This window comes from Sinohyriopsis cumingii, chromosome 15 (assembly GCF_028554795.1).
Source record: "Sinohyriopsis cumingii isolate HCF-2022 chromosome 15, ASM2855479v2, whole genome shotgun sequence".
Lineage (NCBI taxonomy): Eukaryota > Metazoa > Mollusca > Bivalvia > Unionida > Unionidae > Sinohyriopsis > Sinohyriopsis cumingii.
Genome location: NC_142975.1, coordinates 32418263 through 32490351, shown reverse-complemented (window position 1 = coordinate 32490351; position 72089 = coordinate 32418263). Strand labels below are relative to the sequence as shown.

General features: G+C 33.6%; 1 protein-coding gene across 2 annotated transcripts; it reads right to left on the bottom strand.

The window, feature by feature from the left end:
* Positions 1 to 21554: 21554 nt before the first annotated feature.
* On the bottom strand, positions 21555 to 49172 carry LOC149781514 (uncharacterized). 2 transcript variants are annotated; one of them, XM_089935601.1, is made up of 7 exons: positions 49036 to 49172; positions 45944 to 46130; positions 38695 to 38936; positions 31633 to 31725; positions 30378 to 30541; positions 28572 to 28758; positions 21555 to 22404 (listed from the first exon to the last, which is right to left on the bottom strand). In XM_089935601.1, exons 1-7 carry the CDS (start codon positions 49061 to 49063, stop codon positions 21941 to 21943), a joined length of 1365 nt encoding a protein of 454 aa, XP_089791727.1. In that variant the 5' UTR covers positions 49064 to 49172; the 3' UTR covers positions 21555 to 21940. The 2 variants fall into 2 exon arrangements, with proteins under 2 accessions (XP_089791727.1, XP_089791728.1); XM_089935602.1 differs by lacking the exon at positions 31633 to 31725.
* Between the last annotated feature and the right edge of the window lie 22917 nt (positions 49173 to 72089).

Below are 72089 nucleotides of genomic sequence, written 5' to 3'. Positions count from 1 at the left end.
TTGAAAGGGGAAATAACTCCACTGACGTATCCATTGACATATCCACTGACGTATCCACGTACCTACTGATCCAAGTATATACGTATCTACGTATTTACGTATCCACCAAACCACACAAAGTTTGAGGGCATAAACGAGGCGAGACAGTAGGACGGTCGGAGAAGGAAAAAAAAGCGAAAGGACCGAGAAGAACAGCCACAGTGAAGTTGGAGTGAACCGGAAATAAGCAGGTTATGAAGTTGTACAAAGCAATGACTTCGATTGTTCACTCGATTCTGTAATGAACCAATTATATCATTATAAACAGATTGGCTATTTATATAAATATATTTGTGTTTGAAATTCGCTGAATGTTTTTTTCAAAGAGAAGTGTATCTTCCTAATTTAATGCATTATCACAGCTGTATATGCAATTGATTAAATTGTTGGTTTTTATGTACGGGTGCTCGTGTAATTCTGTTATATATATATATATATATATATATATATATATATATATATATATATATATATATATATATATATATATATATATATATATCTGCTCAGATCTCTATTAATTTCACCTATAAGTTTCACACTTTACACTTTATTTTAATATTTACTTGATCCGGGCAACAATACCGAGAGCGATCACCCTCTAGATAACGATATCCAAATAAAGTGGACACCTTGTTAGAAGGTACAACCTCACAACACCACCACCAGTAGCACCTCTACAATCATCATTGTACAGAGTCGAGATGAAATCGTGCCAGAACATGTCAGTGTACTTTGCATCATCGCTGGCCTTGACTTTTATCTTATAACCAGCTGGTGTTATAATCCCGAATAAAGCTTTAATTTAACGATTAATAATAATTCCATGTTCAATGCCGGCTTACAAGCCATATTTGGGATGACACCAGAATATTTCCTGGCACCTTACAAGGATATTGATTATGATAGGTCGCTAGTATAAATTTGCCATCGTATGCTATACATTTTTCAAATATCTAATTAACATTTTCGTATCGTACTATTAGAGAAATATTAAACACAATATTATATTATGTTGAAACTTGCAGATATCGCAAATTGAAGTTTATTCGTGACTAAATATCAACCCAAAAAAATTGCAACAGCATTTGCCGGATTTGACAACAGCTAGAGATTTGATAATCAACTTTTACTAACAAATTTCTCATCTACAAATCTATTTCGTCTTCTTCAACCAACTGTAAAATCGGAGCTTGCAACGCACAAGGGTCTGAAGATTATTGTGCAGTTTCATGTTCGTTTTTCAAAGATGAGTATATCATTGAATCTTCAATCTGATCCGACGCAGTCATATCAACAGCGATTCGAAGAACTTGCTGCTGATCCTTACATTACATCGCTATCCCGTCGAGTTTTGATTAGAACAAATTTGATGTCATTGTCAGATGATATATTTCAGGAGATACAGAAAAAATAGAAGAATATACAACATCTGGATCGGATTGGCGATTCGATAAAATAACAGAAATTTGATTTCATACTATTACATACAATCCATTGCGAAGTAGATCGTATGTCGATCTGCTAACTAAAATTAAAAACTCAAAATGTTGTATTAATGTCAAGAAAGACGATAACAAATGTTTCCAGTGGGCTTTATTATCGGCCTTGTTCCAGGTAGATAAACACGCCGACAGAGTATCAAATTACATTTGTCATTCTAACAATCTAAACATTTCCGGGATTGCATTTCCTGTTTCCGAATATCAAATTCCAAAATGTGAGAAACAAAACATTTTGCTTTTACCATGTGATATTAATGTTTTTGGAGTAGATGATGATACACAAATAAATTATCAAAGATACATCGGCGATCGAGCCATATCAGATCTTGCGAGATCCAAACAAACAACAGTAAACTCGTTGTTCTATACAAAATCATTAAGTATGGACTAAAAAAGTTAAGGGATTAGTCGGTGGGCATTATAGCAAACACAAAGAAGAAAAAAATTGCGCAGATGTTTACATGGATGCGAGTCTCAGCTGGTATTAGATCGTCATCTCGAATATTGTTATAACGTACAACGAATATCTATGCCAGGTAAAGAAAGATGAAAATAAATTACAATTTACAAAATACAAACACAAGATGAAATTTCCTTTTGATATCTATTACGATTTTGAGTTTATTCTGCTTCCGGTTCAAGGAGCAGAACATAACCCGAACAAATCTTCTACAAGAATTGTACAAGGACATGTTACATGTGAGGTCGCATACAAAGTTGTATGTGCTGTTGATAAAAGTTTATCAAAAAATGTACTTATCGTGTTGTCAATCCTGCTATGTGGTTGCTGAAAAACCTTATCAACGCCATCATATTGTTGCTTGGTAGAACAATGAAAATGAAGCCTTTAACCGATAAACATGAAAGAAAATTTGCTTGAGTAAAAATTGTCACATCTGCGAGGGGGCGTTTACGTCTGAACTTGACCAGGATCTAGTAAAAGATCATTGTCGTATTACAGGTAAATATCATGGTTCAGCTCATGACAAATTCAATCTTAAATATACCGCACAAGATTTTGTTCCTGTTGTTGCTCATAATTTCCGTGGATATGATTCTCATATTATTGTAGAAGCATTCATCAACGAAGATATAATTAACCGTCAGAAAATCAATAACAACTATAAAATAAAATGCATCCCACATAATACGGCAAAGTATATGTCAGTGACACCTGGCAAGTTGAGATTTATTGAAGGTTTACAGTTTATGGCGGCATCGTTAGACGAACACGTGAAAGGTTGTGGAAAGTTTCATAATTTGACTGATCATTTCGGTGTCAAAGCTAGTTTACTTACAAGAAAAATGTATCTTTCCATATGAGTATCTTGACGATAGGAACAGATTTGATAAAACAAGTTACCTGACCCGGTCAAGTATTATTCCAGGTTAAATCTTGAAAGCGTCAGTGATGACAACTATGTCTACGCTAAACAAATTTGGAATGATTTCGTCTGTAAAAATTTGGTGATTATCATGACTTGTATCTGATCATTGACGTGTTGTTGCTCGCGGATATATTTGAAAAATTTAGAGATGTCAGCGCTGTTAACTACATGCTTGACCCAGCCTGGTACTATTCAGCACCGAGATTAAGCTGGGACGCATTACTCAAGCACAGCTGATAATAAAACTGGAACTGCTAGCAGACCCTGACATGTTCTGTTTCATTGAACGTGGAATCAGAGGAGAAATAAGCGTCATAACAAAAAAATATGCGAAAGCTAATAACATCAGCGATTACGATAAGATATTGCCGGTGTTTTTCTTAGCTTATTTGGACCCTAATAATCTTTGTTACTTTGCAGTGCCGTATGCAGGATTTCATTGGATAAGTACGGATCAGTTTTTCAAAGAAACGGATAAAATTGTACCAGATGATATAGGCTATTTTGTTATGGTTGATCTTGACTACCCTGTGAAGCTATGTGACGCTCATAACGATTATCCAATTTGTCCGAATCAGCGTTGATCGACTATAGATTGTTATCAGATCAACAACCTAATTGCTCGTCTAGTTATAGCACTAAGGGTAAATCAGTTGTTCAAGAATTAGTTCCTAATCTTCTTGACAAACGGATATTTTTTTGCATCACAAAAATCTGAAATCAGCACTTGATTTAGGTCTGGTACTAAGAAAAGATCATCCTGTGTTAAAGTTTAATCAGTCGTGTTGGATGAAAGACTATATCGACTCTAATACTAGACGAAGAGCAGTTGCAACAACAGAATCTGTGAAAAACTTCTTCATGCTCATGAACAACAGTGTCTTCAAAAAGATCATGGAAAATATCAGAAAGCATGTTAACATCGAGATTATTAATAACGCTGAGCGTAGTAATAAACTTGTAGCATCTGATAATTTTGTTAGTATGAATTTTTTAAATGAAACTCTTGTTGCGATACACAAAAGAAAGACGAACTTGAAGTTCAATAAACCAGTTTATGTAGGTATGGCAATGCTTGAGATATCGAAATGGTTAATGTACGATTTTCATTACAATTTTGTTACGGTCCAGTGGCCTGATGCAGAGTTGCTATTTATAGATACTGATTGGTTAATGCACAAGATATAATCCGATTATATTTACAAAGAATTCTATGAACACCGGGATCTGTTTCATCTTTCTGGGTATCCCAAAAATAGCGGATATCACTACGATGGCAATAAAAAGTAATAAGAATGTTTAAAGATGAAGTTTCTATAAAAATTATAAAGGAATTCATTGGATTACGTAATAAACTGTATTGCTTAAAATGATCTGACATTAAGGTCAAGAAATGAGCCGGGGGGGGGGGGGGGGGCGAGTTACGGATCACTGCCATCTCACCTCAATGTCTGCGTGGGTTCGAGTCTCGGATTCGGCTAATGTGGGTATGTGAGAAAGTTTGCCAGTAGCTTCTCGTCGGTCGGTGGTTCTTCCGTGGGTTTTCTCGGGTTCTTCCTCTACCATTAATACTGGCCGCCATGCATAGCCTATCGTGTGCTGAAATATGGCGTTAAGCCCCACAACAACAACAACAACGAGCCAAGGGAATACAAATAAATTTGGTCGGTAAGGTAATAGGATTTGATAATTATAAGTCGGCGTTAGACGGTTTTAGTTGTCATGCCGAAACGATGGCAATAAAATCAAATTGTCTCAAAACTGAGACGGATGTTATGATAAAATCTGGCCTCTGTAATTTCGATGATAAAGGATAGTGTTCTGATGGCATTAACACATTCACGTTGGGATATAAAACATGTGATGTTGATTTTAGGAAAGTAGATTTTTTAGATTGGTTGCTACAGTGAATCTTTAGCAATTTTGTGTGAAATATCAAAAATAGATGCAGTAAAATTGTTCGCAATTATATAGTAAAATTGTGTGTGAAATGTATAAATAGTTTTATATTAGGGATGTTTCTGGATCAAACCCCTGTTTTATTTGACAACGGCGACGATTCAGTAACATGTCCTTGTGTTGGTAAACGATTATAAAATAATATTTTTGTCTCAACAAAGTTTGTTTTCATATTTGCTTAAACTAACTTGAGGGGACCATGGTGGGGGATAAGAATTATGTTGTCTTCCAATACAAAATAGGGTTTTGGGCCAGAAATCCCCTTATGTAAGATTACTTCATGAAAGAAAAAAAAACATGAGCTGTTTATTTTTTTAATTGTATGTGTTGTAACTTGGAAGAAATCACATATAATGCGTGTTTGTTGTTTTTCTTTCTTTTGTTGTTTGGTGTGGGTTTTTATATTTGTTTTGCTGCTTAAATGTTTTATTGCGTCATTTATGGGATCTCAGAATTACAAACACAACTTGAGAGTCATGGCTGCATGTACCATTCTCAGAATGATTTACAAAAGGTCAGATTGTCAAAGTGACATTAGAGCAACCGCTAGAAATTTGAGTTTGCAATAAGGAGATAAACAACTCTGGGCTATTTGACTTAGAAGTCAGATTAGTTATCTTCTTCCTAATCCTTCGCTAAAATATACCAACATCATATCTCCGTCAACACCGTGATCAACTCTTTTAATCATAGTAGCCATGTTCTGGAACCCTTCTTGGAAAATCATCCATTGTCATCGAGTGACTCCTCTGTACCCTAAAACATCGAATTATGAATGACCATTTTATTTAACATTATCGAGTCACAGTTCTGTTAATGTGTTTCCCAAATATATACTATCTTGTTTCATAGTCATATCACGAAGCTCATTGGGAAGCATATTTGGTGGATATCATTCATCCCACTCAAGTCTTCAATATCGCTGAGGATCAAACCACTGTCATGGTAGAAATCCTCAGTGAACAAGTTAAGGAACACTTGGACAAAAATATCCTGGTTTTTACGAATCCAAATGAAGGGGTCCCGAGTGGCCGAGTGGTCTAAAAGCTCATCGTTACGGATCACTGCCATCTCACCTGTCTGCGTGGGTTCGAGCCTTGGACTCGGCCAGTGGGGGTACGTTAGAAAGCTTGCCAGTAGCTTTTTGTGGGTCGGTATAAAACTGGCCGCCATGTATAGCCTATCTTGTACTAAAAAAATGGCGTTAAACTAACAACAACGAATCCAGATGACGAGCACCAACGAATACCCAGCTGAATGAGAATATAAGTTCAGTGCTCGTTATCTCAATGAAACGATTTAAATTATTTTTGACCATAAGTTTGGTTAAGCACTCGACAAACTAAAGAATCATGTACTGATTGAGTCCTACGTTGTCTACTTAATTTTACCCTGCTTGTTTGCTATTCTTGGTGGAAAGAGATCTCATCTGCAGTGAAGGAATCAAAAGAATGAATTGTGTTGATGACATTGTAACATATAACATTTTGAGCAATTTTAAACTGATGTATGCAATTTTGTACTGGGTTAAATCCGTGGCATGTTTAATGATGCAAGTACAAGAATAGCAGAAAACTCGACCCATGGAGAACTCGCCCTGGGAGAACTCATCCCAGATGTCAGAAGTCGCCCCATGGTGGTCGGAGAATTCGCCCCACATCGTCTAGAGAAGTCGCCCCACTTCGCCTGGAGAAGTCGCCCCAAGTATAATATATATTATTTCTGAGATGTCGCCACATGGTTGTTAAGGCTTTATTTATTGTTGTTTTTCTTCAACTTAATAACTTATTAAATCTATAAAATGTGAAATTTTTTCAAGTTTTCCATTTGATCAACTCCGCTTCAACGAAAAATAAGTTATCTGTCCCTTTTGCTCTGCTCTTCAAATCATTAGATGCATTTTATTTGGAAAAATAAGAGAGGATGTAAGCATGATGTGATGTCTACAGTTTTATATATAACCAACCAAATAACCTAGGTCATCCTGAGACGACTTTTTGGCATTGACTTCTATAACCCGAAATTGACTGAATTGGTGCTGTCTGTCAATAAGCCAAAGGGTTATGTTATTATCTCTCTAACTGAACAATTTAATATGATTTTTCATTGAGATTTGCTAACCATTGAGAAATGATACTTGAACTCAATAAAAAGCATCATTGATGCATACTAAAAAAATTGCAGTCGCCACCGAGTTCATCATCATAGCTAATGCGCATAATTCGGACGGTTTCTGAAAGATCACTTGTACTACATCATTTGGTTTATTTATTTTTTGTCAGTTTTCGTAATTATATTATTGCTCAATAATAACAAACTATTTCAAGTTGAACGAAAAGGTTAAAAAATATTTCACTTCTAAATTACCGATGCGAAATAAACAAGATTACGTTATTTTGTAATATATAATAACATCATGATCACGCGTACTAGACCAAAATTCACTAATTAATGTCGCTGACACGTTAACTCATTATATATGTTTCTTTCCTTAATGCATACAGTTTTGCTATATCAATATACGTCTATCATTCCAAAAAATTCAATGTAAATGTAAACTTGGATTTGAAAATATTACAATCTACGTTACTGTCGCCAGTGTAATTACGAGCTAGTTCTGTCACATAAAGATGAAAAATAAAACTGAAGACTGAATTAAAAAGTCTCTAAATTAATCGTGTATAATCTTTGAGAAATCGAAAAGCAAATTTTGAATAATAATACCCTGAACATTCCTTCACGAGGCTTCGGAATGAAGGGCGCTAAGGTCATGATATATTCATAACACTTTTTATGCACGGCGGTTGTTTTTTTTTTTTTTTTTTTTTTTTTTTTTTTTTTTTTTTTTTTTTTTTTGTGTAAAACAAGGGGTTTTGCGAATATAAAAGGTGCTCAAGATTTACTTGTATGTTTTATTATTAACAAAAACAACCAAATAAATGGTTATTGTTAATGCATATCATTTTTTTTTAAAGTGCCATATGTTGTGATGTTAATGGGTCATAATGAAAAATGGGAAGGAAGGGTTTATTATACAACGAGTAGAAAACAGTCTTGTACGTAAGTGTGAAAGAATAACGCATATTCATCCGTAAGGTGCATAAAAAAATTGATGTTGGAAACATTGAATGCAAAAAGTGTAAACAGGTCTTTAACGGTATTTCATTTGGAATTATTTTTATTATAATTTAAAGATGGAGATACAAAATAGTGCCCAAAAATTGAGGATTGTTCCATTACCCATATTAATATAATTTTACATTTTGCTATGATGACATTCTTACCATTACGTTTGCATTACAAACATAATAAAATATAATTAGTATACACGCGTAGCATATAATCTGGCACATTTATTAAGCAATACATTGACACATAGTTCATCATTTTGGAACATATCCCACAAATGAAAGATTATTCCTTGTTTTTCTTTAGTTTTCCGGGTCTGTCTTCGTTTCCGTTTCCCTTCCGAAACCATCTTCATTTGCATAGGAATGGAGTTTGCCTCCTTGTACATGAGAGTCACTACCAGATACAGTGACAGATTTGATTTAATTGCCCGGCGATTCAAGCGGTTGTACCAGCCTTCAATGTCGTTGTTTGTTCTGATTGCCCTCTGGAATAATGAACATATTGCTGGCAGCCATGTTAGATTTGTTAGCCAGGTGTTTTCCACATACTTCATCAGCTGTACTCACTGTTCAGTATTGGCCTTTTCCTTCATTTTGTAAAACGTATGCTTGATCAGTTCTTCAGGAAGGAATGGCAAGACTAGGACTTTTCTAATGAATTTATATACTGAATCTTTTATGTTGTAGTCTGACTGAAATATTGCAAGGAAATATATATGAGAGAGAGAGAGAGAGAGAGAGAGAGAGAGAGAGAGAGAGAGTATATTTTAGGATATGATGTTATATGATTCCGACGGAACAAAAGTTAATTAGGGCTTTCTCAAAATTTTAAAGCCTGAATAATTGGGCGGGGTGCTGATGTATGTGAACAGACTGACTTAATCCATCAGATAATCAATACGTATTTTAGTGAAACCATTTCAGTATTTCTAACTCCGGTTGTTTCTATTAAAATGAATACTCGCCGATATAAATTAGATATTACTAAAATAAGAGGCCAAGATTAAATTCCATTGAAAATATTTAAATCAGCTGTTACAATGAATGGTCTGCTCTCTGATGGCTGGAGATAAAACCTATGCGGGAAAATGGAGAACGACGTGTGTGGGGTGGAAAATATTGTGCAAATAATTTCGCATTTAATTTGTGCTTCTTCCGGGTCGAAATGTTTTAAAAGAAACGGATAACGTCTTTTATTTTAAAACAATAATTTACATCATTACGTAAAGTAAAATAATAATATAAATGAGACAAACAGTCATACATATAATTATATTGTTATATAGGATATACAATTTAAAAATTAAAAAAGAAAATTATACAATTTTATATAGTGCATTAGTATTAAGGCCAATATGATACAAAATATCTAACTTATGAATCCAAAAAGTTTCTTTTTAGAGTGTATTAATGTCACCATGCACAGTATCTATTGGCATGAAAGACAATTCGCTTAGAGAGTGATTATTGGTGTTAAACTGTGTTGAAATATTAGATGAAAACGGCCGATCTCTTTAATTTTATATATGAAAGCGATGATTATTCATATTAGTAATTTCTCTTACGTTTGCACATCGAGAGCACCAGTGTATGTTACATTAGATGACGAAAATGTTGGTGTTTTTTTTCTTTTCTGTCCGGTTAGTACTAATTAAAAAAAATCTTGCAAATTTTTGGGTCTTATTTAAGCGATAATATTGAATTATTTTTGTAAAGTGCTTTTATGCTGGTTTTATTTGATAAATTTAGGAGACTGTAACATTTATTAATTATACGACGTAGATTAGATAATGAAGGATTCGATTGTATTGTGAAAGGAATTACATCTCTCTCTATTTTACATTCTGCTGTGTTTAAAGCCTGATGTTGAGTAATAATTCGGGCTTTATTCAGCGCAGAATCAATTATATGTGTAGGATAATTTCTATTTTGTAAATATGTTTGTAATTTATTCAACGAATTTTGTAATTGACAATCATCTGAAATAATGTGTCCGTATCTTTTCGACTGGCTATATGGTATACCGTTTTTACATGATATGGGATGGCATGAAAGAATATTCCACATATTTGTGGATATTAGTTTCCTTGATATGAATAATTGTAGAGATAGTGTTATCGATATTTTATATCACATTTACATCTAAAAATGAAACATGCGTACTAGATGCAGTATAAATAAATATAATTATCGGATGAAAATGATTTAGGCGATCAATAAATTTGTTCAGTTCTTCGGTTGACTGCTTCCAGATATAAATGTCATCGAAAAATCTGAACCAAAGAGATGGATTAAATTTTCCGTTTTGAAGAAAATCCTTTTCAAATTTACCCATGAAAGGGAAGAGTGTGAAGGAGCCATATTAATACCCATTGACGTACCCATTATTTGTATGTAATTCGTATTATTAAATTGAAAATAATTATTTTCCGAGATAAGTTTATTATTATACGAATATCTTCACAAGATAGTGTGCTATTATTAGGATTGTTATCAAGAAAATATTTACACGCTTCAATACCAACTGCATGCTGAAAGTCGGTATATAGTGATGTTGCATCTAGTAATACCAGGATTGAAATTAACAGATAGCTGTGGAATAGACTTCAACTTTTTAATCAAATTACTCATATACGGAATTCTTTTTTTTTTTAGCCATCTCATTAATGCATGTTGAAATGTTTTATTTAAGTTCTATTGACGATCTTCGATAATATGTTTGTAGTAGTTTTCATCATTTAATTGACGTTCAGCTTCTTTAACATAATCTTCTTGGTTAATAATAATAGTGTTTGACTTATCATCCGTTTTAATCACTATACCGTCGTCAGTCATCAGATTATTTAAAGACTTCATTTCGTCTTAAAAATACTACTATGATATTGCTTTTTATGATTACCAGTTAATATCTCTTTTGTGATCGCATATATATAAAAATCTAAATATGAATCACGTAAAAGATGATTTAATTCTGTTATGAAAAGATCATCTGGGTTTTGGGGCGACTTCTCCAGACGAAGTGGGCGACTTCTCCAACCACTCTGGGGCGGCTTCTCCAGGTGCGTTGGGGCGAGTTCTCCCGGGGCGAGTTCTCCATGGGGCGAGTTCTCTGCCTACCCAAGTACAAGAGTGTATCTGCTTCGGGGTTGATTATTAATCAGGTTCCGTTTGATAACTGTATTAGACGAAACAAGACAGGGGTGAAGATTGGGTTTTGTTTATCGAAATGGCCAAGGGTTGGAACGTTGCAGAAACAGCGTTTGTGCTTGTTGAAATATTTTTTGTTGCAACTGCTGAGATCTGTACTAACAGCAGTGGGAGCATAAGTAGGCCAAACGGAACTCGAGAGTGTTCCAGTTCAAGTCCACCTCAACCGACAAGCTATGTTGATTCTTGAAAGTGGTCCAGTTCAAGTCCACCCCAACCGACAAGCTATGTTGATTCTGGAGAGTGCACAGCAACCAATTTTCAGGTCATGAAAGACATGCTGGATATTAAAGTTGGAAACACTAACTCGATTTTGTGATGAAACTTTTCCCATATTAATATAAAATGGAACTGCTAACCGCATTATAGAACTTTGAATTAGTTTATTTTTCTGGTGGAAGTGCATTCTGCAATTGGTCCTGTACAAGTTTATTTTGTTGTATCTAATTGAAATGTTATATTCTGTATACTGGGGTCTCGTGTTGTTCTTTTCTATACCTCTGTTCAGATTTCCTTTCATTCCATTCACTAATTTCATTTTAATATTTTTTTCGATCAAAGTTACAACACCGTGGTCAATCATTCTTTAGGCATCGATAACCACCCCAAAAAGTCATGAGTCACTATCTAAATTTTCAGTCACTTCGTTGTCACTATCTTTAAGTTGTCTTACTTTTTTACCATTGGTTTTGTTTTATATTCTGCTCTGTAGATATTACATAATTCTCACTAATTTATTTTCAACTATTTAACCTTTAGAATATATTAATGGTAAATAATTATTCAGGTCTTAGTTATTTCCTATATTGTTTTTCAAGCATCATACTCTTTACAACCATTCTTATTAAGTACTTTGTTTTCCCCGTTTTTGTTATACAACCTTTATTATTGATACTTTGCAACCATTGGTAAAATCTTTTAACACATTCTTTTTTTATTCCATTCTTTCACTGATTTCTTAGGCATCGTTTTTATACTTTTGTTTCTGTAACATATCCAGAAAAATTCTCCATTAACCAGCAAATATTTTTATTTTATTTCTGAGTGCAACATATTCCTAACGTATAGCTCATTTAATTCATCCTCGAACTTACCAGACCTGAGATATCTCTTCAACATATTCATTATATCCTTACAAAGTGATTCGTTTTTATATTTATATAAACTAGTCTACATTCGTATACAATACTTTCATATTTTCTTTACATGTTAGTACTTTATAATAATAAAATTGGTCCATCTGAAATGTGCTTAATTCTAACGTTATAAAATCTATAATGATAGGCTTATGTAATACAACTGCATTTAGCTGAATTTTTACTATTAGTAATTCATGCATGTAACTAACTTATCATACAACACTCTTTCTAATCTCTTAAATTAGGTTTGAAAATAGGATTTCAGCTCTTTTTCTAACACTCTTCGTGATTTTGATGACTACCATATTATTCATCACTTTTAATAGGACATTTTTCAAGTAGTTTCTTCCTCTTTTCTTAGATTGGCATTCAAAGCTGCATATATTTTCATCCAAAGTTATTCATATTAAATATTACTGTTTTGTGATAATGTACATATCATTTTACTTTTGTGAAGTTTATGTTCCCTTCTGGTACTAATTGTTTTTGAAGTTCTGACATTTTGCCTTTGAAGTTCTGACATTTCTTCTTAAGAAGAATTTCTTAGCTTTCCTGCAGATAAGGGACACTCTTTAAAATAATAATATAACAGTCTTCAGTATTTCTAAACCAGCATGAAAGATGAACCTTTTTCGTACTTGTCAGTTTAATTTTAAAAATAGTCGATTTAACGTATTTGTTTTAAATTTCTTTGTTAGTTAATCATTACTATGTTAACTATTTGTGACATCACCTGAGTATATAGATTATTGGTATAAAGATATCAATAAACAAAACTCTTTTATGGGGTCATAACTAATCATATATATGTTAGTAACCTATAAACAAACCTGCTTACACCATCCAATGTGCTGCTTTAAAAGATGTGATGCACATCTCCGTCATGTACCTTTATTCCTGTTATCCACAAATACACGTCATATACATTGGGAATCCTCGTCTCTTTCTGACACGAGTCGAATTACTTTGACCCCGAAAGAGATCCGGAGGTATTCATAGTGTTATTTTCCAAAGTGCAAATTTTATTTGTTTCATTTTTTTGGGCAAACACCTGGCTAGATGTGCAAAAAAACCCCCAGATTCTATCAAAATGATCAGTGTTGAAAATAACACTCGAGAACGTTGCATCATTTAATGGAATATTGCTGGTTGAATTTTTAATAAAAAAACTTTGTAGTGAAAAATAAAAGGAAGAATCATTCCATTTAAATAGCCTGAAACTATTGTTTATGTTCCCCTTAGTGATGACACATTATCTAGTCATTAAGGCAAAATGACGTTAATATGATGCATTAACATGGATTTTAGGGCAGTTCAAAATGGCTATTATTTACATAGAATATTTCTAATAACATTCGATAGAAAAGGTCAAGGACATTTCAGTTACCATAACATGAAGCATGGGTCTAATGCAGATTTCAAATTGCAGATAAATAAATTTTCTGTGATATCAGAAATACTTATGGTTTCTTGCATCACATAGTAATAACAAAACTAATGTTTTCAGCTTGAACTATTTCTTGTTCCAAATATATTTTTTTAGTTCTAATTAAAAATGAATAAAAACTTTTAATTGGTGGTAAGCTAATTTCATAAAACATTAAAACCACTTCTGTTCTCATTTGGTGGCAAGCTAATTTCATAAAACATGAACAACATCAATGCACCCAGTTGGTGGTAAGATAACTTTGTAAAACATGACTATCAATGTACCCAGTTGGCAGTAAGCTAATTTTGTAAAACATGACTATCAATGTACCCAGTTGGCGGTAAGCTAATTTTGTAAAACATGACTATCAATGTACCCAGTTGGCAGTAAGCTAATTTTATAAAACACAACTATCAATGTTTTCAGTTGGTGGTAAGCTAATTTTAAAAAACACAACTATCAATGTATTCAGATGGTGGTAAGCTAATTTTTAAAAACACAACTATCAATGTATTCAGTTGGTGGTAAGCTAATTTAAAAAAACACAACTATCAATGTATTCAGTTGGTGGTAAGCTAGTTTTATAAAATACAACTATCAATGTATTCAGTGGTTGGTAAGCTAGTTTTATAAAACACAACTATCAATCTATTCAGTTGGTGGTAAGCTAGTTTTATAAAACACAACTATCAATGTATTCAGTGGTTGGTAAGCTAGTTTTATAAAACACAACTATCAATGTATTCAGTGGTTGGTAAGCTAGTTTTATAAAACACAACTATCAATGTACTCAGTAGTTGGTAAGCTAGTTTTATAAAACACAACTATCAACGTATTCAGTTGGTGGTAAGCTAGTTTTATAAAACACAATGATCAATGTATTCAGTGGTTGGTAAGCTAGTTTATAAAACAGAACTATAAATGTATTCAGTTGGTGGTAAGCTAATTTTAAAAAACAACTATCAATGTATTCAGTTGGTGGTAAGCTAGTTTTATAAAACACAACTATCAATCTATTCAGTGGTTGGTAAGCTAGTTTTATAAAACACAACTATCAATGTATTCAGTTGGTGGTAAGCTAGTTTTATAAAACACAACTGTCAATGTATTCAGTGGTTGGTAAGCTAGTTTTATAAAACACAACTGTCAATGTATTCAGTGGATGGTAAGCTAGTTTTATAAAACAAAACTATCAATGTATTTAGTTGGTGGTAAGCTAATTTTGAAAAACACTTATCAATGTATTCAGTTGGTGGTAAGCTAGTTTTATAAAACACAACTATCAATGTATTCAGTTGGTGGTAAGCTAGTTTTATAAAACAAAACTATCAATCTATTCAGTGGCTGGTAAGCTAGTTTTTTAAAACACAATTATCAATCTATTCAGTTGGTGGTAAGCTAATTTAAAAAAACCACAATTATCAATCTATTCAGTATGTGGTAAGCTAATGTAAAAAAAGCACAACTATCAATGTATTCAGTTGGTGGTAAGATAATTTTAAAAAACCACAACTATCAATCTATTCAGTTGGTGATAAGCTAATTTAAAAAAAAACACAACTATCAATGTATTCAGTAGGTGGTAAGCAAATTTTAAAAAAACACAACTATCAATGTATTCAGTTGGTGATAAGCTAGTTTAATAAAACACAACTATCAATCTATTCAGTGGTTGGTAAGCTTGTTTCATAAAACACAACTATCAATCTATTCAGTTGGTGGTAAGCTAATGTAAAAAAAGCACAACTATCAATGTATTCAGTTGGTGGTAAGCTAATTTTAAAAAACCACAACTATCAATCTATTCAGTTGGTGGTAAGCTAATTTAAAAAAAACCACAACTATCAATGTAATCAGTGGGTGGTAAGCTAGTTTTATAAAAAAAACAACTATCAATGTATTCAGTTGGTGGTAAGCTAATTTTTAAAAACACAACGATCAATGTATTGAGTTGGTGGTAAGCTAGTTTTATAAAACACAACTATGAATGTATTCAGTTGGTGGTAAGCTAGTTTTATAAAACACAATGATCAATGTATTGAGTTGGTGGTAAGCTAGTTTTATAAGACACAACTATCAATGTATTCAGTGGTTGGTAAGCTAGTTTTATAAAACAACTATCAATGTATTCAGTTGGTGGTAAGCTAGTTTTATAAAACACAACAATCAATGTATTCAGTGGTTGGTAAGCTAGTTTTATAAAACACAACTATCAATCTATTCAGTGGTTGGTAAGCTAGTTTTATAAAACAGAACTATCAATGTATTCAGTTGGTGGTAAGCTAATTTTAAAAAACACAACTATCAATGTATTCAGTTGGTGGTAAGATAGTTTTATAAAACAGATCTATCAATGTATTCAGTGGTTGGTAAGCTAGTTTTATAAAAGACAACTATCAATGTATTCAGTTGGTGGTAAGCTAATTTTAAAAAACACAACTATCAATGTATTCAGTTGGTGGTAAGCTAGTTTTATAAAACACAACTATCAACGTATTCAGTGGTTGGTAAGCTAGTTTATAAAACAGAACTATTAATGTATTCAGTTGGTGGTAAGCTAATTTTAAAAAACACAACTATCAATGTATTCAGTGGTTGGTAAGCTAGTTTTATAAAACACAACTATCAATGTATTCAGTGGTTGGTAAGCTAGTTTTGTTCAGTGGGTGGTAAGCTAGTTTCATAAAACATACACACCATCAATGTACTTGGAACAACACCCACATTTTCACAAATATTCTCATCAAATTTGTCATTTGGTAAAATATTTGCTAACATCAATAAAAATGCATTTAAAAATCTTCAGCTATCTTAACATATCAGTGTTATTTTTTCTATTTCTACTTGTAAAATGATAGTCTTAAAGAAATATTTTCACCATGATAATGATGATAGTGTGCGCAAATAGTCATCAGAAATAGATTATATGCCAAAACAGTCACCAATATTAGTTATAATCAATCATATTATGTCAAAATAATCATCAGGAAGTTTCAATCAGTTTTATTATATAAATGTTACTCATTTTGCATTTAAAATATGGGTATAAATTTATGTTGCTTTCTTTCTTTTGAAATGTCATCCTAATAATTAGAAGTTTTGCATGTCCATGAAAACACACACACACACACACAGTGTAACTACTGATACACATTAGTATTCGCCTATATTTTCCACTAATGGAAACAACAATACCAGTAACAGGGCAGATGAATTAGGATACTGATGTGAACAATCCTGATATGAAAGTAAAGAATCAGTACTGTATTTTTTTCCTATGTAATATTAAATTTTTTGCTGTATATAAAAAATACCACAACTAGTCACGCCACACTACTAAATTAAAACTTTGGTATGAATTAAATCATTTCATCAAGAAAACAATTCCAAAATGCGTCATGTTTGCCATATTGGAGAAATGTATAGAACAATGTAACTAATAAAAACCCACACCAGTGTTGAGAAATATAATGGAGATGAGAACACAAACTTTTTCCCCTTGCACATTTATGTATACCATGTAGTATACAAACAAGCCACTCATATATATGGAACATTGTTGCATGCCATTTGATGTTTTCCATTTCTCATTATCTTTTTTTTTTTTTTTTTTTTTTTTTGAAAGTCAATAAAGCCTTTTTTTTTTTTTTTTTTTTTAATCCCATATTTTTTTTTTTTTTTTTTTTTTTTTTAATTAACCCCGTAATAGGTTGACCAATGGGCCGGGGAACCATCCCAGGGTCACCTTACAATCAAACATTTCTGGTTATCAGATAATCTAGGGATAATAAATATAATCTACAAAGAAAGTAAAAAAGAAAAACACACACACACACACGCATATACACATGCATATGGCACACAATCTAGGTGACATGGCTTTTGTGATATTACAGTATTTTCATTATCATGTTGCATTACTAAAAGTCTATGCAAAACAAAATTGTTCTAGATGCACAGATATAGCAGATAGATTCGTAAAGATATATATTGAAAAAATGTGATGTACAGCTGATTCTACTAAAAATCACATCATTTCCCCTAAGGGAAAACAAAACTGTGATCTATTCAGACCACTCTTTCTGGCCAGATTCATTGTAGGACTGACTGAGAAGTTAGATTTGACACATTCGCAAATTCTTGGTCAACCTTTGTTTCATAAATCGGCATAGTGGTTCAAATCAAGGCTATCAACATTTGGAACATCCATTATCTTTTCAGTGTGAGCTGAATACCTTCCCCTCTCTAGGATGCATTCGAGAGACATTCCTGACCAAGAATATCACATCCTGGGTCAATTGAACAATGCGAATGTTGTGCGTGCAATCACTGCTCTTAAACTAGTAGAACATAATCTACTACAAGTTCACACCTACAAAAAGGTGTGCGTTCTCAACGTGTTTCAGATATAATGTTCTGGATGTTTATGTGTTGAGAACAGCACTAAAATGTGTACCAGTGTGAAGAACAGTCCTCTAGATGCAGAGAGAGAGACTAAAATATATATGCTAGTGATAAGCATTAAAAATAATACTCTATGACTTTTCCACAATCAATGAAGTACCTGTACTTTTAATGGCAAACATTGTTCATGGAAGCTTGTAATGAACAAACTTAAGTAATTGTTTGCTTTCAAAAAGCATAAAGTATTGCTTACGTTGCTGTTAGTGATGACACATCGCCTAGTCACTTTGTTGCCATGAAGCTGTTATGATGTGGAACCAACCACGGTCATAGGGGAGGTTCAAAATGGCCATTATTTACATCTATTTTTGTAGCATGTGATGAAATAATCCTGGGTGTTCCAATTGGTTCCTATGCAAGTTTTTGGCAAAGGCAAATTGTAAGGCAATATCCATCCAAACATGGAATGAGTGACTGCAAAAAGGATATAGACCGGAGTGTGGGGTTCGATTGTAAAGATGAAACATTTTGCATTGCATTGAGTAAATAATATTTAAATTTCAGAAGTGAAATTCCTTATAGGTACTAAAATGTAGATTGCCTTATATATTGCATCAATGCCTTGCATCAGTGATTTTCATTTTGTACTGATGTGATTAATGCCTATAAAAGTGATACGAAAAATTTAAAAGTTTTACAATAACTTAAGTGATTTCTTTTATGAATCTGTCTACATGTCGAGGACAGTATAAACTTTTTAGTGGTTTGGGGGAAGGGGGCTTGGATTCTTCTGCAGTTGGGACTTTTTTCCATATAATCTCTTTTCTCCCCTTCAAATTTACTGGGTAAGATGCTTTTGTTTCCTATAAATAAGAGCAAAACATTTTTTCAAGCTACTTGAAGGTAGGACATATTATTCCATCAATAGATATCCCAGGTCCCATTTTTCCAACATCCAGAAAATTGAATGGTTAGTCCTTAATGTTTGAATTGTGTACATATAACTGGTACATATAATTGCCCATTTTTTCTTCTCATTTCTGATTTTGTATAAACTGTCTGTATTTTGACACTAAACACAGCAGTCAAAACTATTTGTGCTTGGACAGTTTGTTGTTTGTTTGTCTGTTGTGGGGTTTAACACCATTTTTCAGCATACGAAAGGCTATGCATGGCAGCCAGTAATAATGGTGGAGGAAGAACCCGGGAAAACCTCAGGAACGAGCAACTCACAAGAAACTACTGGCAAGCTTTCTCACATACCCACATTGGCCAAATCCTAGACTCAAACCCATGCAGACAGAGGTGAGTGTCCTGTGCATCTGGGCTATCAATGTAAGTGTACTGTGTATGTGGGCCAATAAGGCAAGTGTCCTGTGCATCTGGGCTAACATTGTAAGTATACTGTGTATGTGGGCCAATAAGGCAAGTGTCCTGTGGATTTGGGCTATCAATGTAAGTGTACTGTTTATGTGGGCCAATAAGGCAAGTGTCCTGTGCATCTGGGCTATCAGTGTAAGTGTACTGTTTATGTGGGCCAATAAGGCAAGTGTCCTGTGCATCTGGGCTAACATTGTAAGTGTACTGTGTATGTGGGCCAATAAGGCAAGTGTCCTGTGCATCTGGGCTATCAATGTAAGTGTACTGTGTATGTGGGCCAATAAGGCATGTGTCCTGTGCATCTGTGCTATCAATGTAAGTGTACTGTGTATGTGGGCTATTATATTATAAGTGCCCTGTGCTAAGAGGGCTAATATTTTAAGTGCCCTGTGTTATATGGGCCAATACTATAAGTGTCCTGTGTATATGGTCAACATGGCAAGTATCCTGTACAGACCTGGTTCAGTGGAAATAAAAGACTGCTTGTCTGTTGTGAGAATTATTGGGAAGACCATATATCTGCTCCAAGGTGTTGGAAGATTATTAAAAACTGACTGACATACAATGTGATCTCTCCCAGCATTGTTAACTCTCAGTTTAAATGCATGTTTAAATGTTTTCTGTTTTACCATTGTGCAACTAAAAATGTATTGGCTAATGCCAAGGCACTGCTTGACAGTATATCATATTGTGTAGCTTTGAAGGACAAAAGGATGATAAGTGGTGAAACAAATGCATTCTGGATTTGTCACTAAGGAAGAAAATTAAACCTCTTCCTGAAAGAAATTCCAGGTGAACAAAGCATTTTAGGACAAATAAATAATATACATCATGAAATTTCACCTATGTCACTAAATAACTATAAGATTAAACAAGAGTACCTGGAAGGGACTGACATTCTACATTGATTGAAAATAATTTAAAGGAATTCAGGATGAAATTATTTCTTCCTTTCAACTGCCGAGTGTTGAAACAATCTCTGATATTCTTCAGTGATAACAAGAATTTCAAATTACATGTTGTGGTCAACATACTGGAAGTCAGATTGGCACCATTTTCATTTAAGACCAACAAGACATCATAAGAAGTCTTCTGGTGGAAAGTCCATGCTGATGAGACAATCTGGTTGGGATGGAGTAATAATAACATGATTTTCAACAAGTCAGGAGTTCCATGGTGGCAATATTTGACCCAATTTCTTATTGTACCAACCAGACATCATAAAAAGTTTTTTGGTGAAAGCACAAGGTCAACATAAACAACCATCTAGGAGAATTAGTAGTGATAACAAGATTTTTTTCAATATGTTCATTATTGGATTGAAGTTTTAAAGTGAAAATTACATGCTGATCTGGCCATTTATTCAGGAGAGGGAGTGATAACAAAAATTGTATGATTTTCACTGGATATGAGGTCATTATCATTTTCATTTCATACCAAATAGTCATCGTAAGAAGACATATAAAAAAAAACTCTTACGTTCATATCAATATCAATTGAAATGGAATAATACAAACAAGATTTTATTATGATGGGTGCAGTGGCTGGGATATTGAATTTACCAGACCATGGGATAAGTGTGTGTGTGTGTGTGTGAAGTGTGATGGCAATCCTCCAAGTAATTCTTGGAGAAGGGGTGATAAGACACTTGTGCTTACAAACTGTGAGACAATGGATGACAGACAAAAGATTATCACACAAACTATATATTAGATGGCAAAAGGGTAAACATACATTCAGAGACTATCTCACATAAACTTTGTCCAAGGAATTTGTAAAAATATTGCTATTTGGTGCAATTTATTGCACTAATTTACAACTGGAGGTCTATAAACAATTATCTGTTGTACTTTACTATCTACAATAAAATTACAGACTTTTTGTGAGGCTGGTAAGTGGATTTGTCAACAAAAATCAAGAAAATATTCACCAAGCTCACAGGTCAATGAAGCTGCAGAACCAAACAAAGAAAACATGAAACGACTGGATTTATTAAGTTTGATTTACATGGGTATGGTTTTGTACAGATACCATAAGAACTTTCTTGGTTCATTCTTCCATATTAATAGTACAAGCGTGTACAAGACACAAAATGGCCACAACACTCATGGTATTGTTGGCATTTCTTTGGAATCTCTGCAAGCTGGATGGCATACAGATGTGCCATTTGTCGCTCCTGGATAAAAATGTGTGATCCACTTGATTGGATAAAAATGTGTGATCCACTTGACTGGATAAAAATGTGTGATCCACTTGACTGCAGTACTATCTGCTCTAATGGAACTGCTGCACACAAAATCTGTAACACTATTGGCTGCTAGCTGTATAAAATTTCCAAAATGCAACATACTTGTACATCTCAGGGTGGTTCTCTTCCAAGAAGGATTAAAGGCATAGCAATTGTTGAAAACCAATGACCCAAAATAACCAAACAAATAACAAATAGAAGAAAACCAAAAGTATACAAAATTTCAAAATATGTTCCTTTCCATTTTGTAGCCTTTGATTTACATGTACATAGTTTCAATTTTGAAAGATCCCAGATAAAATGCATTGATGCTGCACTTATTTTCCTGGTTACTTCTTCCATGCTGATGTTAAAAGATTGTGCCAGATGAGCAGAGACTTCCACAACACTCACTGGATGGTTTGCATTTCTTTTGGAATCTTTGCAAGCTTCAAGGGCACTTGGATGGACCACTTGTGGCTTATGGATGAGAGTGGGTAATCCACTAGATTCCAGTAATATTTGTTCTAATGGAACTTTTTCCCGAAATTCACTGAATTTCATCCCTGTTTTTCTTTGAAGAAGAACTGAATCTCCTGTTGAAAAGAGAAATTTCTATTAGATAATCTTTGCATTTCAGGTCTTCAAAATTTCCAAATATGCCTGCCCTCAGACTGGTAGAAATAAATGTCTTACATTGATGTAAACATTTTAAGCCAATTTATTTTTGAGGTTTTGGTAAAGATAACAATTTTGTAGGTACTTAAAATCATGGCAATGCTTCTGACAGGATTGGGGTTCCTGTTGTCTTCACATCAATGAGTTACAGTTTGTTGGGTTATAAAAACATGGCAAATCTTAAAATCATGGCAAAAATGCTGATGAGGAAACAATTGATTGCAGTTTTACAGAACTTAAAATCATGGCAAACTTTCAGTCAGGGAAGAAGGTTCCTATTGTTTTCACACCTATTAGAATGTGCTGAGTCTTTAAATTTGTGCTGTGTAGCAGCATAGAAATCCAAGTAAAATGGTACCACACATATGTAAGTTACTGAATTCATAGGATCTGGGTATAAATTAACTGTTGAGAATCCAAGCCTTTAGAACATAACACTATGAGCTTGGTTTTGAAATCAAGCTTCCATTATCAGCCAATCACAAATGACCCTTCAGATGTGATGTCATTTGCAACTGGTGCAAGCAAAATCTCAACTCAGAGATTATGATTTCCAGGCCTGGTCTGTATTTCTTGAACAAAACTTCAACCTAGACTTAAAATTGAGATGAGAATCCTGACATCTTACTGGGTAAAATTTAGGCCTGACTTAAAAATTGTCTAGAATCCTGGCATCTTATTGGCTGAACTGTTTAGGTCTGACTTAAAACTGAGGTGAGAATCCTGACATCTTATTGGCTGAACTGTTTAGGTCTGACTTAAAACTGAGTCTAGAATCCTGGCATCTTATTGGCTGAACTGTTTAGGTCTGACTTAAAACTGAGTCTAGAATCCTGACAACTTATTAGTTGATATGTATAGGTCTGACTTAAAATTGAGTCAAGAATCCTGACATCTTATTAGTTGATATGTATAGGTCTGACTTAAAATTGAGTCTAGAATCCTGACATCTTATTGGCTGAACTGTTTAGGTCTGACTTAAAACTGAGTCTAGAATCCTGGCATCTTATTGGCTGAACTGTTTAGGTCTGACTTAAAATTGAGTCTAGACTCCTGACAACTTATTGGCTGAACTGTTTAGGTCTGACTTAAAACTGAGTCTAGAATCCTGACATCTTATTAGCTGATATGTATAGGTCTGACTTAAAATTGAGTCAAGAATCCTGACATCTTATTAGCTGATATGTATAGGTCTGACTTAAAATTGAGTCTAGAATCCTGACATCTTATTGGCTGAACTGTTTAGGTCTGACTTAAAATTGAGTCAAGAATCCTGACATCTTATTGGCTGAACTGTTTAGGTCTGACTTAAAACTGAGTCTAGAATCCTGACATCTTATTGGTTGAACTGTTTAAGTCTGACTTAAAAATTGTCCTGAATCCTGACATCTTATTGGTGGATATGTATAGGTCTGACTTAAAATTGAGGTGAGAATCCTGACATCTTACTGGGTGATATTCAGGTCCACTAAAAAATGACAAATCAAATGTTTCAGGTCTATATTGGACCTTGGTTAGATTGCAGCCTGATATTGCTTATGTTGCCAGGTATCACAAAGGTAGATTGGCATTAACTATGCTGTGGTTTGAAGTAAAAGTTATAACATAATATGAAACCAATACTGAAATATAAAGAAATGTTTCATTCCTTACTTAGCGAGTGAAAATTTTAATGGCCAACTTAAAGCCTGAAATTTGTGTGTGCATGCAAGTAAACTTTCGAAAACATTTTGAAAGTGACATAATTGGAATGAAACGGTTGGTACCATTAGACATTTTCCTATGAACTTAAGTCAGATTTCCTTGCTTTGTGTAGTTTAGGAGTATGGACAAGACAACACAGATGGATGGATGGACTACCCACTGTAATCAAATATTTTCACCGCTTTCCTAAAATAATATGTAAATTTAAATTTAGTAATGGTTTGTTATTTGGATTAATGTCAGGTTCTTTAGAACAGCCATTTAGACTTTTCATCAGCACATCTTAAATTTGTAAGAGTTATAAGTAGCAGTGTGTTAATTTCTAAAATCAATAGGAAACTGGTCTCAAGTCGTATATAGTAGTGTGTTGATTTCTAAAATCAATAGGAAACTGGTCATAAATTGTAATTAGTAGTGTGTTGATTTATAAAATCAATAGAAAACTGGTCATAAGTTGTAATTAGTAGTGTGTTAATTTCTAAAATCAATAGTAAACTGGTCATAAGTTGCAATTAGTAGTGTGTTGATTTATAAAATCAATAGTAAACTGGTCATAAGTTGTAATTAGTAGTGTGTTGATTTCTAAAATCAATAGGAAACTGGTCTCAAGTCGTATATAGTAGTGTGTTGATTTCTAAAATCAATAGGAAACTGGTCATAAATTGTAATTAGTAGTGTGTTGATTTATAAAATCAATAGGAAACTGGTCATAAATTGTAATTAGTAGTGTGTTAATTTCTAAAATCAATAGGAAACTGGTCTCAAGTCGTATATAGTAGTGTGTTGATTTCTAAAATCAATAGGAAACTGGTCATAAATTGTAATTAGTAGTGTGTTGATTTCTAAAATCAATAGTAAACTGGTCATAAGTTGTAATTAGTAGTGTGTTAATTTCTAAAATCAATAGTAAACTGGTCATAAGTTGCAATTAGTAGTGTGTTGATTTATAAAATCAATAGGAAACTGGTCTCAAGTCGTATATAGTAGTGTGTTGATTTCTAAAATCAATAGAAAACTGGTCATAAGTTGCAATTAGTAGTGTGTTGATTTATAAAATCAATAGGAAACTGGTCTCAAGTCGTATATAGTAGTGTGTTGATTTCTAAAATCAATAGGAAACTGGTCATAAATTGTAATTAGTAGTGTGTTGATTTCTAAAATCAATAGTAAACTGGTCATAAGTTGTAATTAGTAGTGTGTTAATTTCTAAAATCAATAGAAAACTGGTCATAAGTTGCAATTAGTAGTGTGTTGATTTCTAAAATCAATAGTAAACTGGTCATAAGTTGCAATTAGTAGTGTGTTGATTTATAAAATCAATAGGAAACTGGTCTCAAGTCATATATAGTAGTGTATTGATTTCTAAAATCAATAGAAAACTGGTCATAAGTTGCAATTAGAAGTGTGTTGATTTATAAAATCAATAGGAAACTGGTCTCAAGTCGCAATTAGTAGTGTGTTAATTTCTAAAATCAATAGGAAACTGGTCTCAAGTTGTAATTAGTAGTGTATTGAATTCTAAAAGCAACAGAAAGCCAGTCTTAAGTCATAATTAATAGTGTGTTGATTTCTAAAAGCAAAAGAAAGCTGGTCTCAAGTCGTAATTAGTAGCGTATTGATTTCTAAAAGTAACACAAAGCTGGTTTTACACTGTAAGTAACTGTGTTGATTTCCAAAAGCAGCAGAAAGTCCTAAGTACATGTAGTAGTATTTTGACTTCTAAAACCAACAGAAAGCTGGTCTTAAGTCGTAAGTAGTAGTGTGTTGATTTATAAAGTAACAGAAAGCTGGTCTTAAGTTGTAAGCAGTAGTGAGTTGATTTATAAAAGCAATAGAAAGCTGATCTTATGTTGTAAGTAGTAGCGTGTGCAAAGAGGGGCATGTAACAAATAATAAAATGCATTATTGCTGTATTCCAAACTTGGGGAAAACAACGTGTTTGATGTGTAAATATGAATACATCTTGGCTTAACAGCCCTAACACATCCCAACATCATATCAAACTTGTTCATCTTTTTAAGAAAGATGCATAACAAAAATAAAGATATACTGTTATGACTCAAGCTTGCAAAGAAGTGAAACCAATAAGTTTAGTAAAATCAACAAATAATTTATTTCTCAAATTTACAAGTGAAAATCTAAGACACACTTAAAGTTTTGTGAATTAAATCCCAAATACTACTAAATGTCCTATCACAAGTATAAAAGAACGTTTCAATAGTCTTGAATGTCCTGATCAACTATTACTCTTGAATGTCCCCATGTACCGAACAGAAACAATCCAGAATGCTATGAATGAGTTCTCAATAAGAAGTGCTTTAGTCCAAAAAGTCAGAGTACTTTGTAACTCCAATGAATAATTTAAAACAATATTGTTCTTCTAGGTCTATAGCTGAACAATATAAATGCTAATCATAGATTCCTAAAGACTAATATGAAACAGGAATGAACACTTGTTTATTAAATCACTATGTATGTCTTGTGTATATTTGATTCATTTAGATCGCCATTACTAACTTGCTCTTCAGCTTCAAACACATTCATTTTCCAGCGATATGTAAATTTAAAAACCTAAAAGATACCTCTAGATATATTTTGGACACATAAAGGGATCCATTTTTTTTACAGTTAAACTATAAAACCTTATACATAAATAATGGACACCCGACTCCAAAAATAACTGATATGCCCTGCTATCTCTTAACACCTGTACCCCTCTTCTTGTCATACCCAGTCCTGTACACTGTACAGTTTTAACTGCTGTAGGTGCTAGCCAATTAATATGCTCAGATTGCTATTGCCCTGAAATATCAGCCTCCATTTATTAGCAGTGACAACTCAATGTAAACAATAACAATTTAAAACGTATTTCTGAGGTATAGTTATTTGGTTACTAACACTGGACATCAGGTCAAATATAGATGAGATAATCAATGATGTCTACAACTGTAAAGGCATGCAGATGATGCCTACAACTGTAAAGGCATGTAGATAATCAATGATGCCTACAACTGTAAAGGCATGCAGATGATGCCTACAACTGTAAAGGCATGTAGATAATCAATGATGCCTACAACTGTAAAGGCATGCAGATAATCAATGATGCCTACAACTGTAAAGGCATGCAGATAATCAATGATGCCTACAACTGTAAAGACATGCAGATAATCAGTGATATATACAACTGTAAAGGCATGTAGATAATCAATGATGCCTACAACTGTAAAGACATGCAGATAATCAGTGATGCCTACAACTGTAATGGCATGCAGATGATGCCTACAACTGTAAAGGCATGCAGATAATCAATGATGCCTACAACTGTAAAGGCATGCAGATAATCAATGATGCCTACAACTGTAAAGACATGCAGATAATCAATGATGCCTACAACTGTAAAGGCATGCAGATAATCAATGATGCCTACAACTGTAAAGGCATGCAGATAATCAATGATGCCTACAACTGTAAAGGCATGCAGATAATCAATGATGCCTACAACTGTAAAGGCATGCAGATAATCAATGATGCCTACAACTGTAAAGACATGCAGATAATCAATGATGCCTACAACTGCAAAGACATGCAGACAATCAATGATGCCTACAACTGTAAAGACATGCAGATAATCAATGATGCATACAACTGCAAAGACATGCAGATAATCAATGATGTCTACAACTGTAAAGGCATGCAGAGCACATTTTCTCTGCATCTAAAACACAAATCACAAGCAAACACTTAAAGAGTCAAATCGTGGAGGAAAAACAAACATTTTACTCTTCAAACTGTGGATTGTTTCTTTGAGTTTAAATTTAGGAGTACCGTCTTTCCATGATCAAATATGTATTTGGGGCACTGTGACTTCTAGTGAACACAGTATTGGCCCTGATCTGCCGGCACATTATGTGATGGTAGATCTTGATCTACACAGCAGTGTTTATACACAGATATTAATGATATTTTACCAGTAACTCCAGTGTAACATCCCATCTGGGCTTATTCTGTTGTCACCTGCTTGTAACTCCAATGTAACATCCTAACATCTGCGTAAGCCTTGGCTTGTTCTGTTGTCCATTACCTGTAACATCCTATCTTTATGTAATCCATGGCTTGTTTCATTGCACCTTACCTGAAACTGTATTGTAACATCCTATCAATACACATATTTTGGCTTGATTCTTGTGTAACTTACATTTAACTCCAATGTAACATCCTATCTTTGCATAAGCCTTGGCTTGTTCTGTTGTCCCTTACCTGTGTCTCCAATGTAACACCCTATCTTTATGTAATCATTGACTTGTTTTGGTGTCCGGTACCAGTAACTCTAATGTAACATCCTATTTTTAAGTAATCCATAGTTTGTTCTGCTGTACCTTACCTGTAACTCCAATGTAACATCCTATCTTTACATAGGCCTCTGCCTGCTCTGGTGTCCCTGAGAAATCATGAATAAGTATGCCTGCCAACTTGTCTTTGTTCTTTGTCAAAATCGTAAGAACTTCTGAGTGTGCACCTCTTTCATACACGTAGATGGGTCTGTTTCCAATCTCACATGCAAGTTTTACCTACGTAATTCAAAAAATGCAAACTTTATAATAAAGACTAGAACATTTATAACTCTCAAACTGGTTTGACCCATTCATTAGGAGAAATACCAATGTAGGCTGAATTATGGGAAAGTCTGTCCAAGGCATTATGATAAATATCCATGAAGGCTGAATCATGGGAAAGTCTAACCCAGGCATTAGAAGCAATATCTGTGAAGGGTGAATAATGGAAATGATTATAATCCCTGTGGACACAGAGTTGGCAGATCTGGGTCCACATACTATTGACATTCAAGATATTTGGGTCAATGATTGCATATTCTAGATATGATAAAAACAATGTGTTCACCCATATATGTCAGACATTTATATCTGGGTCCATGATGGACACTCTTACTAAGATACAAAAACGTATAGAGATTTGTCATACCATTATATCTGGCTCCAATATGTATGTATGTATGTATGTATGTATGTATATGTATGTATGTATGTATGTATGTATGTGTGTGTATGTTGTGTGTGTGTGTGCGTGTGTGTGTGTATGTATGTATGTATATGGATGTATGCATGTATGTATGTATGTATGTATGTGTGTGTTGTGTGTGTGCATGTGTATGTATATATGTATGTATGTATATATGTATGTATGTATGTATGTATGTATGTATGTATGTGTGTATGTATGTATGTATGTATGTGTGTGTGTGTTGTGTGTGTGTATATATGTATGGATGGATGGATGGATGTATGGATGGATGGATGGATGGATGGATGTATGTAACAGCATGTTAGCACAATACTGGTTATATGAGCCAATTAGAAGTTAGGTTCCAAAAATTGCAAAGATAAAGAATTGCTACAAAACTTAACCTTCTAACTCATGAAATAAACAGCATGTAAACCCAAATCTGCCAGCCTTTTATATATGGGTGTCCACTGTATATTCTAACTAATATTAACAAAACAGTGTTAGACCAGAACCTGTCAATCTGTTACATCTTGGTTTATCCTGTAGTCTAATAATGTATTTTAAATAAACAATATGTAAACCCAAATCTGCCAGCCTGTTTTATCTGGATGTATTATGTACAGTCAAATTAACGATAGTTAAAAAAAGAAGATAGACCCAGATCTGCTAGCCAATTATATCTGGGTGTATGGTGTACATTATAAATAAAGATTTCAACAAAACAGTGCAGACAAGCACCTACCAGTCTGTAATGCAACAGAACATTTCTATCAACACCAATCCATTTCAAGCGTGTAGTTTTTTGTTAAGAATATACACTTCTTAAGAACTGCTCCAGTGGCCTAATGATTAGAGCATCTGCCTCAGATACGGGAGGTCGTGGTTTCGAACTCCGTCTGATTCATACCAAAGACCTGTACAAATGGTACTAACAGCTGCCTCGCTTGGTGCTCAGCATTAAGAGGTTAGTGTTAGGACTGGTTGGCCTGGTGTCAGGATAATGTGACTGGTGGGACATCATGCTACATGTCTGTGGCATGATGCCCTGGTGCTAGACATCATAAACTGCCACACTGCAGACATTGTAGCAATATGACTGAAACATTGTTAAAGTTACATTAAAAATCCAAATCACACACACACACACACTTCTTAAGTCACATACCTGTGCTTCAAACACCTCTTTTTGTTTCTTCTTGTTAGACAATGAGCTGTCATGAGTAAAATCCATTCCTGTTGGGCCAATAGCAACACATTTCCTCATCACCATGTTTCTGATCGCTGCTATTGAATCTGAATTATACTCATCTGTGAAATGTGGATGAATACCTGAAAACAGTTACAGTTGTGGGATACAGTGAATCTTGCCAATATTCATCTCATATTATGTGGATACTTGCCAATATTCATCTCATGTGGATACTTGCCAATATTCATGTCATATTATGTGGATACTTGCCATTATTCATCTCATATTATGTGGATACTTGCCAATATTCATCTCATATTATGTGGATACTTGCCAATATTCATCTCATATTATGTGGATACTTGCCAATATTCATCTCATATTATGTGGATACTTTCCTGATTCATTAAAGCATTTTTACTTTTATTTAATTTTTACTTCCAAGCAAAAATCTCACTTAAACTCATGACAAGTCTAAAACTCTACAATGCAATTGCATAATAGATAAGAATAATATATACGATTATAGGGTGCATGAGATCCATTGGATTAAAAATTGAAAAAAGAAGTTGCCACTAGCACATGAGTAATTTTCCTGACTAAAGAAAATACAATTGGCTGAAGAGTATATTAATTTCAATAAGGGTGCTATGACTATCACACTTGTCCATCATTTTGGGCAAATACTGCTTCAGAGAAAATACTAATCAAACGTTTTTAAAAAGGTAAATGCGAAAGTTTTCACGTCATAAGAAATTTCTAATCATATAAAGGCTGCAAAAGCATTAAAAATCTGCCAGTTTGGTGACTTCATCCAAGACCTTTTTAAGACAATGGAACACAATAATTTTAGTTCATTTGAAGAATTTGGATGTCAGAATCATGACAAGTGATAGGAATCTAGTCAAACAAGGGCCATAACTCTGAAGAATTCAGTCAAATTTAACTGCTAACAAGCATAAATGAATACTAAAATATTCACAAGCCATTAGAATGTCCATTCTACATTTATCAAGTGCTCTTATGCTGTGCAATATCCAGGACATAGCCTAGGTAAAGTTTTACAATAAATTTGAATTTTAAAAAAATCAAACAATGAGAATGCCTTTGTAATCTTATGCTCTTTGGATGCCTACTGCAGCTTATGAATATTCACTTAGAAATTTTCATGTCGTGATTTCAAAATGTCTTTTTTATTGTGTTAAAAGAATTAACAATATAAATCTGTTACCAGCTGTGTAGTACAGCCCTCCGTTTTTGCTAAGTTCCAATGCCTTTTCACTCTGTGCAATGCTGTATCCTGGTATTACCATGAGATGCACACCTATTTCAAACATATAGCAAAATGAATTGGACTATTCTGAAATATAAAAATAACTTGTAATCTTGGAAATGTTTAGTAGAAATGACCAAAATGGTCACTGATTGTCAGTAGGCATAAAAGCTGACACCTTATGCCTGTAATGACCAAACCAGTTCTATCCAAGTGCAAACTGTAATTATACTGCTAAGAATCCGAAATTGACATAATTCTTACTTGATAACTTTAAAGTACCTCACAAATTGAAATTTTTACTTGATAACTTTAAAGTACCTCACAAATTGACATTTCTGAAAAAAGTCTGTTACTGGTTTTTGTTTGTTTGTCTAAGTAATGCTTAGTATTTCCTTCAATGCCATCCAAAGCAATCAATTACTTCCAAGGGAGAACACTCTGAGCTCAGATGTTCTAAATGACTTTTAAGCTCAGTATCTGATCAGTTGTTTTCAACCATTGTTCTTCCTCCACTGCTTATACTGTCCACCATATATGGCCTATCTTATGCTGAGAAAACAAAAGCAACAACAACAACTACATCATCTTTGTTTGCAGCATTTGGGTTTAGAATACAGTGCATAGATAAACTTTGACCATTAAACCCACTTCACTAGAGTGTAATTTACTGGGGCTTTTCAATGCTGACAACAATGATAATGAATATTATAATTAAGATAAGAATTTTTTTTCTCAACAATTTGTGAATTCTGATGTACAATGCTTTTTAAATGATTTAACTGAAATATGGTTAGAACCAAAAGTAAGATGCTACAAAACATTACTGAAACTCTGGCAAAAAGGATCGCTGTATTTAACATTATAGGTACCATCTGTATTTTTTTCAAATCAACTGTCAGTGTTCTTAAACACTCAACAGTACCTATGTATTTCTGGTCATGACATAGTGGAGTTTTGAAATTTTTGCATATTAAATTGTTCCCAATCTGTGTTGTTGTTATTTGATTTTCATGCATAATCATTAGGAAAAGGTATCTAATATTCATACAAAACCTGGAAATAAATGGAAAATATGTATGTATACTAATTCTGTTAACTCTTGTATGTTTTTTTTTTCTTCTATTAAATGCAAGTTTGCAATACCACAACAAAATGTTGCCATGTACATACAGTACCCAGTTTTGATGGTTCAGCCAAAACTCCATGTTAGACTGTTTTGCATTTTTTCATTGATTTTTAATTATAAAATTTTATATGTTAGTTTTCGTAATGTTCATTGGTCCACATGTGAATAATTTAGTTTCAGCGTAGCTAATTTGTGTCTTGTTAAATATTTAAGTTAAACTGTGCCACAGGACAAGGATATGGTACTCTCTTGGTTAATGTTTCTTAAATATGAAGTACATTATTTAACATAAAAACTTTGCATAGACTAAATATGAAGTACATTATGGCCATTAAAGAAGAGAAACAGAGTTAGACATACTTCTTTCAACAAGATAATACTGGTTTCCATTTGAGGGACATTCTAGATTCAAATCAAAACACCAGATCATACATAAAATGCATCTTGGATGCAAACAGTGTATCTAATATGCAGTCCAATGTGTCAAAACCGGACTGTTAAAATGCTAATGGAGCTACTAATTCTAGGACACCACGATTACAGCAGAGATGAAAACATTATGGTACCATTCCAACAGTACAAAATGCATACCAAAATGAAACAAGACAATGCTGTTGGAAGTGATTGTATTATTTTGTTACTGAGTGACATATAGTTGTGAAAATGGGTAGTATTACTAGATACAACAACAACTGGGGGCCCCAAGTGGCCGAGTGGTCTAAAGCACTCTCCATTACGGATCACTGCCATCTCACCTTTGTCTGCGCTGGTTTGAGTCTCGGATTCAGCCAATGTGGGTATGTGAGAAAGCTTGCCAGTAGCTTCTCATGTGTCGGTGGTTCTTTCTGGCATTTTCCCGGGTTCTTCCTCCACCATTAATACTGGCTGCCATGTATAGCCTATCGTGTGCTGAAAAATGGTGTTAAACCACACAACAAAAACAATTTACAAAAATCCTATGATTCATTTAAACTGGGGTTAAATGATACCATGCATAATGAGCTAACCATGAGAGGTATTCCAAATGACATATTTGATTGAATGATAAACTGTAACAGTATGATGAACAACTATGGAGGACACTTGTGAATAAACAGGAGTAGCAAATATTTAGAGAAAAACTATGATGATTATAGCCCTACTATCCCACTGTGATTAAAGCCCTACTATTCCACTGTAATTAAAGCCCTACTATCCCACTGTGATTATAGCCTTACTATCCCACTATGATTATAGCCTTACTATCCCACTATGATTATAGCCCTACTATCCCACTGTGATTATAGCCCTACTATCCCACTGTGATTAAAGCCCTACTATTCCACTGTGATTATAGCCCTACTATCCCACTGTGATTATAGCCCTACTATCCCACTGTGATTATAGCCCTACTATCCCACTGATTTATTATAGCCCTACTATCCCACTGTGATTAAAGCCCTACTATCCCACTGTGATTAAAGCCCTACTATCCCACTGTGATTATAGCCCTACTATCCCACTGTAACCGCTAAGACAAGCCATCTCATAGAGCAATGTCAGGGCTGCTGATTGTTTCCAATTACCTTCTCAGACACTAAAGAGACTTGTGGCAACAAATAAACAACAAAAATACCAATACTGACCATAAAATAAAGAAACAATTATTTATTTTGATACTCATGATTGTGGGAGTTGATATGGGTTTTATTTTAAAATATGTTATGAACCCTGAACTTCTCTAGTCACTTTGACACACTTAAGTCCAAAAGTGCAAGAAACAAACCAACTAGTATGCAGACAAGTAACATGATGTGTTGAGAAGAAAGAAAAAAAAATAGTTCAGCATTCCTAAGTATTGGATTCTCAATCAATATAGTTGCATCATTTCACTCCTAATGGACAGACATCATCAAAGCGCAATAAACTAAGCCAAACTGGTTGATGTATAAATGCCCAATACCAGTACAAAAACATACAAGTTGAGTGGTTGATGTATAAACTCCCATTACCAGTACAAAACATACAAGCTGAATGGTTGATGTATAAATACCCATTACCAGTACAAAACATACAAGTTGAGTGGTTGATGTATAAACTCCCATTACTAGTACAAAACATAAAAGCTGAATGGTTGATGTATAAACACCCATTACCAGTACAAAACACATTAGTTGAGTGGATGATATATAAACACCAATTACCAATACAAAACATTAATTGAGTGGTTGATATATAAACACCAATTACCAATACAAAACATACAAGCTGAATGGTTGATGTATAAACACCCATTACTAGTACAAAACATAAGAGTTGAGTGGTTGATGTATAAACTCCCATTACTAGTACAAAACATACAAGTTGAGTGGTTGATGTATAAACTCCCATTACTAGTACAAAACATACAAGCTGAATGGTTGATGTATAAACACCCATTACTAGTACAAAACATAAGAGTTGAGTGGTTGATGTATAAACTCCAATTACCAGTACAAAACATACAAGTTAAGTGGTTGATGTATAAACTCCCATTACTAGTACAAAACATACAAGCTGAATGGTTAATTATAAACACCCATTACCAGTACAAAACATAAAGAGTTGATTGGTTGATGTATAAACACCCACTACCAGTAAAAAACATACAAACTGAATGGTTTATGTATAAACACCAATTACCAATACAAAACATACAAGTTGAGTGGTTGATGTATAAACTCCCATTACTAGTACAAAACATACAAGCTGAATGGTTAATGTATAAACACCCATTACCAGTACAAAACATAAAGAGTTGAGTGGTTGATGTATAAACACCCATTACCAGTACAAAAAACATACAAACTGAATGGTTTATGTATAAACACCAATCACCAATACAAAACATAAAAGCTGAATTGTTGATGTATAAACACCAATTACCAATACAAAACATACAAGCTGAATGGTTGATGTATAAACACCAATTACCAATACAAAAAATACAAACTGAATGGTTGATGTATAAACACCAATTACCAATACAAAACATACAAGCAGAATGGTTGTTGTATAAACACCAATTACCAATACAAAACATAAATTGAGTGGTTGATGTATAAATTCCGATTACCAGTACAAAACATATGAGTTGAGTGGTTGATATATAAACACCAATCACAAGTACAAAACATATGAGTTGAGTGGTTAATGTAAACACTATTTACAAGTACAAAACATACAAGTTGAGTGCTTGATGTATAAACACCAATTACCAGTACATATTTCTGTGCTGAATTTCATTCTAATGGGAATTTCATTCTAATGGTGGGAATTTCATTCTAATGGGAATTTCTAATGGAAATTTCATTCTAATGGGAATTTCATTCTAATGGTGGGAATTTCATTCTAATGGGAATTTCATGCTAATGGGAATTTCATTCTAATGGGAATTTCATTCAAATGGTGAGAATTTCATTCCAATGGGAATTTCATTCTAATGGTGGGAATTTCATTCTAATGGGAATTTTATTCTAATGGGAATTTCTAATGGGAATTTAATTCTAATGGGAATTTCTAATGGAAATTTCATTCTAATGGTGGGAATTTCATTCTAATGGTGGAATTTCATTCTAATGGTGGGAATTTCATTCTAATGGGAATTTCATTCTAATGGTGGTAATGTCAATCTAATGGGAATTTCATTCTAATGGTTGGAATTTCATTCTAATGGTAATTTCATTCTAATGGGAATTTCATTCTAATGGGAATTTCATTCAGATACAAAGATCTTCCATATTTTAAAATTCATCTGATATTTCATGATATAAGCCTTTAATAAGTTTATAAAAATATTAATCAGAATTAGTCACTAACCTTGCCGAGTCAATTTGATGCCAGATTCTAATCACTATGTACTGGTCTTGATGATTCAAGTCTATTTTCCAAGCATACTAAACTTAGCTCCAATCAGATGCAGGGTGATCACCTTATTAATATAGGTGGGTCTCACTCATTGCTGATCATGTTTGATATCTTGATCACATAAACTTAATTTCTTGTTTTATAGGTTTTTTAAAAATCAGATCAGAAATATGGTGATAAGATTGATAAAAAGCTTGACAAGTAAGATGAAAGATCACCTCATTAATTATTCATGGACCTCACTCATTACTGAACTCATCCAAGATTTTCATCAGATAAGCCTATTTTGCAAGTCTGTCAAAAATGGATCAGAAATGTGGCTTTCAAAATCATAATAAACTCAGCCAATCAAATTATCGATGGTATAAACCTATAATCCATGCTTAATCAAATTATTAATGATATAAGCCTTAAATCCATGCTTAATCAAATTATTAATGATATGGGGGCGCTCACCAGTTATTGTGTACTTTTAAGAGAGTTTGGTATGTAAGGTGAAGTTGTTTGCATTTGAAACATGCACATTGGCGAGAATGTTGGCATACCTCTACGTTACTTTGATGTAATGTGGCTGACATTTCTTTGGATATTGTACTTCTGGAAATTGAACATGGTCTAAGCACACTGCTAACTAAAATGACTGCTACATATAAAAAATGTAAAAAAAAGTTATCAGCTTTTTTAACAATTTACCTCTGAAGTCCAGGATGTGAAAATGACCAAGCGGAGCTAGCAGTTTTTTTAAAGATGCATATCTGAAGTAAGGCCAAGCTGTATACTCTATAACCCATATTAACCCATCAATCATGCACCAAAATAAAGGGAATTAAAGGTTCTTTGAACAATATAAGATATACATGGTCTTTTTTAAATAGCCAATATAGCCAGTGAGGAAACCTGGGGAAATTCGTTTTCTTTAAAATTCTAACCCTATGCAAAATACAAAACTGTAGATCACCACCATAAGCCTGTAATCCATGTTTAATCAAATTACTGATGATATCAACCTACAATCCAAGTTTAATCAAATTATTCATGATATAAACCTACAATCCAAGTTTATTCAAGTTATTGATGATATAAACCTGCAATCCATGTTTAATCAAATTATTGATGATATAGGCCTGCAATCCATGTTTAATCAAATTATTGATGATAGAAACCTACAATCAATGTTTAATCAAATTATTGATGATATAAGCCTGTAATCCAAGTTTAATAAAATTATTGATGATATAAACCTGCAATCCATGTTTAATCAAATTACTGATGATATAAACCTGCAATCCATGTTTAATCAAATTATTGATGATATAGGCCTGTAATCCATGTTTAATCAAATTATTGATGATAGAAACCTGCAATCCATGTTTAATCAAATTATTGATGATATAAGCCTGTAATCCATGTTTAATCAAATTACTGATGATATAAACCTGCAATCCATGTTTAATCAAATTATTGATGATATAGGCCTGTAATCCATGTTTAATCAAATTATTGATGATATCAACCTACAATCCAAGTTTAATCAAATTATTGATGATATCAACCTACAATCCAAGTTTAATCAAATTATTGATGATATCAGCCTACAATCCAAGTTTAATCAAATTATTGATGATATAAACCTACAATTTATGTGTAATCAAATTTGGAGTGAAAACAAGAGTGGTAAAAAGCGAATATTGATGGATGAACAAGGGATGACAGACACAGTTTTATTCCATCAGATCACATTGCCTTACAATGAGGTGAGTTAATAAAAACATCAAAATTTGTCCTGTCAATTCAAGGAAGGACTGTGGCCTGAAACAAAATGAAATTTAAGACAAGAGGCAGAAAATTATACATTCAAATAAGTTAAAGTATTACAAAGGAAACTGAGAGAAAGAATAAAAGATGAAGAAAATAATGACTGAGATAATTAGTGGAGATAATCTGTGGAGATAATAAGCTGAGATAAATTTGGAGAAAGGGTGCATAGGAAGAAGAATGTGAATTACCATAATCAACTCCCTTGGCTGTGATATTTTCAATATCTTTCAACATACTCCTGTGGAGTAAATTTGCTCCAAAGTCATATAAATTATATTTGCTCTTCAAAGGTGAATATTTGTGGAGATATTTGGGTCTTAGACTTCTTGAGCTGATTACTCCATCTTGCTTCATCACCCACTGCCTGCACTTTAAGAGATATTGATGAGAAGACAGAAATTTTACTGTTATCGTATGTCCATCTAGAACCCTGTAAATAAAAACATTGAAAACTCAAATAATACTAAAACAGTGTTGTATGGGATGGGTTTTTGTATTAATTAATCCAACATGCAATAGATACATATCTAAGTATTTGACATCTGAAAAGAAAATCTGAGCTTACTGAGACTTTCCGTATGTCAGCATCTTATAATACCATCCACTCTACTATATGTATACTGTTATGTATATCTGATTTAGTTCATGTTTATAATTAATTTCATTGTTTGTCAGTTTTAAATTTTTTATTCTATTATAATGTAAATTCATTCACTAGAGATGATACTTTTTCAGAAAATTGTTTGACCTTGACTGTTAGTTTATAAACACCAGGTGTTGATCTAAATTCTGACCTGGATTCAAAATTAGTAAACAATTATTTTAAAATGACTGGTTGTTGTCAAGGTCATGATGGGACTACCTGGGTTAAGAAGTAAACACTTTTTGTTATTTTTATTCTGGAAAAAAAATCATTGCTCTAATCAAGGCCATATTCTGTGTATGTGATATAAACATGATCATGTGACCCCCCCCCCCCCCCCGATTTTGCAACTTGGGGGAATTTCGAAACTGTGTTTTAGGATACAGTATAATCTTTGTTTTGAGAGAGATTTCTCAGTTTTGGGATTTTCATACTGATGTGAAGTTAATTTGTTATAGCTAGATTTGAGCTACAATAATTCTTCAGATCAGTTGGATTTCAAAAGAATTATTTCTTTATTCTCTGGAATTATTTTGAGGAGTGCTCATACAGAAATTTTGGAAAGACATTGCCTACAAATTTAATTTGAATTTCCAACATCAGAGTGCCATTATTTGTATTTCTACAAGGAACTGTAGATAAACAAAGTACTGACTGCAGTTACGTCATCGTCATCCATCTCGGATTTTACATCAGGATTCGAATTTGAAATTATTAGAACATTTATTACTAGGACTTTTGCAATTTAATTTGTGGATTATTCTTAGATTATTTTGGGATTTGATTCTTGAAACCGTAAGTTCTTCTCCTTTTTTCATTTTTACTTAATTTTCCAGGAAAATAAATTATTTGTTAAATTTTAGAAAGCTTGCTGTTTTCACTCTTTCTGTGATACTGTTTATTCAAGCTTAGACATGTAACAATACACGTGTGTGTGTGTGTGTTTGTTTGTGTGTGTACATAAGTAGCGTATGAAGACCTTTTTTGAAAAACCCCATGGCACTACAACTGTCTATTTAAAAGAATTAGTAATATAAAAAAAAAAAATTTGAAGTTCGTCATCACAGTAAGATAATTGTAGGTCCTGGGCCACTAAGTATACACTTAAACAGTAACATGGTGTTCATGGGCCCTAGGTATACACTTTTCAGTAACATGGTGTTCATAGGCCCTAGGTTAACTCTTTTCAGTAACATGGCGCTCATAGGCCCTAGGTATATACTTTTCAGTAACATGGTGTTCATAGGCCCTAGGTATACACTTTTCAGTAACATGGTGTTCATAGGCCCTACGTATACACTTATCAGAAACATGGTTTTGTAGGCCCTATGTATACACTTTTCAGTAACACGGTATTCATAGGCCCTAGGTATACACTTATCAGAAACATGGTTTTGTAGGCCCTATGTATACACTTTTGAGTAACATGGTGTTCATAGGCCCTAGGTTAACACTTTTCAGTAACATGGTGCTCATAGGCCCTAGGTATATACTTTTCAGTAACATGGTGTTCCTAGGCCCTAGGTATACACTTTTCAGTAACATGGTGCTCATAGGCCCTAGGTATATACTTTTCAGTAACATGGTGTTCCTAGGCCCTAGGTATACACTTTTCAGTAACATGGTGTTCATAGGCCCTAGGTATACACTTTTCAGTAACATGGTGTTCATAGGCCTTAGGTATACACTTATCAGAAACATGGTGTTCATAGGCCTTATGTATACACTTTTCAGTAACATGGTGTTCATCGGTCCTATGCACAGTGTCTACTGGGTAATATGACCCCGCATCATAGTGGTCACACAGGAGGTCTATCACCTTTTAATTTAGGGACCAAATGCATACCACATAAAGCATTTTAGTGAAAATCCAATCAAACAGTTCATGTGACTTCCAATGCATACCATATAAAGCATTTTAGTGAAAATCCAATCAAACAGTTGATGTGACTTCCCAATGCATACCACATAAAGCATTTTAGTGAAAATCCAATCAAACAGTTGATGTGACTTTCCAATGCATACCACATAAAGCATTTTAGTGAAAATCCAATCAAACAGTTGATGTGACTTCAAATGCATACCATATAAAGCATTTTAGTGAAAATCCAATCAAACAGTTGATGTGACTTCAAATGCATACCACATAAAGCATTTTAGTGAAAATCCAATCAAACAGTTGATGTGACTTTCCAATCAGGACAAGTAGTGATACTACATTTTCAAGATGTCCATCATGGCGGCAATGTAAGAGTTCTGATCATAACCATTTTTATTAATGACCAAGTACATGTCACCAAAATTTGTAAGTGAAACACCATGTATATATAACCATCCTCATCCATTCTGGAGATTGGTTTGGAATGGCTTAAAGTGCTGCAATACCCTAAGGTTTTGTCATTCCATTTCAAATGGAGTAAATTGCTTTGTCCAACTAAACAACACTATTGCAAAATCTACGGTGGTCTGATGATGGCAATCAAACTTGTACCCTTCCTGTCATAAGTCCAACATGTTAATCACTATTTCACAGCAGCCCCACTCATTTAGAACTTGCCATAGTGTTCAACCTAGGCTGCACACTTTGGCACAAGAAAGTTTCTACCATGGTGTTCATAGGACACATACAAAAAACCAAAGTAAATAAATTAAAAGTTACTGCAGTTGATTTTTGACTAAACTGACTGCTTACTATGCTTACTGGATAAAGTGTGCTCATTGCCAAAGAATCACCAATCAACATGACATGATCTATGATTAGTGATGAAGTCTTCACAGAAAATCCTACTGTATTTATTACAAATTAGCATACAGGGAGTCAAGCAATATGGATCCATTATGACACTGTGCTGTACTATTAACACTATACACTGTACTTCTAGGATTTTGGCATAAGCACTGACACATGGGAGCAAACTGTTCAGGAGAAGGGTATGCAGCACTCATCCATTGAACAAGGTGCTGCAGCTTGCGAGGCCAACAGGACAGCTGCAGCAGAACAATGGAGGCAATAGAGGAAATCAGTCATCTTATGATCTGCATAGCTGCCATGTCATGTTCACACTGCCATAGAATGTTCAGGGCACATATCAGCCCCATCAGCCACCTGCACACCGACAGACCTATTAATACACTGAATGACTAAAGTGGTCCTCATTGTCTCGATGGACGAACACACACACATTTAGTACTGGATGGGCTCATAACACTACTGGATGAGATCATAACATACTGTACTGGATGGACTTGTATTACTGTACTTGATGGGCCATAACACTGTACCAGATGGACTCATAATAGTGTACTCGATGGGCCCTCAACACTGCTGGAAAGGCTCATAATTCTATATACAAAATCAGCTCTCCCTTGTGAGTACCCATGTTCTGATGCCAGGAAGGGTTACACAATTTTAGATTATCATAATCAGTCCACTCTTGCATAGTTGTAGGCTTGATTGATTTGGTGTTGAACATTAATGATATATCTGATGGCAGTGTCTAGTCTTGATGAAAAATTGGCATTGTTTTCTTCCGGTGCTAAGTTTATCGCTCTGTGTTAAATGTCACTGCATACCCAGATGAGCTTCCATACCTGCACTCAGGAGACTAAAAATTACTCTGCCCAATTATATATAGATAGTTTCCATTGTCAAAAAGTATTAATTAATCAATTTGATAAGTAATTATGGTATTGCACTAATAACTGCATACATGTATCTGGACTGCTCATTATAATGACTGCTTGCTTTCATTGTTTTAAGCAGTAATCATACGGTTTGAACAAAATAAAAACTACCTCATTTTTTAAATAAATAATTCATTCTTGAATAAATGAATCTTTGATAATGTAATTTTTTTCCTCTATTAAACAAATATTTCAATGTCAGGTGTCTAAATTCAATCTAACATAGTCCATAGATCCCAATGGTGTTATAGACCAAACTGTGTTATAACCAACGAAGTCAGTTAGCTGAAGAAAATAATGCATTGACCTAAAATATGGTGGGCTGGGGCTAGGTGGAAGGGTAATAAAAACTGAAGCAAAAATTTGTGCTTTTGATTAATGAAGACAAACTAGTCTGAAAAACACTTTTACATGTATACTGACAACTTACATTTGTGTAGTATAACCAATAATCTGGCAAGTACTGTAGTTGTGTATAATAAATCCATGAATTTGAATATATATATAGATCACATGAAATAAACTTCATGCATGACTCACATCCCACTTGAAAACACAAATAAAATATTTATTAAAAAGAATAAGGTAATCCTCGTTTGATCTGTATCAGATTGTCAATTAACAATGCACTATAATTACAGTATCGCAAATAGCACATGGCTATTGTTTACACGCTACATGTATATGTACTTAAATATGCCTTGATTTTGGTCAGTTGGAGATGATATTATCTTGCTGAGGCTTCCCAGGGGATGAGGTTATTGATAGGAAAATGAAAACTGGAACAAATTAAAAAGTTTAACAAATATCTTTGCAAGATACCCCATCTTCAGTCAGCTTGACAGCCATATATCTATGGTTTGAAAAGATTGGAAATTTATTTGCCTTTTATGCCACCATTGGTAGCGACTGTAAGCATAATTTTTCCCTGCAAAAATGAAACTTTCATGGCACAATAAACGTGTTCCAGTCACTTTGGAAAATGCAACAATCTATCAGATTCCATTGCTTTTATTTAAGTCTGGTGCTGACTTCCTTTGATGAAAGGTTCTTTGTTTTTATTGAATATTGTAGTTGGCTTTCTTTGATGAAGGGAGCTTGTGTCATTGAAGTTACCGTCAAAGGACACCTTTGTAGAACCAAGGTAATATCTGTTTCTTATTGTGATGGCAACATCAAATAACTGTAGAACAATGATTGTGACTGAATCTTTTTTTATATGTGTAGCAATTATACAGAATGTTCAGTGCTTCAAAGGTGATCAATTTCCTTTGAAGTTTCAGCAAAGTTTTTTTTTCTGGGTGCATTTTAAAACCAAAAGGAATTAGCCATCATTTGGTCAGTTGTAGCAGTTACTTTTCCTGCCATCAAAAGTTGGTAGCTAGTCCTGGTAGCATAAGGAGACTAATAACTAGATCTCGTGTTTTTTCTTTCCTTTTTTCGTGTCGCATTTCTGCATTCCACACATGCATCAGAAATTTTATTTGAAAAAGGGCCAACAGGCAATGGATACACAGGTGTTCTATTCTGTACTGACAGGGATTACTACAGAAAATATGTGTACTGAAGGATTTAATTCTATGAGTTAAAAGAAGAGGAATTTTACTTACCATCCACATACAGAGGTCAGTCAAAAGATATTAATTACTAGCGAGCGGCCGATAATCCAACCCTGTTTTGTCCGAAAGAGCTATTATTTGATATTTCCTAGTCTGGTTGATTTCTGCTACCAGAAATGTTTAAAAAAAAGAAAAAGAAAAAAAAGGCCAATATTTTACAGCATACCGTACTCACGTCAGATGTCAGAATAAGTAGATTATGATATAACAATTCACTGTTAACATTGTTTGTCAACATCAACAAAGAATTTGTTTATCTAACAACAGATAAATTCCAGTGCATTTTATATCAAGTTTATGGCTTCCTTTCACGATGTCTCTGAGTTTCTTCTCTCCAAGCCCAAGGTTGTATATACAAGTTTAAACAGTCAATAATTCTGGTTTTAAAAGAAATTGCCAGTTCGTATAATTTGTTGCTGATTTGCAGCATTCGCAAAGCCAAGCATGATCCCTGAATAAACTTTTTACAGGTTATTTTTCGTACTTTTAAGAAGAAAATACTTTTGAGACTGAGAAAATTACATGTATATGAAACTGAAAGAGCCATGCCATGATTGCCATATATTAGAATTCAAACACGATCTCTTCCCCAAAAATGATAATAAACTTCTTACATGTTACTTTTCATACTTTTTTAGGAAAGAAACATTTGTGTATGAGACAAATACATTTATAAGAAATTGCGGGAGCTACGCTACAACCATGATATATCTGAATTTGTGTTATAATAGAGCATGCTATAGCGGGGCCATACTGTGCATTGTTCAAGTTTATATTTCCATTCAAGTCCTGCCTTTACAGCTGTACAGCTTGAATGTCTTTCCAATGATTCTGATTCCTTAGTAACCAAAAATATGACAAATTGAGGAATAAATTATGAAAAATAACATAAAATTAAAATATCACAATTTTCTATTTCTACCAAGTTATTTTTCTATTTCTAAGAAAAGCAAATTAATTATTTATATGGGAGACAACTGCTGAAAATGTGCACAAATCTGTATTATCCCCCTGTCTACATTCATCACTCCTGGGTAAATTAGCCAAAGAAAGTTCATATCCAAGGATACATCATATTTATTTATGTTATTGTTAATATTATGCATGATAAATATAAAAAAGACAACTTTTAATCCTGCTTCAATTCTTATGTTTACTAATAAAGCCAAGTCTAATTAGTTAGAATTACTGTTGTTGTTGTTGTAGGGTTTAATGCCATTTTCCAGCACACAATAGGATATACATGGCTGCCAGTATTAATGGTGGAGGAAAAACCCGGGAAATCCCCGGAAAGAACCACTGACCCTCGAGAAGCTACTGGCAAGATTTCTCACATACCCACATTGGCCGAATTCGAGACTCGAACCCACGCAGACAGAGGTTAGATGGCAGTGATCCGGAACGGAGAGCACTTTAGACCACTCGGCCACTCAGTTAGAATTACTTAAGTTCACTGATAAAGCCAAAGTCTAATTAGTTAGAGTTACTTACTGCTTGTTGAATCCCAGCATATGTTTCTTCATACAAACATGAACAGTCACAAAAGCTATTCCCAATGGCTGACCATTTTTCATCACTCCAAGCTCAACAACTGTGAACTCTTTGCCACGTATATTTTGTTTGTCCAACCCAAGAAATGTTTTAAGATGTGCCACTGTTGTCATTTGGCTCAAGTTACCTAAATATAGAGAATAACAGAAGTGTTAAGTAAAATATTTAATAAGATTTTTAGTAAGCACTTTTAAATTTTTGAAAGAAATTTTCCCATCACGCAACTTTTTTGTACAGCTATTTCTTAGGTTTAGTTTCTTATTAAGTTTTTAGGCCATTTTGTGCTTTGGGTGGCAGACTTAGTATCTTACTCAAGAACCAACACAACACAACATCCATCATGGTTTGATGAGTTGGCAGGATTTCAACCCAAAACATCCATCATGGGTTAATGAGTTGGTAGGATTTCAACCCAAAACATCCATCATGGGTTAATGAGTTGGTAGGATTTCAACCCAAAACATCCATCATGGGTTAATGAGTTGGTAGGATTTCAACCCAAAACATCCATCATGGGTTAATGAGTTGGCAGAATTTCAACCCAAAACATCCATCATGGGTTAATGAGTTGGCAGGATTTCAACCCATGTCATTCTCATCACAGGTCATTCAGATGTGCTGGTCCTAATGTATTATAAATACATTCTAGTCTTGTTACCAGACACAGTTCATTATGAATACAAATGTCGAACAAGGTGATACTTGGACAGAGGGATAAAATTTATTAATTTTTTATTATTTATTTGCTGCAAATATACAAATTTGAGTATTTTAATGACTAAGCATACGTATGTTGGAGTATTCTACAGACTAAACATATCTAAATCAGATTATTATATTGACAAATTGATATCTAAATCAGATTATTATACTGACAAATAGATATCTAAATCAGATTATTATATTGACAAATAGATATCTAAATCAGATTATTATATTGACAAATAGATATCTAAATCAGATTATTATACTGACAGATATCTAAATTAGATTATTATATTGACAAACAGATATCTAAATTAGATTATTATATTGACAAATAGATATCTAAATCAGATCATTACACTGCCTAAAGATATCTAAATTAGACTGATTCACTGACTACAGATATCTAAATTAAATTATTCTATTGACTAAGGATATCTAGATTAGATTATATTATTGACTAAGGATCTCTAAATAAGATTATATTATTGACTAAGGATATCTCAGTTAGACTATTCTATTGACAAAGGATATCTAGATTTGATTATATTATTGACAAAGGATATCTACATTAGATTATATTATTGACTAAGGATCTCTAAATAAGATTATATTATTGACTAAGGATATCTCAGTTAGACTATTCTATTGACAAAGGATATCTAGATTTGATTATATTACTGACAAAGGATATCTACATTAGATTATATTATTGACTAAGGATATCTCAATTAGATTATTCTATTGACAAAGGATATCTAAATTAGATTATATTATTGACAAAGGATATCTACATTATATTATATTATTGACTAAGGATATCTCAATTAGATTATTCTATTGACAAAGGATATCTAAATCAGATTATATTACTAAGGATATCTCAATTAGATTATTCTATTGACAAACGATATCTAGATTAGATTATATTATTGACAAAGGATATCTAGATTCGATTATATTATTGACCAAGGATATCTAGATTAGATTATATTATTGACTACGGATATCTAAATCAGATTATATTACTAAGGATATCTAAGTTAGATTATATTATTGACTACGGACTCCTATTTATCATTAAGTATTTGGATTATAATTGCCATGGGACTCCTAATATGGAATGCTTGGATTATGCTTGCCATGGAACCCTGTTTTAATATGGAGCATTTGGATTAGACTTGCCATGGAACTACTATTTAACATGGAGTGTATGGAACTCCTATTTAACGCAGACTGTTTAAACTGAATACATTCTACAGACATAAAATGTAATGATAAAAATTCTCTCTACTTTTCGATCTAAGATAAACTGAGAATTGTGTTTTTTGAAACAACTGTTAGATCATTTGGGAGTCAAATGTCTTGTCTTTTGCATGACATGGCATGTTATGGCAGGTATGTCATAATGAATTGAGAAATGTTTCAGTACAAGAAAAAAGAAATTACTTTTATCTTGTTGGGTTTATTTTCAATACAGTAAATAAAATCATGTTCTTTTTTCTAACTTAATTAATTCCAGGGGGTTTGGAAGTCAAAAATCATTTTTTTTCTTGCATGACAAGTCATGTTGCATAGATTTATCATAATGAATAGAAAAAATTTCCAATGCAATAAAATAGAGATTATTGTTATTTCCATGGGTTTATTTTGCTTGCAAACTGATTTTGTCTCTCTTTTGGTCTTTAAAGTAAAGTTACAATTATCTCATGAGGAATGTCATTTACGTATTTACCTCTTTTACATGCATGGGTAATTTTCATAACAAAACTGGAAAAATAAACACTAATAATGAATTAATACTGAATATATAAGACTGAACATCAAATTCCATTTGCTTATTACATCAATCTAGGACTGTTTAACTTTCAATAACAAAACTCATAAGAAACTTCAATTGATCCATGTCGTTTCGAACAATAAGTTGTTCTCCACCTCTTTTTCTGACATAATTTGTATCAGAGAACAACATGCTGGCGTTTATATATTTTACTCTAAACACTTTTTTCAATTAAAAGTATAAGATAAAATAATACATGAAGACAACAGAAGAAAATCATACGAAATGAATTTGTTCTATGGTACATAAATAAAGTAGACCTGGGTACCACAGACTTGTTTCTACCAGTAACCATAACATAGCATCATCCTCTACATCCAGTAGTGAATGTTATCATTAGTTTACCCCTTTTTGCTGACAGAAACTAGTGCATAATGATAAGTATGATGCGAGGCCGATCCGATAAAAAATCCGGACAACAATTCTAGCTTTTTTCTGAAACTAACGACTAAGACTAAGTACCACTGTTTGTCACGATGTAAATTACCTATTACAAACTGGTGACTATATGCCATATTCAAACTCTAAGTTGAGTGTGTCTTTCTCTTCTGTTCTGGTTGTTACTCTGTATGAGAATAAGAAAGCGTCGGGAGAACACCGGTACCTATAGACTCCAGCCGTTTGTTTACTATTGCGCAATTATTCGCAACTTCGAGGTCAATCACAGAAATAGCCGAGTTAGTCCAAATGTTGCTACCTTGCCTGGTTCCCTAATGAAGGATTGTCTCTATGTTATTAATACATTCAACTCTTCCAGGAAACCAGTCTTAATCGTTACCATAGTCGTTCGGGATACTCAAGATATTAATTCAGTTCCAATGTAAACCTATGCAAACACCATATTAAAAATTCAATTACTTTAAATTTCTTATTGCTTCTGATCAAACCTATATTTATCAATATAGATGCATCCTGGACAACAGCTTTTGTGTAAAGAAAACGAAACGAGCGGAGGCATAATCTGGATCTACACGTTTTTGAAACATGTGCTTTCAATTCTGCACCAAAGAGACGGGTGCAAATCTCAATACTGAGTGTTCCGATCTCAAGACTGCTGAAGGACCGAAATTCCATAAATTAAAACAATGTCTCTATTTATTTTTGTCAGTTAGAACTAGGATAAGCAGTCAAAAGTTTTTTTTGTTGTTTTTTTTTATTAAAGCTAACTTTTGTTATCAACCAATCCTGGCCAGCCAAAGCCATGTATTCTCTTTTTAACTAGCCAAATCCAGACTGGTTACAATATTTTATGCAATTGGACATAGGACACAATTAATTTTACTATATGTTATCTACATTGGTTTCTCAGTACTGACCTTTCCACTGTGACAATCAATACAAATCATATGCCAATCTAAAATACCTTCAAAGATGACTTCACGGTGAAGTTCTCGTCAAAGGTTGACCTGCTCTTCTTTTAGATGCTGAACTGTCAACACATCACCATGTAAACAGAACACAGATTTCACTTCCGGAGCATCACCAAGGCCTTATTACTCACTGTGCACTGTCGCCGAAATACACACAGACAACAACACCCTGAGCTCATATTATCAAGAATAAACAGTTACCTTTAAATCCCTACCAAAAATGCATAAATAAAACTCTTCTATCACCACCAAAATGAGAGAGGAAAAAATGTTCTAAAAATAGACTAGAACTACATTGGGGTACTGAACTGGAAGTATTAATTGTGAACCGATTCCAATTGGTACCGTGGGTCCTACGATACTATATATCTTAACAGTTGGATAAGCAAACGTAACAAGTTCCGGTGTTTTTTTAAAAACCGATCACTTATAGATAGGGATTTTGGGATTGTGGACTACACGCAAGATCTGCCTCCGAAACCGAAGAGCTTACAACGTGCAAAACTAAGCACCTCCGAAAATAAAGATCTGACAAGTGAATCCTCCAATAAGAATCGTTCAATTTTATGCTTTGCAAAAACATATTAACACACTTTTGGGAAAAGATTTGTGTTTAGTTCAAAATTGCTTCCAAGAGATATATAGAATGATTTCATTAAGTTATGAAAATTAACAACATAATGGGGCTTCGTGTTTGGAGCTAATTTGTTGCTCTTGAAGACAGAGTTAGTCGGCTTAGGGATAATATTCAAAATTGGATAGTAAATCGCCATATAGCAGAGTGTTGGGTCATTTCATGTATTTATTTACGTAAACTACGAATTAAACTCTCATTCCAGACCGGAAAATATTTAGGACCAAAACGTTCCCAGGCACAGATTATGTCTTACTTAATAAAAATTGGAACTAACAATAGGACATAAGACGGTACATAACCATAAGACAAGATAAGATTAATAAAATCTGTGTTGGGGTTTGCACTGCAACAAGTAAATCACAGTCAAGGGGTTACATTATATGTTACCCCACGAGACCGCGCCGAGTGGGGAGACAATATAACCCCGCGACAGGGATTTCCTTGTCTATGTACAGACACCAACACAGATTATTTTTCTCACACAACATTTTCCACTCAAAATTAAAATAATCCTGCTTTTCTGCAGTACAGATAACAGATTAAATACATACAAATATAAACAGATATTATTATTATTGCCTCTCCTTTTATACCGCTCATCAGATCTTATACTGTTTTATGGAAACCTAAACAATTATCTAAGTAGAATCTAGCTATCGCTCTTAGAAAGAAAGAAAGAAAAAACTATAAAAAAAACAAGTTGTAATTGTTACCTGTTGTACTTATTGCGTCATGGGCACCTCGAGCCACGTGCTATTAAATGTAAACGCGCATCAATACGAATATGTTAATGAGAGCAATGGGGTGACCAGTCGACTCTTAAGTACTCATGTTCTACTCATGGGAACAGAGAAAGTTAAAATGATGTGAAATGATTAATGCATTATCACATTTAATTTATGGATGCCACATGGAAATAACAACAAATAATTGATATATTTTATAAGAATATCTTTAAAACTTTTATCAGTTCTAATTTGGAAAAGTTCTATGGTAGTCAATGATACTAGAAAGTATACAGCTCTAAACAAGTGTGTAATGACTAAGGAGATTTCTAATTCATCGTTTTCTTGGAAATTTATATTTTCTGTCCTGGAAATATGGCAAGTGTTGCAGTTACCAGAGCAAAGATATGTTAAATGGAAATCTTTTTGTAGATTAGCATGTGGATTGATGACTGAACCACTCTGGTTGGTAAGTGTACGAGTTTTCATTTGTAATTTCATCATTATGTTTGACTCAACCGGGGCGGATAAAGGGTAATTGACAAAGTTTGAAGAAGGCAGTTCTTACATAATACATTTCTGGTTGTTGCCGACTTTGCGGTGGCTCATGAGAGGTTTGGATTTTTATAGCCAGTGATGTGTCTAGCATGCGTGTTTATAGACAGTGATGTGTCTAGCATGCGTTTTTATAGCCAGTGATGTGTCTAGCATGCGTTTTTATAGCCAGTGATGTGTCTAGCATGCATGTTTGGCACGGTGTTTATATGTAAGTTTCTAGAGCTCGTTCCACAACATTAAAGATTTTTTCTATCTGAAACTCTGTAAAGTTTCAGGTCAAAGTTAAATGTAGCTAATTCGGTAACAAAGTCCTATGCTATCTTTGCGATTTGAAGTCTTCAAAATATTGCTCAAATTTACGACTCTGAAGTCTTTAAAGAAGTATAAGAAAAAGACAAAACCAACAAGCATAGTAAAATTCAACACAAAATGTATTTCTCTAAAATATGAAATGAAAACTTTAAAGGCACTTACAGTATTTTGAATACAATCATAAATAGTCGTAAACGTTAAATCTTAAGTTCAAATGCATAGTGTTCCAATTTTTTTTTTTTACAGTGGTGTTCTGAATAAATTCCAATTTTGAACAATTGCTGATGTGCCTATAATTGTAAATCTGTTAATATACCAATAGTTTGGCTTTGTGATAAAAAATGTCTTTGGGTGAATTCACAGTAATCAAAAAGCAACGATTTGGTTAAGAAAAAGTCAATAAGTAATTTGTAATTCAAATGAATAATTTAAATAAATTCTCTCCAATTATAACTGAGCACAACTAAACAAATTGATTCCACTGGACAGATGTTAAAATAGGAATAGATAATTTTGGTGTAAAAACCGAATGTACGTTCCCACTTGACCCATGTCGCAATAAACCTTTCAGGAAAGCTGCATCATCCTGATTGAAACGTACCCCAAACTGTCAACAACTTACTTCTATAATCTCTTTAGGTCATAATCAAAAATTTGGTGTAGAACTCAAACCCCAGTAAAAATGTTAAAAAAATATAAGTTGGGCACAAACTCTTAGGCTCATTTACGGAAAAAGGTCAATCACACAATACTCATTAAATATACGTAACACATTTTCTCACAAAGAAAAAGAAAGATTTAGTAGAATAATGCTTTCTTCTATATATTAATCAAATCTAAATATGATACTATAATAATTAAACTTACATTGAAGTGTTTTATGAATGACACAAAACATACACAAATCAATATAATACCTCTATACACTGGAAAGTACATCTGCAGTCAGATCCTTTCCATTGATGTGCCTTATTTCAATGTTCTACTCCTGCAATATTAAATGCCACCTCCACAATATATGAATTTTGTTTCTTATGTTCTTAATGACAACAAAGAGGTTGTGATCATTTTAAACAATAATCAGAGAAGAAGCTAAACAAATATACATTTTAAAGTATTGCAAAGGAAATAGAAAAGCCAAACATATATTTTGATAGTGGAATAATATCTCTGGTGCTTGTTTATTTTTTCTGAAAAAAAATAGCACACTAAATGGTCCATACCATTTCTGTTTTCTTGAATCAATACCAGACGAACCTCTTGTATCAACAGACACTTTAAATGACTGAAATTAAGAACTGAATGAACTGGTTGAATTTTAAGTATGGCCAAGAGCGGCCTTAGCAAACTGGGGCCCGATTTGGATCATTTTGGCGGGACCACCTGGATTTACGTGGGGGCCCCTTTGAGCAGGGTATTTGAAAATAAACTTTTAAACAAGTTTTATATGATATTGAACAATTTTTTTTTTAATTTGATCGCTTTAAAAATTACTCTCTCTCTTTCTGTGTGTGTATATATATATATATATATATATATATATATATATATATATATATATCCCTGTGAGCGATGGTGCTATTATTGCGCCAAATCGGCCCAATCGGACTAAGGCCGGACCTAAGTATAGCCTTAATTTATCAAACGCTTTCTGATATTTTTTAGGGCAATAAAACGTGTTTTTCGTACTCAACAGATTGGTCACGAGTTCAGTAATTATGGAAGATTGGAGGAAAATCCTAACTTATCCCAAAATCTCAACAGTTGCTTTTCACTGATATATTTCATATACATAAGCTACAATTTAAATGTCGTTGCGTATTGCATTTATTGGTTTTAGAATATATAGAAACAAGTGCTCATATTCACATAATAACTGTTTTAGCTCGCTCTTTTCTTGTGGTTGTAAATTTGAAAGTATCTGACCCAGGCTGTGAAACATATCTGAATTCCAGCAGTTGATTAAACCAGGCTCACAACAATCAGACTGCATATCGTCGTCAAAATCCTTACTGTGGGGGACAAGTACAACTAAGATTACTGAATGATTAATAAGGCTATCTCTATCAACATGCTCCATTATCATATATAAACGAAAATGTTCTTTCTGTTTCCGCCTTCCGGATGTGTGAATGATATAATTCAAGCCACGCACTTTCTTTTCAACTGTACAATGATCATACTTTTGTAATATGTTACATGTTTAGTGTGTTGTGCATTTATTAATTGTCACTTCAATGTTCATTTTACTAATATGTATATATATATATATATATATATATATATATATATATATATATATATATATATATATATATATATATATATTGTTAAATATACATTACATTTATTAAATATACATTATATTTATTAAATATATTATTAATATTATCTTTTTGATATTTTTGTATTTTCTTACTACATGTTTGATATTTCCACCAGGAGTTCTTCATAGTTTCTTTGGTAGTTCTCTATTATGATTCTAATTCTTTGGATTGACCATATATTCTGGGTTTTTATGGTCCTTTTTCATTCTTTTCTCTTTTCTCTCTTTTGTCATGTTTCTTTTCATTCTGTTTTCTCTCGTAGTTTCTTTCGGAATTTCCTGTTGTTTCCTTACGCTTTTATTTTTTTCTCGAACAATATCATTTCCTTTGTTAGTGGAGCTCAGTCGGAGTTTCCCTTCTCTTTTGGAGTTTCTTAATTGGTCGCATCCATGTGATATTCTTTCTGTTGTTGTGTCTTCTTAGAGTAGACGATCATTTCATTTTTGTGTGTTTCTGCTTGTATTTCTTTCGCATCTGTTTGCTGAGTTCTTTTCTCGTTTCACTGACATTTTCTTGTCACATTGCTTCTTGTTCCGCATCTATTACATTTCTGATGGCATGCGCAGCTTGTGCGCCAGGTTTTTACCAAAACCCGCGTTAAGTAAAAGGTCCTTAGTTTTCTTGCGTGTTCTTTTTATATCTGCGTACTTCCATTTGTGACTGGTATTCATTATATATTGCCATTCTAAAGTCATGTATTTTTATGTCAAAGTTCTGTTGAAATCTTTTTGTCGTCGCCTCTCGTGGAATCCTTATAAATTCTTTTAAAGTCCCGAGATGTGCATTTCTTATAGTTTCTGTTTGATCTTTCTTGTTATAGGTTGTGGTTCCACTATCATGGCCATTAATCCTAATGTAATTAGAGGGCCATGTGGCAATAATGTCTTTTCTTTCTTGGGGATATATAATACATATTGCCTCATTATTGTTGTTGTTAAGATCCTATATATCTGGTATATTATGCTTCCTGCACTAAGGGCTGCCTATATTTCTGCTATTCCGGGCCTTTTCTTGTAGAGGTTGTATCTGAGATATCAATGGGTTCCCTCACACCGTTGGGCCACAAGTGTTTAGCATTCCGCTATCTCTGTCATACAAGTATTGAAGAAATGTTTTGGTAGTGGCATTTTAATACTATTTCCACGAACTATTTCATGCAAGTTTCGTTTGCAAGATTTCTTTGATATAGTCTTAGAGAACTACAGCAAAGCACATGTACATTCGTCCTGCACGAACTTACATGCACTCCCCTAGGAAAGAATGAATCTTGCCACTAAATGTTCATTTTTAGCCTTCATTGTGTAATTGCCGTTGATTCCTTCTTTTGTTTTTAAGCACATTCATACAGTTGCTTAGTATATGGTACCGATTGGTGATTCCGTTTCTACTCGACAGACTTACACGTAGTTGCTTGGAACATGACAATGCTCGTTCCCTTCTCAAGAATGTGGATATGATTAGTTCAAACGATATTTATTTATCATCGTAGTGTGTACATCAAACTGAAAAGAAAATATGGAGGAGTGAGAAACAGCATAACTTCTCCTCTCTCTCTCTCTGTTTGTTATTATAGTATCGCTGATGCTAATAATGAAGGCATACTATTGCAAAAGTTTAAGCATGCTAGTTAGGTAATAAAGTAACAAATTGTAAATTCAATATTATAATATTTTCAGACAGCAACTAGTAAGTGTGACCATCCGAAACATGTTGCTGTATAGTTTCAAATCAACAAAGAGGAGACAAGATGGAAACATAGGCCCTTCTGAAGTTGGGAAGGGTAAATAAAGGACTTTTAACTTTAGCTCGGGTGGTATTTGTTTCAAACAGAGATATAACAGCTTAACACGAATAGATGAATAAATGATCAGGGAAATCTTTTATGTGTAATTGTATACGTATGGACCGCTGTGAACATTTCCTCATTTTCTCCCAGCGATTGTAAGAGACTACCCGTTAATAATAACGTTATATCTGTGATATTGTGCAATGTTCTTATTGTTCAGTTTTTGAGAATTACATATTTTGCGGTTTCTTGTTCATCGCATTAACTTCAGTTACTAAGTGACAAATCGTTGTCTTTGTTGTCAATTAATTAAGTATTACTATTACCTATGTCTTGTGTACATTATTGTACTACTCGTTTTTCCTGATAGTAATAAATTGCGAGTTTTTCTCAATTCATATTTAGGTGAGATTAAAAGATTACAATGAAGGTTTGTTTTGAACTTCCACAGGGAGAAGATTCCATTCCGCTACAGACTTTGGTACAAAGGTTTGTTCTATCACGAAGTTGTCTATTACTTGCCTACTGGACAATTGGGGGAATCAAAGCCCTCGTGTATCCCGGAACCTCGTTATGATAATTATTTTTTAAAAAGTTATTATTCTATGTTTGGCGCGCCTTGATGAAAGTTTTTCTAATTTCGACTCCTCCAACATTCTTGCATACGATGTAGATTTTCCAGCCCCACAAACGGTTCCTTATGTTGCGGCATGTATTTTTTTATAAGTTTAATATATTTAACACTGGGTGCAGTTATTACAGACAACGGCCTCATACTTTTAGAAGATTTCGAATACAAGTGAAATAAAGAAGTTAAAATCCCCTTCTATCAAGTTTAAATTTCAAATTTCAAAGTATGTCAGACCTTTTCCATGATGTTGTAGCCGTGGTTATATCAGTGCTGATTAGGTGAACCTGTTATAATTACAGGGCAGATTTTCTGCCTTGCGTTATGATCCCCAATGAGTGCAAAATATTAGTATTTTTATTTCCATTTTTCATAAGTATTAATGCGACAGCAATCTTAATAGCTAAAAAAAACCCCCACACAATTCATTTGAGCAGCAGAGAAGGTGAACAGACCTTTTGCTAGAACGTCATTTGTGTAAAAATAAGGTCTCCTACGAAAATGAAAAATATAAGGTCAATAACGCCAAACCAAAGCATCTAACTTACCGAGAGTTTCTCTAATTGGTTTAGTTATTTTGTTGCTTTATTTCTGTCGTTAGTGCTTTGTTTAAAGTATGTGCGTTTTAGTTTACCCCGCCAGATGTTTCATTGAGGTCGTACCCTCTCTGCTACTGCATATGTGTGAGTAATTAAATCAATCTCTCATCCAAAGATTTGATCAAGACTTATACGATATCGTGATCGAGGATCATGTAAATTTGTTGTTATAAATCCGTGCGGAGTAATTAGAACAATATTAATAAAATAATGGCACCTGCTATGGAATCGTATACAGCTAGATTAGCTCGAGAGCGATTAGAAGCAATAAAGAAATTTCTTCCTGTTCGTGATTCTGTCCAACAAAGACTACAAGAATGTCAAGAAGCACAAGTTAAATTTGCAGAAGGTACAGAACAGTTATTTAAACCCATTACAAAAGTTACGGAAAGAGTTGCAGAAGATAGTGAAGGTCTTCTTCCACCAGTAAGACAAACTGCTGAACAAACTGAAAAAAAAAGATTTTACGAGGACTTCCAACTGAGATAGCTGCCGCACAACCTCCTCCTGTAGGTGAAGAAATATTCAAGGTATTGGCAAAGTTCGTACTAAAAAAACTGATGTAAAAAGATATCTTTCACCTAAACCTAAAGTAAGACAAGAATATATTGATCTGATTAATAAATTTAAAGAAGGTGTTATTAAAGAACTTAAAGAAAAAGAAGGGTTTTCTTCGAAGGTCTGAACTTTTAAAGCCTGAGCATGAAAGTGTAAACGGATATATCGTATATACTACAACAAAAAACAGACCAGAGATGATGATTTAAAATATAATAAATATATTGAAGAAATCAATAAATTTTATGCGGAGTGACAAAAACAAAAAACACAAGCTGCCCAGCAAAGAACCTTTCTATAAACTTCCTCCACCGCAGCAACAACGACAACAGTAACAATCTCCTCAATATCCACCAAAAAAAATCGTCGATTTTTAGAAATAAATTTACTTCTGACGGTCTTGCCGAAATTGATGATCCGAACAAAGTAATATATGTTGCTGCCTATGGATCTGATAAAATAGAAAAATATGTGAAACCTTTTGTTAAATATCGAAAACCTGACAATTGGGTTGCCGAGGTATATTCTGCTGTTAAGAATAAATTATCCAGGAAGAAAGATCCATATATTATTAAATTTCAACAAAAAGTAAAAGACAAAAATGATTTAGATTTTTTTAAAACCATTGGTATCACCGCTGTTGAAGAAGGATTTCATGATGCATTTGACGCCGGCGCAACTGAAAGTGGTTTTGTTACTTCATGCCCAAATAATGTCCTTGCTGATGTTGATCGACTAGAAATTCTGATTGGAGGAAAACGTGCTAGAAATAATTCTTCAGAAATTATTAATGAAATTTCCGATATTTGTCAACGATTATTTACAGGCGGTATTATGGACATCAATGTTTATCGATCTCTCATCGATGAAATTGGTGATGATTATCACAGTGATTAAATAAATGAATAACAAATAATATGATTATACACAATGTACAACGTGGACCTCTAATGGTCAGGGTAGTGAATTCACGATTACCAACGTACAAAGCGATTTACGGAGATGGACTTGGTGATGTTGTTCAGGGTTTATTTAAGAGAATTATTCCAAAAGCAATACAGATTGCAAAACAATTAGGGATGAAAGCTATTGACGTTATTCGCGATAAAGGTATTGGTGCTGTTGGTAATGATGCCGATAAAGTATTTTCAGCAATCAAAGAAAGATTAATTAGTACGAAGAAAACCACAACCACCCGTAAAACTGGCTAGCACTGAAGTTATGCCTGTAAATGTTAGTAAAATAATAAATCAAGCTGCAAATCAAAAACTAGCAGAGTTGGCTGTTAATGAAGTAGTTCCTACGAAGTTGACTCCGGCAAATACAAGTTTTATTTCAGGAAGTGGTCTTCGTGTTAGACGAAGATAGTTCTAATAGGATGTTTAAGCCTGTATCTGATCCAGCGTTTGATTTGGACGCACCAGTTCTAAAAGACGAATCTAGACGTGATTATCAGTTTTATTCTTACGACGCGTGTGTATCAAATCAGCGTAGTCGAATCGAATTACAAGTTTAAGATACAAGTAGGTATTTCTTACCTGCTGAAGCGTTTATTGAAGTAGGAGAAATTATAAAAGCAGATGATACAGTTTATGGTACTGATGTTAGCATTGGTTTTGTTAATAACGGTATTATGGCGTTATTTGATAGTGCTACGTACATGATCGATGGAATAAATATTGAAACAAGTCAAAACGACGTTGATGTTGCTACAACTATAATAAATTTAGCTAGATATTCAGATGATTATACAAGATCAGCGTGATCATCAATGATGCTCGTGACAGATAACACTGATCATCCTTAATACATTAAGGAAGTTGGGGGTAATGTAATTTGTTGTTGTTGTTGGGTGTAAAGCCATTTTTCAGCACACGATAGACTATGCATGACAGCCAGTATTAATGGTGGATGAAAACCCCTGAAAAAACCCCGAGAAGAACCACCGACCCACGAGAAGCTACTGGCAAGCTTTCTCACATACCCACATTAGCCGAATCCTAGACTCGAACCCACACAGACAGAGGTGATATGGCAGTGATCCGTAACGGAGAGCACTTTAGACCACTCGGCCACTCGGGGCCCCTGGAGTAATGTAAGAAACGCTGCAGGAGATAATACTACACCAGCAATTGTATCAATCAATGCAAACTACAACTTAGGATTTGCTGTCTGTAGATCAATGTTGAAGGATGGTCGTAGAAGATTTTCATGCGCAATTCCACTGTCTCATATCTTTGGACTTTGTAGAAACGTTAATGATGATAATGCACTTTGGCGCCTTTTCGGCGATGCTGGTAAAGTAATATTAACAAAACTTTCAGATTACTTTCTTTTATGGATTCAGGTGGTAAATCATTGTTATGATGGTTAACAGTAACGACAGATAGCGTTCAAAGCGATGTTGTTGTGGTATTTACATGGCATATTCCATCACAACAAAGAGTTTCTGCGCCAAGGTATATACTTATTGCTTTACACGATAATGTTCCATTAAATTCACAAATACGTACTCGTATGTTATTTGACGACCTTTATGTTAGTGAAGTTTTTGTAAGAATAAATGGACATCAAGAACCATTTGAAGATATATTGTTAAATTTTGAGCAAAATCATGTAGCACGTGCATGTCATCGTTTAATGACATGTATGGGACGTGATCAAAAAAGAGATACTGGTTTAAAAATACCAAAACTAGATTTTGCAACATTATATCCAATTTATTACGTTTCACTGTAACATTTTGATTGATCTAGACAATCCATTGTTAATATTCATTTTCGAGCTGGTGTAAATCCAGACACTGGTGTTAATAACAGAGCAGTTGCTGTATACTATACTTTGCGAAAAAGTCAATGTTGCTTGAAGGTGTTGGTGGACGAATGAGAGCTATTGATGCCCCAGTTGAAAATATGCAATATTTTCTAAATATGTAATATTTTCTAAACATGTAATTAAATCACTCACGATATTTATAATGTCATATTGTCATGTTAGTGTTAGTCTGACTCATGGTCAGATTAAGAAGATTCAATCAAATTCAGCAAAGAACTGTGGAATGAAAATATCACTAAAGCGAGATCAGATCACAGGTGGTCAAAATAAATTATCGTTGTCAGAATTTCAACTCAGACATTTTAATAGCGCCAAAGAATCAAACACAGGCGTTAAGCTTAGTCTCTCTGCGGGTGCAATTAAAGACTCAATTAAAACAGGTGGTATATTTCCACTTCTTGCAGCTATACCCGCGATAATATCCACACCCGCACATGCCGTTGCAAAAGCAGCTGTACTTGGTGCTGTTGGAACCACTGATGAAATGGCATTAAAGAAAGCAACAGGAAATAATTTTTTTAAAAGAGGGAAGGGTCTAAGGTTACCAGGAACTCCTTACCGATAAGGAAAGGGTTTGAGACTTCCAGGAACACTTCATTAATCTTTCCAATGTCAAATTTTGATTTACATGATGCTGATAAAAATTAAATATATTTTGTTTAGAGTTTTTTATGCGTGATAAATTACCAGAACGACCAAATAATATTGAAACTGGTATCATTAATCTTGATAATAGTTCTGATCCTGGTACTCATTGGGTTGCATACTCAATTGATCCACGTGGAATTGTTTATTTTGATTCGAATGGATTAGCGCAACCAAACAAATTCTTAAATTACATAAAAACAATAAAAACTCCAGTTTTATTACCAACACAAATAATAATAGATCAGCCAATATGCGGCCTTGAAGCAATTGCTGTACTCGACGCTGTATTGAGATCAACATAACCACCTCATAAGGTCGTGCATGAGTATACAAGTAGCCGTTAATCGTTTTAAACAGATCTTAAAGTATAATGGTATATATTTACGGAAGATCTTCTACGATCACTGGAGACAAGAAAAAAAAAAGATGATATCGATCTGTCGAATTACGCGACTAAGGATGAACTTGCCGATATTATGAATCTTTATGGAGTTGATCCCTATGAGGTTGTTATTTTTCAGGATAAACATGGTGTTTTAAAGACGAGTAATATCAAATGGAATGACATAGTTCGTAGAGTCATCGGAGCTAGTACGGTTAATATTCCAGTATTTACTGAAAGCGGTAAAATCAAGGACTCACATATATCAATGGCAACTATTAGATATGAAATTGCAATAAAATGTTGCTAATCGTGTACGATCTACCGGTGATGCAATGACAGGTGAACTCAGCATGAATGGAAATAAAATAGTTGTTTTAAGAGATCCAACATGTGATGAAGATGCCGCAAAAAAAAATATGCAGACAAAATCTATAATACAGTAGACACTAAATTAACTACACTACGAGCTGAGTATGACGTTAACGTAAATATGTTTTCAAATCTTCGTAGAAAGTTTAGAAATATCACTGAAATAGCAGAGGAATTCGTTGGAAGTCTGTTGACTGTTGACGTGAAACTCGTTGATATTAAAACAAAACCCGGCGATATTAAAACAGCTAAGTAAGATATTGAAACGATTAATAAACGATTAGGTGATATCAGAGATCATAAATCATTTCCAGAGTTAATCACGATAGAGCAGAGTAATATATGTTTAAAATTCCTCACAAGCAGATTATCAACATGGTATATGCAGTAGCGTCTGACCAAGCATTATGGTCACTACTCAATAAAACCATTAAACATCAGGCTGAAGTTACCGGCATATACAGGTTCTCAGTATTTGGTCTTGTCACATTTGTAATATCTACCACAATTTCACGGCGTGATCCACTGACTCCGTTAGGTTTATCTCCTGGATCTATGTTAGTGATGTTAGATCAAAAAGACGAGGAAACATTTACTGTGGAACCGGAAGAAAAAAACTCGGCTTGATTTATTATTGGTACCTTTAACTGGTAGCTAAATTCCCACCTAATTAAATAATGAGCCTTCCGATCAACGTTCAATTTGCTGTTGAAGCACATAATTAGAGATATAATCAAATATTTATGTGGCAAACAAAACTAAAAATCATAATTGATAAATATACAATAAAAGTAAAAAAATGCAATGGACGCATACTTTTTATTGATATAATTGTTTATTCGGCGTCTGCTGTTATCGCTGAAACCGGCGTATTGCTATCAACAATAACAATGACATCGCCAGTAATTATAACAATTTGTGTCTCAGCTGCAACAAGGATTGCCGAAATTTTTAATATCATTGCAAAACAAATATGCAGGCGCACAAATACAAAATTGCATGGATATATAATAAAACTAAATACAGCAACAAAAGTTTATTCTAAATTGTCTGTTTTAATATCTCCAGGCCTTAGTGATGGAATAATTTCAGACGCCGAGTTTGCAGAGATGATTAAAATCTACCGTGAAGGCACTACACAAGATCCTAATAACCAGGATTTAGAAAATGATAATAATGAGGACAATAATAATAATAATAATAATAATAATGTCAACGCTAAACGAATTACTACAACAGATTGTCGTTAATACAACTCCGTTGAAAACACGATGCTATCAGCATGCTCGACTAATCCTGACTTTAACGTCAACTTTCCAACTGCAATTCCAGCAAAAGAAATAGCGCTAGCACAATTACAAGTATATTACAGTTGGCCAAATATCAGATCAAAATCATTTGGTGGATTACCAGCAAATAATTTGCTTGTATTTGCAAATAAAATTAAACCAGATGGAACTCCCAATTGGCAAGTTATCAGCATACCTACAGGTAATTATCAGATTGAACAAATCAATGATTAATTTCAACACAGAATAAAATCAATAATTGGAAAAGAATCAAAAATAGCTATCGCTGTTCACGAACCAACTTTATAGTCTGCGATTGAAAACTATTCGCAAGATTATGCCGTTGATATTTATCAATCATCATCAATCCGATCTGTTTTAGGTTGGTCTGAAATTCCACCAGAGCATAAAAGACTACCAGAAACAAAGTTAAATGAATTATCACGGATAAGAAAATATTTCTAAAATATCCACAATATCGAGAAATATATCCGCGGCGTATCATAGATACATATGTTAATAATCAAAGTTTTATTTTACTGCAACCGATGGTGAAATAGTTCCATAGATATGAAGAACTATAAATAATATTGATCCAAAAACTAATATTGCATATATTGATGAAAATTATATTAAATTATTTTCTGATCAAATTAAAAATGAATATCAACGGGTACTCAGTAATCTACAAAATTTATTTTCCAATATTTAACAATTTTATTCTGAAGATGTAAAACAACAACTTATTGAAACAATACAACATTTAAACCAGGTTGTATCAGATCTTGACTATGTCAATAAACTTTTTATTGAAACAGTGATTTCTCCCGGTAAATATGGCGGCGATGATTTTGTTCATGCAAAAGAAAAACCTCTAGAAACAACACTTAGGAAAATATTTATTATTCATTATTTTAAAATAAATGAATCGAAATTAATAACGTTTGTAATACCAGTTCTTAAAACCGACGAACTAAAAAAATCGATTAACGATCTTATCAATGAACATTTTTCCAAAATCCTTGAGCTATCGAAATAATAGCCCCACCTCCAAGTATTGTCACACATGACAATGATCCATACAGAGGCGGTCGTCATATTTCGCCAGAAGTTGTTAGTATTACATCATCGATCGCAGTCAATCTTGTATGTGATGCAATTGATGGCAGCTATCAAATAAATCTTAAAAATCTGTGAGGCTTAACAAGGATATATTGTATATATATTTACACCGCAAGTACCTCCTGGATATTTGATCTTACACGAACCGATCAATCCGGTTTATCTACGGTGTCATAATAATTTATTGTCAAGAATACATTTCAAACTTACTGACCCATCCGGACATTTAATTGATTTACGTGAGGAATTTCTTACTATAAATCTCTACGTAAAATCGTAGATTTTTAATCCTAGATCACATCATAAATCTGTAGTCTTATTATTATTTTTTTATTTCTCAGGTTGAATAATGTCATTGTTTTCATTTTCATGATCTGACGTAAACATTTTTAACTACCTCACGCGCGTGGTATTAATTATTTTCCTTTCTTATTCGTGAGCTAAATCTGATCTAGTTTTTTCGACCACGCTTGAGAGAGATACGACATTTTTAATATCCCTATCTTTCACAAAATTCATGGGTTGGAATATTGCTTGTTGGACGAGTTTAATAAACTTGTATCCTGCTGGTAGTGTATATCTATCTTCAAATGTATGTGTTTGCAATGATTCAAAATCGCAAATAATTTGTCTGGATCAAGTTGAATTTTTATGCGGTCTTTTTATTAAAAAATATTGCAGAAATAATATCATTATTATTTTCATAATTCATTTTATATATATATATATATATATATATATATATATATATATATATATATATATATATATATATATATATATATATATATATATATATATATATATATTATTTTTTATTTTATTATATATCTATTTAAAATTAAATATATAGGGTCATAGTTCTCTTTTTATAAACCAACATCGACCGTTTTTTGTTTTGGACAGCACAACACATATATTTACATCATTGTATTGAGCTATTTACAGCGTATGTACCATCTTAATTAACTTAATTCTATGGACGAGACAACACATATAGTAACATATTTACAGCATTGTACTGAGCTATTTACAGCATATATATATTTTACTGCTGAAGTTCGAGCTTTTGGTGGACCCCCACCGTCGACAGTTGTCAGTCACAGGATTCGAACTTCAAACGTCGAGTATGAGAGTTCTGCGCTAGCAAAACGCTACCTTCCAATCTTATAGATATATGTTTCAGAAATTATTATAAAGTTACCTCTGCTGGATCGCTACAGTACTGAATAATTACAGCGTGGATTTATTTTTGCTTTTCCAGAAAACACTGTATAATTATATTTTTCAAGGTTAAAATAAAGACGTTTTGCCCATACAGGAATGTACATCTTTAAGAGAATCATTATCATCATTTAAATTATATACGTTTTTGCCCATACGGGCATGTACGTCTGTCTGCAAGGGCTGAAATACTGTATTACAAATAAATTTGAAAGTAGCTAACGTAATGGCGTGTGGTTCATTTATTGTTTGTTTTTCTTTATTATTATCGTTGATATAATCTAGATGAAGGAAAAAACTTGACAAATTCAGAAAAAGGATAATGTTTCTGAAAAATTCAAACAAAAGAACATTATTGGTCAATAAAATAAAAATTATTTGCTTGATTACAAGCTGTACCTTTCTAACATAATTATTCTCTTTGACGTATATCATCGACGAAGTCATAAACCCACACTAAATTACTGTTTTACGATAGAGTTATACCCTGAACTAAGATACCATTTTTTAAAATTTCTTTGAAAATACCGATTTGGTTATATTATTTGCAATACGATGGGGAAAAAATAAGCTCAACGGAGAAAGAAAGCTACAGAGTTATATCCTTTCTTGAGGTCATTCGCAGTGACAAGCGAGATGATACCATCACGAGATGCTTCATAATTCTTGATGATGGGATGTCTCAAATAATGTTTTGCTCCATTTATATATAATATCATACGTTTGAAAAATGATTTGTCTAAATTATTATTTTTAAAATCTACCTAGATAATGTTTCACATTTCCTATAACTTCATCATTATTTTCGTTATTGTTTTAATCATAATATCTTTTGAGCACACTGTATTTTTTACCATCACATTGCACACACAAATGCTTTTCACTTCTAACTCCAACACCACACCGTAAACACGGTTTTGGTCCTGGACTTCCACGACGCACGCTTTGTAAATGATATCCGAAGAATTCATTTACACAAGCTTTGTCATAGGGAGTTGTGGAACCTACCATAAGGCATTTGCATCTATTCTTTGTTTGAATCAGTACATTCATGACGCCAAGAAAGAAAGTAGTACAGATGCTGCATCTCATGTGTGGTCGACGTTTAAAATCATTGCAACACCGATGTTTTCAATGCTACAATGAGCGACAAACGAGCGGCAACGATTATTAATTATCTCGACAATTGAATATTTTTTTTCTTCAGAGTAATGTTTAAAGTTTTTCAGAGTAAAGCTTAATACTCAAATGTTTTATTAAACCAAACAATAATACTTGGATTATCAGTGACAAACGTTACCTGTTCTTCATAATGAAAAACAAAATGCCTTTATTAAGTCAAATTCCAGACCAGGAATGTTGACTGGTATTGACAAACCGTATTATCAAAGAGCATATCCTGTAACCGCGGTAATTTATGGAATTTATCCGATGAATGATAAACCCGGCGTTAATAATCTAAAACTGATGAAATTTTCAAAAATAAATTATGTAGCCGAACAAGTAACGGAACATTTTACAAACGCGATACGTGGAAATGGTTTAACGGATCAGTGACGTAAAAAAAAATGGGCTGAATCAGTCTAGGATAAAGAAGCTACAATAAACGATGCTGCTGAATTAGGAAAGAAATTAAAATTCCCAATAACAGTAATATCGATAATGAAAATTTTTATACGAATCAAAGTATAAATCGAAAGGAGCTTCGATTGAAAATATTGATTATAATGCGCATGCGTGGACTAATGCAGTAACAATATTTCCACGAAATCGAATTGTTAAATTTATATTTGATTTTACTAACGAAATAAATAAGAACGATCCTGTATACGTGTGGCTGTTTCAAAGTTCCAATAATGGAAACTATGATCAATTGTACGACTTAATGGGTATATTTATCGTACAGAATCTCTCCATGAAGAAATCAAGAATCTTACGCAGCGATTTTCATCGCCGAAATATACCCATGACCCTGACGATGTCAAGGCTGAACAATTGCTGGGTATTTGTTTTACGATTCCATCAGTTGCAGCTCATTTTGCTAGAGAGAAAATTTCTTGAAAACCTACGAGGTTTGATTTTCTGAATGATATAATATCGAGTTGTGTCGAATACTGACACGGTGGATTATGGAATATTAAATACGATTATGGGGATGTTATTTCGGTTGATATGGTTGCATGCTATCCCGGATGTTTTCTTGGTATGGGAGAGTGTTCTAAGTATTTTGGGTGATTTCGACATCCCACACTCGAAATAACCAGAGTATCAATCAGTGGACCATTACCAGATTTTGATTTGAGTGGATTCGCTTGTTTCGAGTCGTTTAAGTTTGCTGAAAATCTTCATCCGATTTGTTATGTCTGGTTTGGAAAATACTTTCAGAAAAAATGTGGGCACCAATAGTTTTATTACGATATATGTTCGATGTAAAAATGCTATTATCGTCGATTGTAAGCGAAGTAATTATATTGTATCGTCTGCAAAAAGAAGTTTGGTTACCACAATAACAAAAATATTCTGATGATGAAAATCCCGATATCACTGGTTTTGAGAATAAAATCCGAAAAGATCTTGGCGGAAAAATAATCGGTAAATTCACACAAGGAGGATTATATGATCATAAACGACATTGTACAAGATTGATTATAGATGCTGAACTTTGATTTTATAGTTGCTGATACATCGAATAGAAATGCATTTATAAGTCGAAGTAATGTTAACTTATCGGACGGAACTAAGTTAGGTACAATTGTGAGTTATATTGATGGTGAGTCACCGCAGTTTACTCATTTAAGATCTTCAATGTTCGCGTACTTTTTGATAAATCTAGTATCTATGATAAATAGAGTTTCCAAGTTTGCTGTCAGAGTCGTTACGAATTCGTTTTATATCAGCAAGAATACAGGATTGCTAGAACAAGTACATATCGGCAATTATGCATCATGGGGTGAATGGAGAATAAAACAAGAAAATATACTTGATTATTCTGAATAAGGACATGATTACCCCAAAACATCAATTATCAAAATTATCATCTGCACCATCGGTATATGATCCTGGAGCTAGACATAAAACAGTTTACCTTAATGGGCCTGGTAGTTCTGGTAAAACAACTCGTCAGAAATAGTTGTATTAACACCTACATAAAGACTCGCAAGAGAAATGAGAGAAAGAAATATTAAATCATGCACTTATTATAAATTCTTTCGATCGAAGGGAGATAAATGGACGCCTGAACGAATGGGAGAGAAATATATTACAAGGATTATTGTTTGGGATGAAATATGCATAGTATTTTTGGATATGTTAAAAATATTTCTTGATTGGTTATTGACAAAAAATACTGCTGTCATGGTCAACTACCGCCTTTTGTTCGATTGTCTCCAAATAAATGGCTGAGGAATTTTGTAGGTTATTATGAAGAAATGACGAATGGTCATAGAGCTCTCGATCCAAAATTAGGAGAATTTAAGAAATTAATCAGACTACAACCGAATAAAATTCAATGTGAAATAATGCGTAAGATAATTTCAGAAACTTCTTTGAATGATTTTCTGCAAGCATGGAGACCAAATTATTTGATAGTTGCAAGTAGAAAGATAGTTCGTGATACACTTCAACATCAATTATGTATGTTACATAAGGAAAATATGTAAAATCTACATGCACCATTGTGTTATCGACCAGCAGATTCGCGACGACAGAATATTGACGTTGATTTACCAGGACCGTAAGAAAAACAAAATCTTGTATTAAATGATATTGTTTTAGTTCCTGTCAATGTTGTTGAGAGCTCGTTAACTCCTGACGGAATTAGGGACAAAACTACATGCCCGCTAGCATGGGCAATGACAATTCATTCATCACAAGGATTAACCATCTCTGATGCAAATGTTTGGATCGTCGATGACCGTATCGTATGGTCAAATTTAGTTTATCTCGCAGTGTCTGGAGTCAGAAGATTATCTCAGCTGCGGAGGGTTATCATAGACTTTACAGAAAATAATAATCAAACTGCTGGTAATGGCGATGATATAGTAAGAACAAAATTAGTTATAAACAATGTGACCAAAAAAAAAAAAAAATAACCGACTTTGATCTCGATGCTGAATTTATCAGACATTGAAACAACAGCAAAATAATCATTGTGCAAGCTGTAACACAGTAATGTTGTGGATCAACATTCTTAATAATCCAAGACAATTTACCGTAGAGAGAATTAATAGTAATTTTGGTCATACACACGAAAATGTAATGCTGACCTGTCTTGAATGTATCAACGTAAGGGTGCTGGTACTAATGCCAGTTTACAAAAGTGAATGTGGTGGTAATTTTGTGTCTTCATGAATTACTTGTAATTGTTCACGCACAAATCCACATTGAGGAGCAGTTGAATCTAGTCTGTATATTGCAGGTCTACCCGTAGATGTAACCCCACTGGAAATTGTATGTGTTGTAATACTCCAAATAGGATCAGTCGCTCTTTTTTTTACCACCTTCAAGTTCACCGGGTTCATATAAATATCTTACAGTAGCATTACCTAGTACTGGTTGTTTTGAAAATTCAAGTCGTTGTATTGGTATATGTATTTTGTGATCGCATTAATAGGTTTATTGTCAGTTGTTCGAGCAATTTCTCGTATCTTTCTGAATTATTACCTTCGCATATTGATATCCAAATAACCGCTCAGCAAGTGTTCGATTAAATCGTTCAACAATTGCCTGATCACGATGAATTGCTGTATGTCCTCGTCTGATTTTGACATTATGTTTTTTCATCAACGATACTGCACCAATGAATTCCTTCACACACACACACACACACACACACACACACACACACACATACAAATGTGAAGTGTGTGATCAATTATTTAGTCACGGTGGAATTTTGAAACGGCACATGGACAGTTCATACTGGAGAAAAAATGTTTACGAGTGAAATGCTAAGCCAACATTCAAGTCAAAAGCCAGGGTCTGATTGGGGGAGGGCAAGGTCTGCGGTTTCTGGAAAACCTCAGGCTAAAGAAAAAATCGTACACACACACATACACACACACGCAGCCACGAAAGGAGTCACTTTTCATTTCAAATTTGAACATTATTTCATTCTTGCGCACATTTTGGGGGGTATTACACACACTTTGAATAAATAGACACACAGACTTTTGTTTTTGGTGGCCTTTCGACGAACGTCAGGGACCTTTTCATATTCGCCCCCCCCCCCCCCCCCGTAACCTGATCCGGCCCTGGAAGCCACACGTACCTGTACATACTGAGAAAAACCCATGTAAGTCTGAAGTATGTAATACAATATTTAGTCAAGGTGGGAGACATAATCTATGCATCGATATCTGTACTGGAGAAAACCTATCTAAATGTGAAGAATGTGATGATATGTTGAATTACTGAATAAATCTGAAGCTGCACATGAGGATTCATACTGGAGGAAAAAAAATTTTATGTGTGTGGAAATCTGAAGGTCCACATTAGGGTTCATAATGTAGAGAACCCGTTAAAGAGTGAGGCGTGTTAGGAGAGGAAGTCTAAGACTTCACATCAGGATGCATACTGGAAAGAAGGTACTGAAGTGTTGAATATGTTCTAAAATGTTCCGTCAGTAGCGAAGTCAAAATATGCATTTGAGGATTATTACAAAAGAACACCAATTTAAATGCAAAGTATGTGATAAACTGTTCAGGAAGTATAGACGTCTAAATAAGCATATGAAGATTCATACAAAAGAACACCCATTTAAGTGCAAAGTATGTGATACAGTGTTTAGTCTGTTACTACTCTATCATTATGAACTAAGTAACATAAAGAAGCATAACCAACACGTTTTGTAAAACATAACCAACAGGTTAATTATCAAGGTTATACAATGAAAATTACGAGGAACTTACAGTATTATGAACTGAATCCAAACTAATCGTACAAAGTTCTATTCAAGTCAACAACAAAAAAGTGTTTCGAATAACCTACAGATCTTTGAGTGCACTGGTCCGCAACAGTTTTCATGTGTCAAAATGGCATAGTCCTGAACTCCTTTGACTAATTTACATCAGTCACAGAATGACACTTTAGTCGAGTGAGCACTTTGCAATTCCAACTTATAATAGAAAAGAATGTTTCCTCTGAAATAATATCTAAGCGCAACATAAAA

Bases quoted from the DNA above. Each gene is read 5' to 3' on its own strand.
- LOC149781514 (XM_089935601.1), bottom strand. From the start codon at position 49,063: ATGGCATATAGTCACCAGTTTGTAATAG. The intron at 38,937-45,943 runs GTAAGTAACTCT...TTTTATTTACAG, and splicing joins ATGCTGGGATTCAACAAGCA to GGTTCTAGATGGACATACGA. The intron at 22,405-28,571 runs GTAAGGTACAGC...TCTTTTCAACAG, and splicing joins ATGTTACATTGGAGTTACAG to GAGATTCAGTTCTTCTTCAA.